The sequence below is a fragment of the Melitaea cinxia genome, chromosome 16 (genome assembly GCF_905220565.1).
Source record: "Melitaea cinxia chromosome 16, ilMelCinx1.1, whole genome shotgun sequence".
Classification (NCBI taxonomy): Eukaryota; Metazoa; Arthropoda; class Insecta; order Lepidoptera; family Nymphalidae; genus Melitaea; species Melitaea cinxia.
In genome coordinates, this window is record NC_059409.1 from 11,541,801 (window position 1) to 11,613,889 (window position 72,089).

General features: G+C 33.5%; 3 protein-coding genes and 1 long non-coding RNA gene across 6 annotated transcripts in view; 3 read left to right on the plus strand and 1 right to left on the minus strand.

Annotated features, from left to right (window-relative positions):
- Positions 1–1,733, plus strand: part of LOC123660824 — a 2,220-nt gene extending 487 nt beyond the window's left edge. The window contains exons 2-4 of the mRNA XM_045595855.1: positions 1–167; positions 652–814; positions 1,395–1,733. The exon at positions 1–167 is cut by the window's left edge and continues 4 nt beyond it. Coding sequence (XP_045451811.1) covers positions 1–167; positions 652–814; positions 1,395–1,528 — 464 coding nt within the window. The 3' untranslated portion in view covers positions 1,529–1,733. The remainder of the gene's footprint in view (positions 168–651; positions 815–1,394) is intronic.
- Positions 1,734–10,555: 8,822 nt separating this feature from the next.
- On the plus strand, positions 10,556–11,917 carry LOC123661069. Its single transcript, XR_006744282.1, has 2 exons — positions 10,556–10,742; positions 11,715–11,917. It is a non-coding gene; the product is annotated as an uncharacterized LOC123661069 (long non-coding RNA).
- A 4,598-nt stretch (positions 11,918–16,515) lies between these two features.
- On the plus strand, positions 16,516–23,317 carry LOC123660863. Its single transcript, XM_045595891.1, has 4 exons — positions 16,516–16,758; positions 21,559–21,726; positions 22,070–22,232; positions 22,736–23,317. Exons 1-4 carry the CDS (start codon positions 16,672–16,674, stop codon positions 22,873–22,875), a joined length of 558 nt encoding a protein of 185 aa, XP_045451847.1. The 5' UTR covers positions 16,516–16,671; the 3' UTR covers positions 22,876–23,317.
- Positions 23,318–28,350: 5,033 nt separating this feature from the next.
- LOC123660860 lies at positions 28,351–50,682 on the minus strand. 3 transcript variants are annotated; one of them, XM_045595888.1, is made up of 4 exons: positions 50,314–50,604; positions 35,953–36,120; positions 29,720–29,879; positions 28,351–28,940 (listed from the first exon to the last, which is right to left on the minus strand). In XM_045595888.1, exons 1-4 carry the CDS (start codon positions 50,398–50,400, stop codon positions 28,801–28,803), a joined length of 555 nt encoding a protein of 184 aa, XP_045451844.1. In that variant the 5' UTR covers positions 50,401–50,604; the 3' UTR covers positions 28,351–28,800. The 3 variants fall into 3 exon arrangements, with proteins under 3 accessions (XP_045451844.1, XP_045451843.1, XP_045451845.1); XM_045595887.1 differs by lacking the exon at positions 50,314–50,604 and adding an exon at positions 39,403–39,701; XM_045595889.1 differs by lacking the exons at positions 28,351–28,940; positions 29,720–29,879; positions 35,953–36,120 and adding exons at positions 44,963–45,324; positions 45,754–45,913; positions 46,916–47,083 and having other exon boundaries at positions 50,314–50,682.
- Positions 50,683–72,089: the final 21,407 nt, after the last annotated feature.

Genomic DNA, 72,089 nt, shown 5'->3' on the forward strand with positions numbered 1-72,089 from the left:
TAATCGGAATAATATTATTTCAATATTTTGACTTAATAATTACAGCAATTGCTTCGGAACGAATTAGTAGCCACAATGTAGCTCTATTTGTACTTATATTTATAATAACAATATTCTATTGCGTAGATTTTGTTTTTCATATTATTTTCATCATAAGTGCCCATAAGGTGAGAATATGTTTATTTATTTTTTAACTTGACACATGAACTAGCCTGATATTAGCATTTGTCTTACAAATATACAATTTCAAACTGAAAGAGTTTCAAAATTAATTCCGTAAATATATAAGTTTTGTAGTTAGTTAAATGTGTCAGACAAAATGACATTATCATTTGCTAAATTATATTTAAGGTCAAACTCATTTATCTCGGACGTTTTTTATTCAAAAATTGTAACATGTTATCAAAATACTTTTGAAAGTTCTTGTAAATGTTAGTAATTACTTTTGTTTGTTATCCATAACTATTATCTTTGTCTTCACTAGATGAGCGGCATCTATTTAAGTTTTAAACTACTAAGCATAAAATAAAATTAACTAAAACACGATTGACTTTAGGTTTTTGTCGAGATAATTGGATATATTTTGTAATTTATTATTTTATATCGTTAGTTCTCGAAAGTTTTCCACTAAACATAACTTTTAATTTTCAGAAAAGCACTGCAATGATGAAGTTGTTTTATAAGGAAGCTATAGTTGGATTGATATTTTACGTTTTTTGCTTTTTTTACTTCCTCGTGTTTTACCTCACGAAGTTTTCTTTCATGTACCTGTATTTGGAATTGGGGCTTTGGTGTCTATTCGTGTTAGTCATAAGTGAGTTTTTGTAATATTTAATGTGTATACATTAACAATCATTATTGTAGTAAGATTATTTTGGTTTTTCTTGAACCATATGCATTGCTGGTTCAATAGCAGATATTTCTAAAAAAAATAAGTATATCGAACATGTAGTAATACCACAGCGCCATTGAGGACATAATTTACGCTTACTGTATGCGATTAGGTCACAATTAGTGAGCATCAATCGTGATATAATATAATGATTTTTGAGTTACTTATAATATTAGTTTTTTCTTTCATTTTAATGATGATGGTGGGTTAAACAAAACTTATTTATTGCTCTCACACTTTTTTACGCAAAAATGATTATAATACAAAATAATTACAGAATTGCAAAAAGCCAAGTTATATCAGTTGCAACAGGCGGCCTTATCATTAATAAACTATTTTTAATAATTATGTACCTAGATCATGCATGTACATAAATAAATATACAAATATACAAACTCACATAGATAGATACATACGAGTACATACACATCATTTGTACATACACACTCTAGCTGCTGTTATTTTTGTCTAATTACGATTAATAATCAATATTTTATTTCAGTTGCCCATGGTTACCTGATCCTCCTAGTGCGAAGCGAAGTGAGGAAACTTGAAAGAAATTCTAACTTCCAGTTCACAAACACCGCACAGACGGAAGAGCAGAACATGAAAGCCGACGCAGGCGTTATCGCTTGACTTTAGTCTTGTATCTACCGTTAATCCAGAAATGTGCCCTTATGTAAATATAATATTAAGTTATTATTATAGTTATAATATTATTATATTTAAAATATTTTACTTGACTCACTGTTAGATTGTATAAATGGATGCTTAAGATTTTTGGTATTTTGAGTATATTACAAATAAAACGTTGTGAATAAATGATGTTTGTTCATTCTCATTGTGTTTTGTTTTTTTTAGTGCTAGTGTTTGTTTTGTTACAATAAAGATAATTAATTTATATATTAATACGCGAAGCAAAAACTTTGTAATCTTTTTTACGAAAATTGCGCGGACGGAGAAGTATGAAATTTTGCACACTTATAGTTTATATAGAGAAGGAGTTCAGAATGCTAATAATTTAAATTATGCATAAAAATATATTAAATCAATAAAAAAAAACATTACACACACACTACTATGTATTTGACACACAAATTCAAATGATTGTCAAAGTCTGTAGTCAAATTGAAAAATTAAAAAAAAGGTTCTTTATTTTCATTTTTTTTTTCATTTCAATTTTAATTATTGTCGAATTTCGACCACTCGGCGACCACTAGTCATTATAAATATACAAATACATATCATACAATTAAATATCAGTATGTCATTAGAAATTTATTTCATTGAGATTTACCTACCTACCTAGATAGATAAACAAGGAAATGAAATAAGTATCAATAAAAAAAAAAAGAATCAATGAAATAATGTAAATAATAAATGAAGTATATAAGTAATAATGAAATAAGAACGAAATAGGATCTGGTTGATTTAAATTTTTAATAATTTCTAACAAAGTAAATACAAATACTTAAATCTCGCAACAAGCTTTTATGTCACATACATTGTGTATTGACTTCACACGCTGATAAAAAATTTAAAAGAAAAGTTTATTTTATTCTTTTTAGCACATTTAAATCACAGCAGCCTTTCGCGGTCCATTACTGGACATAGACCTCCACAAGTTCACGGCAAAAATGGCGTGAACTCAAGTGTTTTGCCCATAGTCACCACGCTGGGTAGGCGGGTTGGTGACCGCAGGGCTGGGCTGGCTTTGTCGCACCGAAGACGCTGCTGCCCGTCTTTAGATCGAAATTTTAGAATACATTGTTTCCTTTTTAAGACTCTTTTTAATCCTTGTTCTCCTTCGTATCTACGGGACCGCTTTTCTTTCTCTCACGATGATGATTCTCCGTGCAGATCTCTTAAACATTTTCTTCTTCAGATGCCCACCCACCGTACCGATTTTTATTCTTACTCCTATACTGTACACTCCGTTAGACTTTGGAATTCCCTACCATATGAAGTTCGCGATTGCAAAACACTATCGCTATTTAAGTAAAGAGTGAGAAAATTCTACCTTAATCAATCCTAGTCTAAAATCAACTTAATTAAGTGTCCTAATGCGTATTGGAATATATTATCGTATGTATTATATTATGTATCGTATATGTGTATGCGTGTATGTATAAGTATCATATTATTTGTATCTATGTGTGTATACATTATTCTGCATGTGTGCATTTATATATTGTATAATTATGTATTTATTATATATTATATTTTTATTCTCAATATGTTTAGATTGTACACGCTAATTTCTCTACTGTTTTATAAGTTTCCTGTGGCAGGACTACTGGAAGAGATTCCATCATGGGATAAGTAGTGCCTTTGTACCAGCATTGTTTATAAGAGCTATTTCCTTTGGTTATCCTAGTGTACATAAATTGTTAAATAAAAAAAAATAAACAAATATTTAATAACTTAGAACAATAATAAAAATGAAAACAGAAAGTAAAATTAAATAATATATTCACAAAGATTATAAAAAAAAAAAAATACAATTATAAAATATATTCTAATATAAATCGTGACCGTTAATAAACATTTTTATGGTATTTTTACATTTTATCTCACGGCTCCTTAAATAGGGTATAGTAAAAGGTATTTCTAGTATAATTAACATTATAGCAATGACTCTTTTACATGTTTTCATAACATTATCATGATCATTAGTGATATTTGCCTCATTTTCTAGTTTCAAGTAATTTTGATATCGTTCATACATCTAGCACGTCTCCCTAATCTGTTTTCTTCATTTCAATACATATATATATAAAGTTCTAATGCATAAATTAAATATTGTCTTAAAAAGCGTTGTATTACAAAACTTTTGTTGAGGTAGTTACACAAAATTATACTACAATTCATTTTGTTGAGGTAGTTACACAAAATTATACTACAATACATATTCGCGTTATCAGTGATATGAGTGGAGGTAAATCCCCTGGATACGATGGTCTCAGCATCGAGCATCTTAGGCACGCTGGGGTCTGCCTGCCACACGTTCTATCTCAGTTCTATAATCTTTGTCTTTGTCACGGCTACTTACCAGAGGAACTTACTAAAACTATAGTAGTTCCTATTATTAAGAACAGAACTGGGGATGTCTCGGATAGAAATAACTACCGTCCCATCTCACTTGCGAACATTATGGCCAAAGTGCTGGATGGCCTGCTTAATGACATTCTCATGAAACACATAAAGCTGCATGAAGCTCAGTTTGGTTTTCGAAATGGGCTTTCTACTGAAAGTGCTATATTGTGTCTTAAGCAGGCTGTTCAGTACTATACGGATAGGAAAACGCCGATATACGCGTGTTTTCTGGACTTGTCAAAAGCATTTGATACTGTCCTATATGATAAGCTTTGGGGCAAGCTGGGCAATGCGGGTGTACCGGTAGAAGTAGTATCGTTGTTTCAGGAATGGTATCGCTGCCAGCGGAACCAGGCGAGATGGGATGGAGCTCTATCCGAGCCATACGGTATGGAGTGCGGCGTCAGGCAGGGCGGACTGACCTCTCCTTTGTTATTCAACCTGTATATAAATGAACTTATCGGTGAGGTCAGCAGCACTCATACCGGTTGCTATATCGACAACGTATGTGTCAATAATATTAGTTACGCGGACGATATGGTGCTGCTGGGACCAACGGTGGATGCCATTCGCAGGTTATTGAATATTTGTGGATCATATGCGCTGGAGCATGGACTTACATATAACGCTAAAAAAAGCAAAATACTCGTTTTCAAGGGTAAATCTAGTGTATACGTGCCAGTCTGTGTTCCTCCAATTACATTATGCGATGTAGAGCTGCAGCGGGTAAACAGTTTTAGGTATCTAGGGCACATTGTGACGGATAGTTTGACCGACGACGAGGATCTGGAACGTGAGCGTAGGACTCTGGCGGTCCGAGGGAATATGATAGCCCGTAGATTCGCTCGATGCTCCGTTCCAGTAAAAATAACTTTGTTTAAGGCATATTGCCAATCTTTATACGCGAGCAGTCTATGGGTGACTTATACCCGTCGTGCCGCCAGGGTCCTGCGTGTTCAATATAACAACATCTTTAGGATGCTACTGCGGCTGCCTCCACATTGCTCCACGTCGCTTATGTTTGCCGAAGCTCATACGGATGGATATGAGGCACTAATTCGAAAAAAGATTGGGTCATTATTAAGACGGTTGAGAGACAGCAGCAATGGCATCCTCAGGATGATTGCTTCACGCACGGATTGTCCGATCCAACATACGTTGATGTGCGTAGTAATAGGGAAAAAATGACTTCTTGTTCTTTTATATATTTGACATTGCATTGTATGTTTCAAATAATTTCTGTATGTATTAAAAAAATATATTTTCTTGTTGTGTTAATTAATTATTTAATTTAAGAGGTTGACTTATTATTGGCATTACTAAATTATTGACATGAATTTAATTTAATTGGTTATGAATATTGTATATGTGTGTGTACTTTAATATAAATATCCTATGTTATTATTTTCCTATGTTTATTTTTGTTTTCTTTTATTTCTCTGTTTCTTCATTAATTATGTTTGTATAATGCTGTTTGATTGTATGGACTTTGTCTGAAATAAAAAATTATTATTATTATTATATCTTTTTTTTTTGGCGGGTAGAATTGAAACTGTCAAGACGTGTTTTTAACTGCTCCTCAATTATATTATAATTTATAGTGTTAATTTTATATATTTATGCTATAATAACTATTCCTTGCCTTGGTTGACTATTACTTCACACTCTCACTCACTAAACAAAATGGATTCATCAGTTGAACTAGTTTTGAAGACCATGGAGGAGCTCTCTTCTTCAATAAATAGCCGGATGGAAGAGTTCGAAAGGCACATCCCTGCTACTGCACCATCCAACCCCACCGTTAAGACACTTAGTTCGGAGTTCTTCACATTTAAGACATTGGTGTGGAAGGCTTTGAGTGTGCTGAAGGCCCAAGTAGAACTCTTAATACTTGGCCTGGATCGCGTGGAGACACACTCACGCAGAAAAGTTCTACTTCTGCATGGAATCAAGGAGGATCCTAGTGAGGATATAATGAAGAAGACTCTCGAGGTGCTAGTCGATCGTATGAAGCTGACGGGTGTAAACCTAGATTCTTTCGAAGCCTGTCATAGGCTGGGTGCTAAAAAAGACAATGCACGGCCAATTCTAGTGCGTTTTTCTTCTCTACAGCTTCGTGCCAAGGTTTGGAGATCGAAGACCTCATTGAAGGGGACTAAGATTAAGCTTTCTGAGTTCCTCACCAAAGCTCGTCAGGACATATTCGCATCAGCTCGCAATCACTTTGGACTGAGAAAGTGTTGGTCAGCAGATGGTGTTATAATTGTTCTGCTGCCGGATAAATCACGAGCAAAGGTAACATCGACCTCTGAGCTGAAACAATTAATTTCGAAGCATCCTAAAGTTTCCACGTCGCAAGTTAAGGACGATTAGTGTTTATGTGCTTTTACTCATCCTGGTTTGTTTATTTATTTTTGTAATTTGTATAGTTATCGGTTCCATGTGGGTATATTCATCTTTTCTTTCTTTTTTCACTTTTTAACGTATGTAGCCATCAATTAATTATTTAAAAAACTCAATTTATAATTACTACCTGCTACCTATTGTTAATATTGTTATTATATCTCATACGTCAAATGTCAATTCTGTCACTGATGTCAAAACAATTGCGTTCGGATACTCCACATGGAACATGTGCGTATGATAATTTAGTCTACTAATTGTTTTTTTTTTTTTCTTCCTTTTTTGTTTTTTAACTGTATTTATTGCAGTCAACCCATGGGTGAGGATACTGTATTTCAGTCAGTATCAGTGTATTTTAGTTTCAGTATTTCAGTTTTCGGTTTTATACTTTATTATTTTTTATTTTATTTTTTGTATTTTATTTGGGTCTTATTTCATATTTATAAATTATTATTATTTTTTTTTATTTATATCTTTTTTTAAATTATTTTGAGAGAAAATATGATTGAAGATGATTATTTCACTTGTTCTTCGGATGAATTCGAGAGTGCGGAAAATAGTTGCAGCACCTCTATTTCTGATTCCGAAACACTAGCTGACAAATTATCTCATGTTTTTACGAATCAGCGGAATTTCTTATCCTTGGTGCATATCAATGCGCAGAGCATACTTGCTCACTATTCTGATCTTCTCACATCTTTTAGCACTAGCACTGCTGATTGCATACTTGTCTCTGAAACCTGGCTTAAGCCATCCATCCCGTCCACTAGTTGCTCTCTTCCTGGCTACCAACTATTCCGTAATGATCGTACGGATCAGGGTGGCGGAGGCGTGGGAATTTTCCTTCGCAGCGGCATCCCAGCTACTGTAGTTTGTTGCTCATCTTCGCATGTATCAGGGACTCTTGAATATCTTTTTGTAGAAATTATCATCAACCACAGAAAACTCCTATTGGGGGTTCTTTATAGTCCAAATGACAAAGTTAATTACTTTAACAACCTGGAGAATATTCTTGAGAGCTTAGTTCCTAATTATGAGCATATAATTTGCATGGGCGATCTTAACACATGCCTTCTAAAAAATGATAGCAGAGCACAAACATTACTTTCGCTTACCTCTTCTGTTGATCTTCACCTCATACCTATATCTGCTCCTACTCACCACTTCCCTAACTCAAGACCATCCCTTATTGACTTAGCCTTTGCCTCTAACCCCAATCTTGTTTCATCTCATGGACAAATGACATCCCCTTTCTCCTATCATGACCTAATTTTCCTAACATACAAAATACGTCCTCCCAAAATCAGAGACAAAGTTCTCCTTCAGCGGAATTTTAAGCAGATGGATCTGGAACGTTTAAGAGAGGATGTGAGGAACATCGACTGGTCAACTATATACAATGCAAATGACATCAATACCATGGTTGAATCATTAACTGCTGAGCTGATTAAGATCTATGACGTACATGCCCCCATTAGACCAGTACGAATGAAACGGGCGCCAGCCCCATGGTTGTCACCTGTCATTAAAAAGACCATGGCTAAACGTGACAGGGTCAAATCTGCATATAAAAAATTACCGACGGCTGATAATTTGTCTAAATATAAAACTCTACGTAACCTCTGCAACAGGATGTGTAGGGATGCAAAACGTCGCTACATTCATAACTCAGTTCAGAATCGTACCCAAGCGCAAGTTTGGAGATTCTTACGGTCGCTAGGAGTAGGCAAACCCTCTGATGCTTGTCAAAGCTCAGTGGATCCTAATATTTTAAACACTCACTTCACCACTCCACCTCTCACTTTAGACGCCAATGTTAAATCATCCACTCTTTCTATTTTAAATAGTCAGGCTCCTACCGACCTACCTCAATTCTTCTTCAAATCAGTCAATGCAGAAGTGGTAAAGAAGTATGTCCGCTCTATCTCCACCAAGGCCATTGGTAGTGACAATCTCAGTCTTGAGATGATTCTTCCGGTGCTGGAGGACATTGCATCTGTGATCACGCACATAATTAACTTCTCACTGTCATGCAATGTTTTTCCTTCGCTCTGGAAGAAGGCAGTTGTCATTCCACTACCCAAAACCTCAAATCCCTCCTGTCCTGCTCAATATCGTCCTATATCTATCCTTCCCATTTTATCCAAGGTCCTGGAATCTATAGTTCACCAACAACTCTATTCTTACCTTATTTCCAACTCTCTACTATGCCCCTATCAATCCGGTTTCCGTCCTTCCCACAGCACTGTTGGAGCGCTTTTGAATGTGACGGAGGATATTCGGTGGGCTATGGATAGCACCAAGCTCACTGCAATGATTTTGTTAGACTTCAGTAGCGCTTTCAACTCTGTAGACTATGACATACTTCTTGGCACTCTTCGTGCAGTTAACATCTCCCCCACTTGCATTGGCTGGTTTCACTCATATCTTTCGGGACGTCAGCAGTCTGTAACGACTGATTTTAACTCATCGAATTGGTTGACCCTTACTGCTGGTGTCCCACAAGGCGGCGTACTTTCCCCGTTACTTTTTTCTATATTTATTAATAACATCTCCAGTGCTATTTCTTCTCCCTTCCACCTGTATGCAGACGATTTACAAATATACCGTCACTTTGGACTGGCTGAGTTGCATGAGACTATCAATCTCCTTAACAAGGACCTAGCTGCAATCTGTCAATGGGCCAATTCGTTTGGACTTATTATAAATCCAGCAAAATCTCAAGCAATAATTATCGGTAGCAGCCGTTTGAGAAACCGTATTGCCTGGGAAACAGTACCTCCAGTCTTGTACTGTGGCACACCGATACCATACTGCGACAAAGTTAGAAACCTAGGCTTGATTTTGGACAAAAACTTATCGTGGATAGCTCATGTCAACGAAGTCAGCCGAAGGATGCACTACACCTTCCACTCTCTTAAGCGTCTCCAATATTTTCTTCCCTTTCAAACCAAAATTCTGCTTGCGCAATCCCTTCTTTTACCTATCCTCGATTATGCAGATGTGTGCTATTTAGATGTGACAAAGGAGCTACTTAATAAATTAGAGCGTCTACAAAATCTTGCGATACGCTTCATCTTTGGTTTACGTAAATACGATCACATCACCCAATTTCGCACTCAACTTAAGTGGCTCCCAATCCAACTTCGCCGTGATATGCACATCCTTTCTTTTCTCTATAACATACTCCATGACCAAAATGCTCCCTCCTACCTTCGGTCCCGTTTCCTTCTTTCTCCTACCCCAACACGATCTAGAAGGTCTTGCATCACATCGATGCTCGAAGTCCCCAGACATAACACCAACTTCCTCCTCAATTCATTCACAATACGCGCTGCAAAACTTTGGAACCATCTACCGAGAGTGATCCAAGACAGCACTTCAATTTATGTTTTCAAGGACAGGCTAAGGAAACATCTTCTCTCCGAAGCTATGAATCTCTCATAATTGTTGTACTCTCAATATATGTATGTATGTATGTATGTATGTATGTATGTATGTATGTATGTATGTATGTATGTATGTATGTATGTGTATGTATGTATTTATGTATGTGTATGTATGTATATGTGTATGTATTTATGTATGTATATGTGTAGATATGTATGTGGGCATGTACGCATGCATATGTGCATGTAACTGTGTAAGTATTTAAGTATATATGTATTTTATATCACAAATGCGCTTATGAGTCCCGCGATAACATTTTCTCTCACCACCATGGGTAGACTGGTAGAGATCTCTTACAGAGATAAGTTCGCCCTTGCCAACATTTTTTGTAAACTTGTAATTATGATTTTTTTTTAAAGTGCAATAAAGAATATATATATATATTATTGTTATAGGATTGTATTTAAGATCAATAGTACTAGAGTTGCTACTTCAACCTATCTTGTTGTGACATGTGACTGAATTGAGCGCAAGTTTCACTACGTTGTCCATCTGGTACTTGATCAACATTACTTAGTTTGTTTTAAGCCTCTTGGTTTTTGTTGTTGCTCTCTAACAGTATTTAACTAAAAATGGAATAACCAGAAAATAATAAACAAAAAATGGTTTGATTGGCACCTTATGTCCACTTTCCTGCTAACCGTCAAAGAATAATAAACAACTTTGTTTACTATTATCTCCGCGGGATTTTTGTTGACAAGTATTCCGTTTCCTCACAGTATTCTAATAAAAACACGCACACTGATAAGTATGCATTTATGAACTCTGTCGTTTGGGTCAGATGTATTGTGATTTCTTGTGTAATATATAACAATTAATTTGCTAATATAACGAAAAACTTATTGAAGATGAAGGTAGAAATTCCTGAATTTACGAGATGTTGTTTCTGTTTTCCATTGAGGTATGGTCTGCTTGTATGGGCTTATTTGAAATTGTTAAGTATTAAATATTTGATCATATTCGCTCGAAAAATTTCGATCATTACAGTTTTTTGATATTGGTGTAAATTGAGTTTTTTTACACAATACAAGAAGAAGCTTTTTTGTGTTGTGGTACCATTTAAATTTGATCCAGATCTGATAGCGACTTTATGAAAAATCATTGTATGACTTGTCGGTGTAATTGAAGTAGGTTTTTTTTTCGTCTACGAGCAAACACAATTATTTACAATAGTTTTGTTGTGATTTTTAGAGGTTTTATTAACCGACTTCAAAAAAGAGGAGGTTACCCAATTCGACCATATATATATATATATATATATTTAGGAAAAATTAATCTATACTAATAATGGAGAGTCGGTTTTTTGTTCGTTTATATTGCGAATAATACTGAATCGGAATAATACTTAAATATGAGTAGTGATAAAATGCAGCATATTTCGGAGAAGATTTTAGTATAAAATCTGTTGGTGATTACTTATCGTGTAAAAAATATGAACGGACAAAAGTCGCTAGTTTATTATAAACCAATCTAATTATACAACAACCGCTCTGGTGTAGTGGTCCGAGTAGTCGCCTAAAACACCGATGGTTTACGGGTTCGATTCCCGCTCGGGATGAATATTTGTATTTGTACAAATATTTCTTTTAGGTTTGGATGTCTGTCCTTGTGGGTCTCCCCACCGCCGGAGAGCTCGTTAAGTCGTTATTAATATAGTAGGGAACATATCAGCCAACCTGCAGCGGAGCAGTGTGATGGATTAAGCTCAAATCCTTTCTCTACATGAAGAAAGAGGCCTATATGCCCAACAGTGAGATGTTACAGACTGAATGCATGAAATTTAATTATAAGTAGTAAAGTTATGATTTTAATTGTACTTTTAAAGGTCACTAGAAATTTTTAATTTGATTAGTAATCAATAGTATTGTTCCAGTCACTCAAGTTTACTTGATAATACTAGTGCGAAGCGAAGTCCGGAAGCTTGAAAGGAGTTCCAACTACCTATTCACTAACCCCACAACCACTGCGGAAGAGCAGACTACGGACACGAACATGATTGCTTAACTTTTGTCTCTTGTTTTTTTATTTAAAATATTTTGTTATTTAGATATATTTCTAAATGAATTTGTAAATATTTGGGTTTTTTTATAAATTAATAAACGCTTTACACGCAACGGCCCCGAGTAGGATTTTTTCTCGTGTCGGGGGGTTCGGAAACACACAACAGCGCAAACGCCCAGACCACGACAAACATCTATATGGCCAATATAAATATCTGTCGTGAGTGGGGATCGAGCCCGCGACCGCCAGCCAACAATCAGTACTGTGAACGTCAATTTTCTAAAATAAACTGATTCCAGCGCTTTAATCTGCTCCTTGTGACAGTTTTTATTCGTGTGAATATTTTTAGACATTTTTTAATTTTTCTTTCCAAGATGAAGTTATCCAACATTCTAACCCTTAGGCTGCTCAAGGTTCATTGCGCCATTTCCTTTACAATTGCATATTATAACACTTAACAACAACAATTAAAATAATATATAAGCGCCTAATTATATGCAATATAATATACATTTAAATTAAAAAAAAAAAAATTAAAATAATTTTTGGACATACTTTTATTTATTGGCCCTTTAATTTTAATAAATTGTAAACTTATTTTTATGTGTACAATATAGAGTAAATTTCTTTGAAGTATTTTTAAATTGGGAGAAATTTTATTCAATAATTCTGTTGCCAAATCAATTTTGGAAATTGAAAGAAGATCTGGGAAAAAATAACCACATTTCGAGAAATTTAATTTGAAAGCATTTTTATCAAACTTGTTTTTAATTTTGATTAAATCTTCAACGACATCGTCTACTTTACCTCCTATACACATTTGCATCCATAATATTTATATTAACGTTTTTTTATATAAATGATAAAGACTAAAGGTTATATTCCTATACTGATAAAAGTCAAAACAATGTGTTTAAGTATTATTTATAATTTACAATTTTACATGTAATGAACAAATATGAGCTCGTAACAAATTAAATAACTAGTACCCGGGTGACCGAGCTTAGCTCGGTATTTTTAATAAATCGTGTTTTTTGGAAATCATATTTAAATACGAATTACATATTTATAAAATATGAATAGTATTTTTTTACCGACAACAATATAAAATATAAATAAATATAAAAAAATCAGAATAAACAAATAATTAAAAAATAATAATGATAAAATATAAATAATATTTTTCGATTTAACCGATGTAATAATAAAAAATAATAACTGGCTATTTAAATAAAAAATAATGAGTGCAATTAGAAAAAAAAAAGAAAAAACAATAATCGATCGGGGAATTTGATGATGGTCATAATCGCGAAATCTACTTTCTTATTCTAACGATACTGTAGCCACTTTTTCATTGTCTCAAAACTGGGATAAAGCGACATTTTCTAAAAATAAATCCTAGCTAGATCGATTTATCTGCTCCAAAATCCCCTACATACTAAATTTCATGAAAATCGTTGGAGCCGTTTCCGAGATTCCGATTCTATGTATATACATATATACAAGAATTGCTCGTTTAATATATAAGATATATGAATACGTGAAGCAAAAACTTTGTACTCCTTTTTACGAAAATTAGGAGGAGTATGAAATTTCGCAGCCTTATAGTTTATAAAGAAAAGGAGTGCAGAATGCTCATATCTTTTTTAATTATGCATAAAAAGTACATTAAGTCAATAAAAAAAAAACATAACACACACTACCATATATTTGACCGACACACACATAATTATACTCTTTTGTTGATTGTCAGTCTGTAGTCTAATTGAAAATTTTAAAAAAAGATTCTTCATATTATTTATTTTTTGGTTTTCTTCAATTTAAAATTTTAACTGTGGTCGAATTTCGACCTCTGGGTGATCACTAGTTATCATAAAACTGCTACTTAGACTTTGTTATGAAACAAATAGGAGTTACTACCTGACATATGAGTTATGAAGTTTGCACTAAAACAGATTAGATTTTTATTTTAAAATATAAAACGGCAGCTTGTTCGATATTATTCTATGGTGATTCCAAGAATATATTCTATAATTGTGTTTGCTCGCAAACGAATTAAAAACCGACTTCAATCACATCGACAAGTAATACAACGCTAGTAGACAAAAATATAGTCAAGTAAATATGTGTTTGTAAAGATTACTTTATAAGAAGTCATCGGATCTCGTTTAATTTCCATTAATGGGACCACAAGACAAGCATCAGCTTTCGATTAAAATAAAAATCATCAATAAAAAAAATAAGTCGACGACATTAGTGCGGCACTTGAGTAGCTTCGAGTCTTCACTACGAAGATTCCGCAATGATTGAAAACAAAAGTCTTCGAGCCATGCGTCCTGTCTGTGTTAACATACGGAGCCGAGACGTGGACACTGACGGAGGGGCTGGTTCATAAGTTTAATTCTCTAGAGGATTCTAGAGGATTTCTCTCAAAGATAGGATTAGAAATGAAACTATCTGCGAGAGAACGGAAGTAACCGACATAGCCCACAGAATTAGCAAGTTGAAGTGGCAGTGGGCTGGTCACCTGTATCGCAGCATCGATGGCCGTTGGAGCAAACGTGTCCTGGAGTGGAGACCAAGTCTTGGCAATCGTAGTATGGGATGTTCTCTGGCCCGTTAGACCGATAATCTATGTAGGTCTAGTGGGGGCTGGATAAGGACTGCGAAGGATTGGGAACAAACAAACTTGGGGAGGCTTATGTCCAGCAGTGGACTGTGATGGGCTGAAGTGAGTGATATAAATTTTAAGCACAAATAGATTTTTGAGCAAATAAAGTGAGAGGGGACTTTTTAATAGATTTTACTGATATTCTTAGATTAGGACCAGATATTGAATAAATATAACCCAGATTTTGAGCTCTACGAAGCTATAATCGATAACGACCGTTTTTACCGACAGACGTGATTACACGAAATTAAGGGTACTAATAATTAGAGGGTGGGATTTTGTAGGCATAAATCAGACACAGTACATGTATGGAGTACTGCTCTCATCTTTGGGATTGCTCAGCCAAGTACCAGCTGGAGCTTCTTGAGTCAATTGAAAGACGAACCAGGAGGCTCATCGGTGATGATGCACTGGTCGCCGCAAAGCTGCAAAGCTTGCATCATCGGCGTAGGGTGGCCGACCTGTTGGTTTTTATCGGATACTTTTCGGAGAGTGTGCGCAGAAACGCCATGACCTGATCCCCTCCCCTTCCATCATCATGCAACCAGACGCTCTACGTTACGCCAACCTTATATGGTTGACATTCCCCCTAACATTTCCCTAAGCGATTTGCTAGTACATTCTTGATCCGTACGGCCAAAGAATGGATCTCTCTACCAGTCGATTTATTAATCATTAAGTCGCGAGTGAATAGATTACTTCTAGGTAAGTGTGCTCCATCTTAGACCGCTTTTTCACTTATCATCAGGTGAAATAGTGGTAAAACAGAAGCCTATCATTGTATATATATAAAAATAAAACAGTACTTTCCTGCGCTTATACTGGCTGGCCAAAGTGAATCTGAATTTAGAAGACATTTAGTCATCAATTTAAGTAATTAGTTATCATCAGTTTAGCCTAACACACTCTACTGCTGGACATAGGCCTCCACAAGTTCGTACCAAAAATGGAGTGAACTCATGAGTTTTTCCCATATGTTTAAAATTCACTCATCATCATCACTTCGGCCTATCGCATTCCACTGCTGGACATAGGCCTCCACAAGTTCAAAAATAGTGCCAACCCATAGTCTTTACGCTGGGCAGGCGGATTGGAGACCGCAGGGCTGGCTTTGAAAGACGCTCCTGCGCGTCTTCGGCCTGTGAATCTCAAAGCCAGCAGTTGGATGGTTATCCCGCCATCAGTCGGTCTTTTTAGTTCAAAGGTGGTAGTGGAACGGTGTTATACCTTAGTCGCCTCTTACGACACCCACGGGAAGACAGGGGGTGGCTATATTCTTAATGACGTAATCACACAGCACAAAACTAACTAATAGATTTAACGTTAATAAATTTAACTAATAGTTTAAATAAAAAATCCAAGACTTTTCAAAATTATGTGTATCCAAATGGACGATAATGACAGTAAGCCTCCAGAAGAAAGAAGCTCTTTACATATTTATCACTTAAAAATTTGGTACTTCTGTGTTCTTCTATTTAGTCTTTTGGAATCTTTTGTGATATTTCGATGATTCTTAATATTATGATGATTTTTATTATTTATAATTTATTCTTAAATTCTGAAGAAGATTCTTCAAGTTTTTTGTTTTTGTTTAAACGGTATATTTTTCGGAATATGTGGCCTTATCTTCAGTAAATTAGGATTTGATTTTTTAATGGCATCACAGAAAAATTGAAGGAGTACGTAATGAGTTTTCGTTCCTACATAAATCAATTTTTCCAATGTTTCTGTGTTTTTAAAACGTCTGGAAATGTATTAAAACAACTTTTTTTTTGTAATGTGTTTACATTTTGAAAACTAGTTATAATATATATAATTTCTATGCCCCTAAATTAAAATAATCATGTACCTAAGGACAAAATTCACTTTTGAATGAATAAATAATTAATGAAAGAATAATTAAAATATGTGCAAAAGCCATTGGTGTAAAGCAATTGGAAAGCAAGTGAAAACAGGGCTTGTTCTTTGTTAACAACATCTGTCGTTTCAAACGCAGTTTTTATTATCAACTCATACAGATTGTGTTACCCATCTGCATATTACTGTTTCTGCTTAAATGAGAAGTGATGTTTGGTAAATTGTTTATTTAATATATTTTATTCGCTTAGTGTATTATTAATAAATTTTTACATACTATTATAATAATATAGGCAAAAAGATGAAGTGTGAAATACCGGAAGTAGGACGGTGTTGTTTCTGTCTTCCTTTAAGACTTGGTCTTATTGTTTGGGGCTACCTAAAATTAGTAAGTATGGATTTTTATAGCTTTTTCTTTAGTTAAGTTTGACTGTACCTCTTATATTCAAATACATTCAATTTTCTTTTAAATTCTGTTTTTTTTTTTTAAGTTTTGTGTTAATCTTTCATATAACTGTAATTCTTCTTCTGATATAGATGAAATGCTTAAAACCATAACTCTTAACAACTCTTCACGAAATTCAAAAAACAATATCATTAACAGTTATTGAGAGTTTTAATTTTAAGCTAGATAAGTTCATACTTGTATCTGGCGGCAAATAATAATAAGATGGCGTAAATTATTGGTTTATTGAAATAAAATTTTAATTATCGTGACAAAATTTCCCTAATACGGACTTTCGATTTATTTAGTCTTTTTCTGTCCTGTGAATGTATTAATTTAAATTCTAAACACAAAATACCTTCAAATAGTTATGATTTAATACTACTATTAATTATATTATAAAATACTAGTATTATAAGGAAATAATAATAATAATACAATACAAAAAAAAAAACATATTGTACCATACATTAGATTAAGAACCGGTCGGTGGACTCACGTCTCTTTTGGAGACATTAAAAACATAGTCTAACTTGAACAGCGATGTTGCTGAGTAACGCCTACCTTGAAATAGAAAAAAATAAAAATAAGAATTGCATGTTTTTAGAATAAAAAAGGACATGGGTCCATAAGCCCGTGGATGTATATCACTTGTAAAAAAAATAGTTATGATTTAAATACTAAAAAACATATTTATTTCTCAGAATAGTTATATGATATGTTAATACATACATGTTTAACTAACATATCATTTATACGACATTAAAAAAGGGGCGTTTACTATAGTAAAGTAGCTAATAAGTATTTTATATGTATCTACGTAATAAACAGGATGAATTTAAATGGGAAAACACCAACGACGTATAAAAAAACTACAGCATTTAATGATTAAACCAACTTTAAGGTCGTTTTCTGTTGGACTTCTGTGTAAGGATGTTTATACTAGATCGTACAATAAGTCCCGAGACTAACCTGGAAATGGCGCATATATTAAAAACTCTTTTGATTTTTAAAAAGTACTGGCTATCGGTACAAGAATATGTGTCAAATTTTTAAAAATGGAACAATAAAATTATTGATTTTGAAACATTTAAGTGACGCTACGGTTGTAGTTTCGATACAATGGAAAAAAACGAGTTTCGCGTGTTGATAAAACATTGTTTTTTAATGGGAAAAAATACCGTTGAAGCACAGCAATGGCTTATAAAATGTTATGCAGGATCAGCTCCCTCTAAAGCAACCATTTGTCGGTGGTATGCCGACTTCAAACGCGGTCGCATGGACACCAATGTTGGGGAACGCTCAGGTCGTCCAAATGAAGCAGTGACTCAACAAAATATTAACCAAGTCCTCAAAATCGTATTGGAAGATCGGAAGGTAAAAGTGCGAGAGATAGCCGAGATAGTGAAGATTTCAGCTGGTAGTGTTTTCACTATTTTACATAAAAATTTGGCCATGAAAAGGTTTTTTCTAAGTGGGTGCCGCGTTTGCTTACAACTAATCAAAAGGAACAACGTATCAATGATTCAGAGCGATGTTTGGCGCTGATGAATCATAATAAAAAGGATTTTTTACGTCGGTATGTAACAATGGATGAAACCTGGATATACCATTTCACTCCGTAATCCAATCGGCAGGCAGCGGAGTGGAGAGCGGCTGGTGAAAGCCGCCCGAAGCGTCCAAAGACTCAGAAATCGGCCGGTAAGGTTATGGCGTCTATATTTTGGGATGCGCATGGAATACTTTTCATCGAATACCTTGAAAAGGGGCAAAATATAAATAGTGACTATTACATGTGCTTATTGGAGCGATTGAAGTACGAAATTGCGGATAAACGGCCTCACATGAACAAAAAGAAAGTGGTGTTTCACCAGGACAACGCGCCTTGTCACAAGTCCGTGAGAACGAGGGCCAAAATTAACGAATTGGGCTTCGAATTGCTTCCTCATCCCCCTTATTCGCCAGACTTGGCCCCCAGCGATTACTGGCTGTTTGCAGACCTCAAAAAAATGCTTCAGGGTAAGAAATTTGACTCAAATAGTGAAGTTATCGCAGCAACGGAGGCTTATTTTGAAGCCAAAGACAAATCGTTCTACACACATGGGATAGAAAAGTTAGAAAAGCGTTGGAGGGACTGTATCGCTCTTGGAGGAGACTATGTTGATGAATAAAAATTAATTTTATAAAAAGACCTTTTTTTTAGTAGGTACTTAGTCTCGGGACTTATTGAACCACGTGTTAGTATTCGTTAATCCCTGAACGATATCATATACGAATATATTTTCGTTGTTCAAGTTTATATTGTTGTTATGAATGAATCAGAGGTTTTAATGTACCTTTCTAAGTCAACGAAGTAAATATGATAATAAAATGAGCTTTAGATAAGAATTTGTTAGCAAATGAAAAAAAGCGACTTCAGTAACATCGACAAGTAATACAACGTAGGTAAACACAAGGTACAAACCTTATGATACTCTGTCAAAATCAATCTGATATATATTATTTCTGTTTTGGTGCATTATAAAGTGTAACTATTGTTATGTTGTTATGTTATGTATGTCGACGAAAAAATAGTCAAGGAAATACGCATTATTGGATATAATTGAAAAGTACTCGTCAAACCTCAATAAAATTTAAATGGGACCACATGACACGCAACACCTTTCGATCAAAAAAAGTTGTTTCGTTATTTAAGAAAAATCGATATTGGTCCACCGAGTCAAAAGTTCTAAGGTAAAATACATAATAAAATACAATCGAATTGAGAACCTCTTCCTTTTTTAGAAGTCAGGTAAAAAGTAGCTGATTTGCGTGGATTATTCGTGTTAATCATAACTCACTCAGTTTCGATGTTCAGTCTTATTTTTGATTAAAAAAAATAATGGAATAAAAAAAAGAAAAAAAACAAATGTGTGGTAAAACCTATCTGATATTGCCAGAGTGGAGCAGCGTGGCGGATTAAGTTCTAATCCCTTTCCTACATAGAAATAGGCCTATATCATATAATGAGGCCTATGCCCAGCTGTGGGATTTTACAGGCTGAATCGAATCAATCTGATAGTGGAATAAAACAATAGTAATTAGTCATACAGATATTTGTCGTGCCGTAGGCGTTTGTGATTGTGTGTATTGTGTGTTTCCCAACCTCCGGTACAGGAATAAATCCTAGCGGAGGTCGTTGAGTGTGAAGTGCTTTTTAACCGACTTCCAAAAAAGGAGGAGGTTCTCAATTCGACTGTATTTTTTTTAATTTTTTTATGTATGCTACATCAGAACTTTTGACCGTGTGGACCGATTCCGACAAAAAAATTTTTAATGAAAAGGTGGTGTGTGTTAATTGGTCAAATTTAAATTTATTTGAAATCTAACAACTACTTTTCGAGTTATATCTAATAATGCGTTTTTACTTGACGCTTTTTTCGTCGACCTAGCTTGTATTATACCGCATAACTTTCTACTGGATGTACCGATTTTGATAATTCTTTTTTTTTTTGGAAAGAAGATATCCCTAGTTTAGTACCATGATAAGGAAACCAAAATCTGATGATGAGATACTAGAGAAATCGAGGGAACTTCTTGAAAATCCGCAATAACTTTTTACTGGGTGTACCGATTTTAATAATTTTTAATTTAATCGAAAGCTGATGTTTGTAATGTGGTCACATATAAATTTTATTGAGATCTGATAACTACTTTTTGAGTAATATTTGATACCGCGTAGTTACTTGACTATTTTTTCGTCGATCTACGTTGTATTACTCGTCGATGTAATTGAAGTCGGTTTTTTTTCGTTTGCGAGCAAACACAATTATTCATATATTATTGTAGCGTGAAACTGTTTAAAAGATAAACCTAACACTTTTAATTTATCAAGACTTACCATGATTGTCATGCGTGTCAAAATAACACTATATTTCCGTGACGTTACAGACGCTCGTGACAATAAGTTCAAAATATCGGAAGTTTCAAAATGATGATCATGGTAAATCCTGTAGAACCGAAACTGTTCATGGCAACCGTGAAAGATCAAAATTATCGTTTATAAAATATCGCCTACAACAAATCATGTACATCTATACGCATTTAGTGAAAAGCGGTTTTGATATTACAAGCGGACATTCCAATTTTATTTTATTTTATTTATTTGTATAGATAGGCTTAAGTTGATAGCATCCTGAATTTCTTAGTTTATTATTTTGCTATTTCACGTTAGCACTGAATGTTTGATTGTTACACTGTTATTTGTTAATTTTAAGAGAAACCTGTTATTGGCAATACTATATAGCATTTACATAGCTGTAAGGTACATGGTTTGTAAAGTTGGTTTTGTGAATCAAAAAAAAATATTATTCATCATTTCAGCCTATTGCAGTCCACTGCTGTGTGTGGGACATAGGCCCCCACAAGTTCGCGCCAAATATGGCGCGAACTTGTGGAGGAATTATTATTATAACCATACATATCCTTCCAAAAATTTTTGAAGTAAAACTTCTTACGCATGCTCGACTTGAGAAGTAAACTGGTAAATGCGTGACGAGAACATTACGAAAAGTGTGATCGGGTGTGGTGAACGGAGCAAGAGAGATAGGTGCGAGCACACATTTTCTTTCTCTCATAGCCAGTTACGTTTCGTATGCTAGACACAGTGCAGGCCTATTACTAAAGAAGTTTTACTTCAGTCGTGTGGTCAAAAGCCCACTCGTTTCTTGTTTGTATAATATTTATACGTGTTTTATGTTACAGATTGCATCAGTAATGTTATTTACAAGTATGACGATAAATTTACTCCAGGAGTGGGATCGATTTTGGAGGACGGTGGAAACAACCTTTTCGATAATATACATCTTTATCTTACTTTCTATGGCAACTGATATTGTGTTTCTTATAATTTTTGCAATAAGTGCTCATAGAGTAAGTCTAACAACTAAATAACTAAACTAACTGCTTCCTAACTTCTCTCTCTCTCTTCATTATTATTATAACGTAGTAATAAAACAAAACTAAAGAGTTTGTTTGTTTGAATGTAAAAACTTCGTAATCTATTAGTAAAATATCAAAAGTTTATTTTTAGTCGCAAAAAATATAGTAAGGATCTTTTGCGTTGATTTGGTGTAGTATTTTGTAATTATAACATTAATATTAAGGTTATAATTTACGGTTGTCTTCCAAAATATGCAAAAAACGCGCATAATAACGTGTGCGAACATATCACCATATATTATTATTCATGCTTTCGATTGCGTGCTTGTTACAGAAAGATGCCAGGATGATGGATTGGTTTTTAAAATTCTCCATTTATATATTTGGGATGTACGTCTTAATTTTATGTTTATCAATCGCCTACTCTACAAATGCCGATCACTTCTTCGCATTTTATTTCGGTTTTCTAATTGGAATAATTGCTTTTTCCTGTTCATGTAAGTAATGATAACAATATTTTTCAGGAAATGAAATATATAGGTATACTCGTATTACTACATACGGTACAGTTACGGTACCTGAATATTTAAAAATTTTCAATTAGTGTTATACGCTGAATTTTTAATATATGCTAAATTCAAAAAGCCGAAATGACACAATAGTTACAATATGGGTATAGAAAATGAAAGTCAGTTGGAATTCATGTTAGAACTAAAGGATAACCCCAGTATGGTAACGAAAAATAACTAGAATTAAATTGCATTTTTGGGGAGAAATTCTTAAACATATACAATTGTATATGCAGTAACCCACAATTAAACTAGTTACAAACTATATAAGACCAAAAAAGACTTTTCCAGGTTTTCCAACTCCACCTGTGAGACAAAATTTACATGAGAGTATTGTAGTTGTTATAATACATATATATATTTTTGGAAATAATGATGCAAATACTCGAATATTAAATTATAACAGTATATTTAAATTTTCTTTATTACAGTTTCCCAAATATATATAATAATACTCGTAAGGAGCGAAGTATTGAAACTGAAGAGGGGTTCAAATTTCCAATTCATAAATCACGGCGCAGGAACAGCAGACAGCGTCAAGATTAATTTGGATAGTAACGACAACGCATAACTTTAATGTTTATTGTGAATAAAATCTATCTACCTATATTCGATCTTAAATTCGAAGTTTGTGTTACCGATCACTGAACTTATGTAATGGTTCTTGACGAATTATGTACTGCAATTATTATTTTTCTACGTTAAAAAAACCAGCTTCATTTTTGTTTAGTAATAAAGAACGTAAATAATTCACATTGATTTTATAATAAATATACAAGTATATTTAAAGTATAATAAAATTAATAGATTAATAATTGTACATATAATAATTTCACTAAATACCTACATGTAAGAGTGCGATTATGTTTCATTTATTTGATATAAAATTATAAAATTTTATATATATTTTAGGTATGTACGTGTGTAAATATATATGACAATAAATTAAAGAAAAAAATAAGATAATAAAACAAATATTTTATTTATTACAAATCGCATGGGCAACAAAGAGACCGTGGATGTTTTATTTAAATAACACAATAAAAAAATATATAAAATAAAAAACTATTTTTCGTACCTTGTGGTTAAATTGCGATTATTATAAATTTCACATTTAATTTTCAATATTAATAATAGCAAACAGGTATTTTGAGTTTTTTTTTATGCAATTAGAGCGGCAACCAAGCGTACGGCTCACCTGGTAGTAATAGATTGCCCTAGCCCACAGACGCTTAAAAATACCAGATACAATGCAAGCCCCCTGCCCACCCTACCCACAATCTCTGGTCACCTTACTCACCATAGGAATACAAACTGCTTGAAAGCAGTATTATTTAGCTATAATCTTCTGTCGGGGTATTTCCCTGGCGGGGTGCTCCAGATTTTCAGCAGGATTTTTCGTGCTGTGGCCTCCCTCAGTTAAGTTATATCCTTTTGAACCTAAAACTTTTGGGTACTGGTAAAATTCCAGTAAATTATCAGAATAGGGGAGTGATAACAAAAGAAAATTAAGTTTGCTGTTATATCTTGGTTATATCTAAGGATGGATATGAATATTTGATGCCCATAACCTTCAGCCGAAAAATATTTTCTCTTGAATCGATTATTTTATGGAATTATGGAATGGCTGGGCTAAAAAGGGAAATAAAATATTCCGGATATTTCCCTTAATTATTTAAGCCGTTTTTACGTTTCTTCTTAATTCAAGGGGCGGCAAATCAAGCTGCAGAGGGTTCACTGAAACCAGCAAGTAGTCTATGAGAAAAAAAAAATTGAAAACCTCTGGTATACTAATAACGTTTTAAGGCAACTTAGATACGCCGGGAAATTTTTTTAAGCTTCTTTATTCATCAACACTTTGCGAAAAGAAAATTAAATGATAAATAAATTTTAATGATTTCTATGAGTACTTTATTTTTTATATTATATTTTTATTTGCTCGCAAACGCAAAAAAAAACTGGCTTCGATTATATCGACAAGTAATACAACGTAAGTAGACGCAAAATAGTCAAATAATCAAAGCGTTATCAAAGATTACTCAAAAAGTAGTCATCAGATCTCGATCAAATTTAAATGAGATGACAAGACAAGCATAAAATTTTGATTAAAACACAAATCATCAAAATTATTTATAAAGAATAAAATGCTGATGCCCTCTAATGGATAATATAGCTCACTACGTTACAGTAGATCAATAGTCCGAACCGAAGTATTATAGTTTTACTAAATGCTGATAGATGGCGTCGCGAGTACGGAATGCCATAAATACCCGTCATCAAAGATTACAAAAAAGTACTCATTATATCTCGATCAAATTTAAATGCGACTAAAAGACAAGCATCAGCTTTCGACTAAAACAAAAATCATCAAAATCGGTATACACAATGAAAAGTTATGCGGTATAATACAACGTTGGCGACAAGATTCTCTCCGATCGGCTCGATTCTTTGGCGCTGCGTAGAGATGTCGGGTCACTCTGCATCTTCTACCGTATTTACCACGGGGAGTGTTCTGAGGAATTGTTCGGACTAATACCTACAGCAGAATTCCACCACCGGACATCGCGTCAAAATTCAAAATTTCATCCACATCACCTCGATGTCTGGAAGTCTACGACAGCTCGAATTTTGCGCCATTTTCTGCCACGCACGACCCCTCTTTGGAACCAGCTACCACCTACGGTATTTCCGAACAAATACGACTTGAAACTACTTTTTGAAAGGCTGGCAACGCGCCTGCTAATCCTTTGATGTAGCGGGTCTCTGTGGGTGTTGTTTTCACTTACCATCAGGTGAGCCAACTGTCCGTTTGCCCCCTCTTCTATAAAAAAAAAAAAGTAAGTCAACGAAAAAATTGTCAAGCAAAACGCATTATTACGTGTAACTCGAAAAGTGTTCGTTAGATCTCAATCAAATTTGAAGTGAACCACATGAAACGCACTACCTTTTGATTAAAACAAAAGTTACTGAAATTTTTCCACCCAGTCAAAAGTTCTATGGTAACATATATTTAAAAAATCAATCGAATTGAGAACCTCCTCGTTTTTTGGGAGACGGTTTAAAATTAGCCTTGCTCGCAGTTTTAGATAAGTCAGATCCGGCGTAAAAACTGTTTTTATCGCAATGTGGATTGCGTGGGTTTACGCTTCGAAGAGTAAATACGATAATTAGTAACAAATAAGCATCAATTATTTTTATTAAATTAACTTAATAATAAAAAAATAAATAATATGGTACGCTTCATTTCATTTAGTATGTATTACATACCTGGTAAGCAGCTAGCTACTGTAGCCTGGGAAACTCTGCAACATTAAGAAAATTATTTAAAAAAAATATTTTAATTTTTGAATATCAATGTACGATTACCGTCTTAAGAAATAAACTTTAGTCGCGTGTCGGGGCTGGCACATATATGCACATTTTGTATAGATTATGCCTTATTTACTATATAATAAACACGTATAAAAATATTTTTTTAATTTCAGTTATGTATTCCATTCTAAAACTGTACGGTCTTCTTGAAGACGATTTTTGATACGACCGAAGTTGCAAAAAAAATATTTACTTACTACATAGTAAGAAACAGCATTTCTCGCGTTCAGAAATTTCAACGAACGATTTATTTTTAACTTGAACAAAAGTCAATTATTTGAATCAAAGCTCACAAAAATGTATGTAGGAAGGAGTAAAACGTTATCAATGAGCAGTATTTGTACAGGATATGACGCATTATGTGTCATTAAAAATACGATATTAATTCCAAAATTTTCCGAATCTATGTCGGATGTTATTATGATCGTAAAGGAAGAACCTCACTCCTTGATTTCCGTCGTACTATGGTGATGTTATCTTACATTGGTTTGTAATCATTCGTAAGGGGTCCATCACGTTATTTAGTAACTTTTAAACCCCCTACCCCGCCTTGGTGACATGTGGTGAGATTTTAATCTAACAAATATAAAAATACAAAATATACACAAAAATCAAATGTATTTTTTTGTGCAAAGTAAATTAAATTTTTAGAATATTATCTTTAAATACAGATATAATCCGAACTATACTGGCTAATCTGAATGATAGAGTACATCACAAAAACTTTGTAGTGTACTTTTTATTGTATGGTGGTCACTGGTGTATGGTTAAAAATTATGCCTATGTATGATGTATAAAACAATTCGCACATTGCTAGTGTTGTTCAATTTCTAAACAAAACAAACAGCCTGCAACCTTAACGTCTGTATAAATATTTTATCACAATGCTTGATTTCCCAAAAATTTTTTAAATTATATTTATTCGGATAGGGCTGAATCATTGTCATCATCGTGTCGGAGACAATGCCTAACTAAATATGAGCAGTTTGCCTTTCTCACACTGTATAGGTATATCCCTGCCTCACTCTCTTAAATATATTTATTTCTGCCTATACCTTTGTTTCAATCGCTATTGCTCGATCTGTTCCGATTTCCCTCTTCTCTGTTTTAAGTCTGCCTAGTTGAGGACGACACGTTGAAGTGTACTCCAAGTACTTACATACACAAGATGGACGAAAGCGAGAGGAATTAAATGAAGTCAAAATTACTTCTATTCTAATTTTATATTTCATTGATTACGCTAGTCATAAAATCTAATCTCTTATAATTGTCAATGTTTTTAATATATTTTAAATTATTACAATTTACAAATAAGGAAACTTTTTAAAAATAATCATTTAATTCAAACATGGCTGTAAAATTTGCATAAAAAAAAAAACAAAATCGGTTATTATGCAATAATTTATTTACAAGTATATCATCATATTATTGTCATCATCACATCAGCCTATCGCAGTCCATCCCGGTTTTCCGCAATCCTCATCCAGCCCTCACCGACAATTTTACGTAGATGATCGGTCAAGTATGCCGGAGGACGTCCAACACTGCGTTTGCCAACTCGCGGCCTCAACTCCTGGACACGTCTGCTTCAGAGGCCATCGGTCCTGCGACACAGATGACCCCACTGTTACTTCAACTTGCTGATTCTAGGGGCTACGTCGGTTACTTTCGTTCTCTCGCGGATAGTCTCATTTGTGATTCTATCTTTGAGATACCTTAACCATAGCCTATTCCATTGCATTTTTAGGGACTTAAATCTTGTGAACTAGTCCCTTTGTCAGTGTCCACATCTCGGCACATTCGGCATCATCAGCTTCCTTTACACCTCATTACAGCCTAAACAGTCCACTGCTGGACATAGGCCTCCACAAGTTCACGCCAAAAACAACGTGAACTCATGTGTTTTGCCCATAGTCACCACGCTGGGCAGGCGGGTTGGCTTTACACCTCGTTTCGGCCTAATTCGATGGTTATACTCTACAGTCATTTATATAATCTACCGAACAGTACGTATGTTCTCTTCGGTGCTGTAGCCATTTTGAAACCCAGCCTGCTCCAGTAGTTGGCATTCGTCGAGTCTTGTGGCAAGGCGATTCGTTACGACCCTCGAAAACAGCTTATATGCGTGGCTCAGAAGTGACATCGGTCTGTAATTCCTCAAGGGAGACTTATCGCCTCTTTTGAAGAACAATCACACACTCCTGGACCACGCCTCCGGCGTGGTACCTCGGTGAATGACGGCGTTAAAGAGTTTCGCCAAGGCTTTTAGGATAGGTCACCCTGTGGCTATAACGAGCTCATTCCGTTATATAAGCTATAAAAATACAATTATCCCAATATGATAATGAAAGTTACTCAGTCGTTTATGATCTTAAGCCTCAGAGATGTACCATAGTATACAAAAATAAGTCTGGAGATTTTAGCAAAGGTGTAAACTAGACATTTTTAGCCTTTCATAAAAATAAAAATAAAATTTTATAAAAAGTGAATATTTATATTATGCAAAAGTTATACCGTGTTGTTGTTAACGTGAAATATTAATGTTAAGAATTACATGATAGTACTTTGTATTTAATGATGTCAAGTTTCTGGTAAAAACAATTTCTTCAGGCCAATTTGATGGATTCGCTTTTATATTCTTTATTCGATTTTAAATAGGAGTTACTAAGGAGTATTTTTAAGTAATTGCAACATATAATATGTATTTTTCAGCAACAAAACATAAAGACATGATAATATGTATGCACCTACAGAATCATATTTTTCAAAACTATTATTCATGTACATTACAATAAATGTCAATGTGTGAATTAGATACTTCATTGGCATAAGACTGAATTTTTTTTTTGATAACATCGTATTTAAATATTAAATATATATATGCACTTATTAAGCTTACTTGTATTAGGTATAATATCTATTATCAGCGACATAGTATGACAGTATCATGATTTATAATTATTTATAAAATTTTAAATTTAAATATTAATATTTAAGTTACTCTACATAAACATACAATTAGAATGCTTGACGGACAATATTCAAAATAAGAAAATCGTGGCCAGTACTATTAATAAAATTTAATTATAACATTTTTAAATATACATTAAACTTACAATAAATTTTAATAAATAGTTTTGTTATCTACGTCGATTTCCACACTAATGTTGGCGTCAGCACTGTGGTTTACGAATTGGAAATTTGATCCCCTCTTCAGTTTCACCACCTCGCTCCTTATGAGGATCATTATATAGATTTCGATAACTGTAAAAAAATAATAATAAGAGACCCATATTTTAACCAGCAGGGACATTATGGATTTTCTGATATGGATGCAGAAATAAAAACAACATTACATGGACTTTACAGACGGTTACGAATACGAATTATTTCGGGGCATCCGATATATCTGGAGAGTTATGTGTACGGGTAATATATTATTAGAAAATGAAAACGTAGAAGGCATAATTTGGTACAATGTGATTAAAATAGCAACTCATTTTAAACAGACAGTGCAATTATAATATAAATAAAACCTCAAAACATGCTTAAAGTCTCTTTGACGATTTCATTTTATAATTATATTGTCTTGTGGCAAAAAAAATATCACTTCAACCTATCGATATACGATTATGGCGCGAACTCGTGTGTTTTGCCCATAGTCACCACGCTGGGCAGGCGGATTGGTAACCGCAGAGCTGGCTTTATCGCACCGAAGACGTTGCTGCCCGTCTTCGGCTTGTGTATTTCAAAGCCAGCAGTTAGCTGGTTATCCCGCCACCAGTCGGTTTTGTAAGTTCCAAGGTGGTAGTGGAACTTTATTATCCTATTAGTCATCTCTTATGACACCCACGGGAAGAGAGGGGCTGGCTATTTTCTTTACTGCCGTAACCTCACGGCGTAAGAATCTATGAAATATGTATTGTCAATTCAATTGTTTCGTGGATATTGTATATAATTTAAACTTTAATAAATAAATATTCATGGAAACAAACATGTTTTTAAAGTTTTTTAATGTTAAATTTTACTTCCATGTTACTTACCGATACAGGAAAAAAATAGCGTCCCTATTACTAAACCGAAGATAAACCCGAAGAAGTAACCAGAAAATGTAAGGTAAAGGGCATAACATAAACCCAAGACGTACGTCACCAATGTGTATATACAAAATTTTAAAAACAGTTCCATTTTCTTGGGATCTTTCTGAAATATACAAAAAATATATATGTGTTATCCAATGAAGTTACGAATTAGTAGGGCATGAAATTTTAGCAAAATGATGATATACTCAGTTCTAAATTTTAAAAGTAGCATTTAATTTGACTGGCTATATATAGCCGCATCATTTTATACTTCACATAAAATCAAGTCAATAAATTAATAAACTAAATCAAATTAAAATAAATTATTTTAGTCCAGCCCACATTGGAGTTGCGTAGGGGATTGAGCTCTGCTCCTTAACCTACCTGAGCACAGAGGGATAAACAGTGGGATATTACAGGCTGAAGCGTATTTAAATCAAAAAATAATCTATATATTCGCTTTTATATATATATATATATATATATATATATATATATATATATATATATATATATATATAAAAGCGAAAGGTCACCCATCACGGAATCTCCAAAACTATAACACCTACAAACTTAAAATTTATCAGGTAAGCTTATAGGACGTAGACATCCGCTAAGAACGGATTTTACGAAACTCCACCCCTACGGGAGTGAAACGGGGGTTGGAAGTTTGTATGAAAATCCTATGTTTTTGAAGTAAGATACTTGAAATTTAAAATGTATGCTCTATAGATGGTGAGAAGATGTCCAAATAATGTATCTTTAGAAACCAACTCCCTTTTGGGGTAAAAACGGGGGATGGTAGGTTGACTCACTCATCACGAAATCTCCGAAACTATCACACCTACATACTTGAAATTTGGCAAGTACGTTTTGTATAGGAAGTAAACATCCACTAAGAACGAATTTTACGAAACTCGACACCTAAGAGGATAAAACGGTGGTCGGAAGTTTGTATGAAAGGCTTATGTTTTTAAAGTAAGAGACGAAATTTAAAATGTATGCTCTATAGATGGTGAAAAGGAGTCCAAATAATGCATCGTAATATATATATATATATATATATATATATATATATATATATATATATATATATATATATATAAAAGAAAGGTCTGAAGGAGGAACTGACTCACTCATCGCGAGAACTCAAAAACCGCTGGATGGTCCATCCATCCAGGATGGACAAAGATGAAATTTAGCAGGGAGGTAGATTATAGTTAGTAAACGTCCGCTAAGAACGGATTTTTGATATTCCACTGCTAAGGGCGTTTGATTGGGGTTGGTAGTTTGTATGAAACATATACAGCAGCTATAAGTTCGCCTGCTAGGTTATTTATACTGCAGCCTGAAAATAAAACTAAAAATGTGGTGTCTAGAGAGTTTTATAAAAATAACTAATAAATTATACTAAATTGTGCCTTTTAAAAAATTACTCAGCGTGATAAGCATTTCAAGTGACTGAAATAAAAAAAATAATTTGCTTAAACATCTTGATAGTAATGCATATCTTCATAACCACGCGAACGTAGTCGCGGGCAACAGTTAGTGTATTATAACAATAAGTCCCCAAAAGTGTATGTGATCGATTCCATTCTCAAAATTTACTGAACGGCTTTTCATGCGGTTTTACCAATGGAGAGAGGGCTTCAAGAGGACGATAGGACGGATGACAACGAGAGGACGAGAGGACGACGGTTTACGGAACGACTAAGCCGATTTTGATGAGATTTTGAGTTTCACTAGAAGTTTGCTGGGAAAACTTTGTGACACACTGATTTAAACGCGGGCGAAGCCGCGGGCACAGCTAGTAATTATATTGTTACATAATTATAAATATATTGTTATATTGCGGAAAACCGGGATGTCTTGCGCGAACTCAGTGAGGCCTTTGTCCAGCAGTGGACTGACTGACTAACTTGATATAACTCTTAAACAGATAGTCGATTCCATGTTCATCATCATCATCATCTTCACTTTAGCTTGATACAGTCTACTGCTGGACATAGGCCTCCGCAAGTTCAAGCTCCTCATGTGTGTTTGCCATAGTCACCACGGTGGGCAGGCGGACTGGTGACCGCAGGGCTGGCTTTGTCGCACCGAAGACGCTGCTGTCCGTCTTCAGCCTGTGTATTTCAAATCCAGCAGTTGGATGGTTATCCCGCCACCGGTCGGCTTTTTAAGTTCCAAGGTGGTAGTGGAACTGCGTTATCTCTTAGTCGCCTCTTACGACACCCACGGGAAGATAGGGGGCGGCTATATATTTTATTGCCGTAACAACACAGATATTTTGTCCAAATGAAGGTCCAGTAATAAAATAAAAAATAGAAAATAAATAAAACAACTACCGCAGGTTAGCTGGAAGAGACTTCTGCTAGAGTTATCTCTACCGGCTTTCTACATATAAATTATATAATGTGTATATAATTATAATGTATATAATTATAATTATTATAATGTATATAAAATTTATATACACATTATATAATTTATATGTAGAAAGCCAATACGCCTGACTGAGCGCAGTAGTCAGTGGTCGTCGTCCGGGCTACATCTGACGCCCGTTAGCAATAGTTTTCATTCATTAGTTTTGTTTCATTGCATATTAGAAAACTACTAAAATCGGAAACATCGATATTTTTTTTATTGTCCGCTTAACTTAACACGCCAATAAGCAAACATGCCCAAACTCCAACACGCCAACACTCCAACATGCCAACACGCCAATACGCCAACACGCCAATACGCCAACACTCCAAAGTGCCAATACGCCAACACGCCAACACGCCAACACGCCAATTCGCCAACACGCCAACACACCAACAGTCCAACACGCCAACATGCCAACACACCAATACGCCAACACGCCAATACGCCAATGCACCAACACGCCAACATGCCAATGCGCCAACACGCCAATGTGCCAATACGCCAACACGCCAACACGTCAATTCGCCAACACGCCAATACACCAACAGTCCAACACGCTAACATGCCAACACGCCAATACGCAGATGCGCCAACACGCCAACACGCCAACACGCCAATACGCCAATGCACCAACACGCCAACACGCCAATGCGCCAACACGCCAATGTGCTAATACGCCAACACGCCAACACGTCAATTCGCCAACACGCCAACACACCAACAGTCCAACACGCCAACATGCCAACACACCAATACGCCAACACGGCAACACGCCAATGCGCCAACACGCCAACACGCCAACACGCCAACACGCCAACACGCCAACACGCCAACACGCCAATGTGCCAATACGCCAACACGCCAACATGCCAATTCGCCAACACGCCAACACACCAATGTGTCAATACGCCAACATGCCAACACGCCAACACGCTAATTCGCCAACACGCCAACACACCAACAGTCCAACACGCCAAAACGCCAATGCGCCAACACGCCAATGTGCTAATACGCCAACACGCCAACACGTCAATTCGCCAACACGCCAACACACCAACAGTCCATACAATTGCGATTGCGTGCGATATACAATTTATGTGGAGTAATTGTGAGATTTTTCCCAAATAGGAAGGCAAATATCTTAACCTAAGTGTATTAATATAATATATGATATGATATTTGAGAGCCAATTCATTGACGAAAGCAATCTATAAAATATTACGCTACAACGATTAATAAAATAAAAATATTCCAAAATCGAAAAAATGTATCTCTTTTCGTAGCATAACAGATGAGATAATTTAAAAAAAATTATCCCAACTGTTAGGATAAAAATAAGACATGATAAATATTTATAATATTTTTTATACAACTAGGTTGCCAAACAAGAATACGGCTCACCTGATGGTAAGCGATTACCAGAAGCATTGCAAGCGTGTTGCCGACCTTACCCCGAATCTCCCCCAGGAGCCCTGGTCACCTTACTCACCACAAAAACACAACAATCATTTATTTATACTAACCTATATAACCATTTATCCATTCCGTACTCTCAGTTAATTTTATGATTTTGAAAAATTAAAACGAAAAAGGTCCAATGAAAATAAAAAAAAATTACATTTAAGTTGTAACATAGCGAGCAATGAACACTTTGTGACTGTCACAAACAAAAAAAAACTGTATAATTATTATTTTATTTATTTATTGACATTGGACTTATACATAAAATTCTCGTGTCGCGGTGTTTGTAGTTAAACTCCTCCGAAACGGCTTGACCGATTCTCATGAAATTTTGTGTGCATATTGGGTAGGTCTGCGAATCGAAAAACATCTATTTTTCATACCACTAAGTTAAAAGGGGGAGGGGGGTTAAGGGGGTTAATAAAATATATGGTAAAACAACGTTTGCGGAGTCAGCTAGTCTAATATATAAAATTCTCGTGTCGCGGTGTTTGTAGTTAAACTCCTCCGAAACGGCTTGACCGATTCTCATGAAATTTTGTGTGCATATTGGGTAGGTCCGAGAATCGAACAACATATATTTTTCATCCCCCTAAATGTTAAGGGTAGTCCACCCAATATATATATATATATATATTTTTTAATTTTTAGATAAATTATTTATTTTTTATTTTATTATGATTTGGCGTTAAAAATACATACAACCCATAATTTTCATCCTTCTACTATCAACCCCTATTTTTAAAAAGCGTTTAGCAGCAAGACAACGTTTGCCGAGTCAGCTAGTTTACTTATATTATCATCAAAATCAATATAATTTTAACGTTATTAGATAGATAGTTCCATTCTACCTTAAGATAGCCTGTAGTCAAAAACTACTCTCTAAGATTAGACTTTTAATTCGCTTAAAATAGACATTAATGATTTTTGTCTCTTTAAAATTGTACAAATCAATGTTTGCAATATTGTAATAGATGAAATGTTAGTATTCATATTTTTTGTAATAAATATATCAATGTATTGCTAAATTTTATTGACCTTTATATAAGGCTAGCGATTGAGAGAATGAAAAACAATTTGAGTTTATTCTAGTAACGACCTATACCTACTAAAGACTTTTGAAAGCAGTGTATATAATATTTATTTATTCAAAGCCTTTTCCTTTTCAAGTCTTTTATTTATCATCATATTATATATTTACGATTCAAAACATAGAAATTCTGTAAAAATGTGTAAAATCATGTTCGCGTGGCATAGTGCCAAAATTGCTAGCATGCAGAATTTTACCGACGAATCGCAATTCTTCGAGCAAAACTGCACCAGTTCTCTTGTCCCCAGTAGGTATAGACTGATCCTCCAACGCTCAAGTATATCGATTGTAAAAGGCATAGCCACACTAATATTATAAGCTTTGTTTGTTTATTTAAACGTGCTAATTTGAGAAACTACTTCTTAAAAAGAAAAAATATATTTTTGTGTTGGATAGTCCATTTCCTGATGAAGGCTATATAACAATGCGAGTGAAAACACTAGTAAGCTAGTAATTTGAATAAATGACAACTATTTGTATAGTTTGGCTACTACAGCTTTTTCCGAACGCAGCATCCACACTTGATTGAGGCTGCCTCTCTGCTAAAGGAGATGGGGGACTAGTGGGCCAAAATGTAACAAGTAGAGATACGGTTTAATATATTGGCTATATTTTTTATTATAAAACAAAAATAAAACAGCTCAATTCTGAATCTGGAAGCGGAGAAAAATGAGAAAGATAGTTTCAAATTAAGTGTGTATCGATTCAACTATAATCGATTACAGAATTCAAAAAGAAAAGTTTTGCACTAGTTAATTAACTCAAAAGTATTTAGATGCACAATTGAAATTGTAAACAATAAAGTGCATTTAAATAAAATTACTGACGTTAATAGCGAAAATATAATTTATTATCTGATAAACCAAAATTCCTTTAGATTAGTAAAATAAATTTTGGTTTTCTACAAGCCATGTTATAAACGTAATGCACTTATCAAAATAATAGCTTTAATTTTAATGTCGTGTGTGTTTTTATATATCATAAGCCTACTTGACAACGCGTTAGCGCAACGGTCACAACACTAGCTGTTGCAATTGCAGTTGTTGGTTACTCGATCCTCGCACAGGACATACCTTTATTGGCCACACAGGCGTTTGCCGTGGTGTGGAGGTTTGTGCTTGTGTATTAGGTATGCTTCTGGATCCACGTTGTAGTAAATCGTAGTGGAGGCCGTTGAGTGTAAGGAAATTTTTAATATGGTGATGGGGCTTACCTTGTGGGCTCCGACGGCAAATATTATATGAAAAACTATATCAGCAAATAATGAACCAATGTAGAAAATGTTAGACCCCAGAAATAAAATATCATGTGGGTAGTTCTGGCGCTGCAAGTTCGTAATAAAGCTCATGAGTATCACAACCAGTAATACCAAGCTGGCTGCCTGTAAGATTGAAGAAAAAATGTTAGGTAAGTAAAATCGGTAATCATTTTGTATACAAAAAATATGTATTCGGTTAATTATATATAAACAAACTGCTTCAGCTATTATATCATAACAATGTGACAATGTGAAGCATCCGTAAATAAATTAATAGCTTACCAAAACATTTAAAGCCCAACATTTATATACGACTAACAAAATATGATTTGTTTTGATTTTCAATTTTTTCACCGATTTAAAAAGAAGGAGGAGTTGCTTAATTCGATTGTATTTTTAACCGACACCAAGAAAGGAGAGGTTATCAAGTCGACTGTATTTTTTACATCTTACCTCATTACTTCTTACTGGGTGGACCGATTCCGATTATCCTTATTTTAATCGAAAGGTGATACTTGTCATGTGGTCCCATTTAAATTTAATACAGATTTGACGCGTGGTTTTTGAGCTATATTTAATAATGAGCATTTGGTTGACTTTTTTCGTCTACGTTACGTTATGTTACTGGTCCATCGTTTGCAAGCAAACACAATTATTATTTTATGTGTGTTACCTTATAACTTTTTACTGAGTAGATCCATTTCGATGATACTTTTTTAATCGAAAGGTGGTACTTGTCATATGGTCCGATTTCAATTTAAACGAGATATAACAAGTACTTTTTGAGTCATTTCTATTCAATCAATCAATCATTGGCCTTAGTCCGTCTATGTCAGATGATTTAGACACTGTCAGACAGACACTGTGTCGCCTAGGACACTCTTCAGGAAAACGCAGAGTTGCCTAAGCTCTGCGCCACCCTCTCGACCTCACTGGCTAGGCCCACAGGAACGACGAGTCGATACGTGTCGAGCCAGTTCGGCTGCAGGAGTCTTTCACATTTTAGAGCTATGCCACGAATGCTTGACGGAGACCCCATTCCGGGTTTTCCTTCTCCAGGGCCCTGATGATTTTGAGCCAGGTTTATCCCTCGGTCGCCTTTTACGACACCCACGGGAAGAAAGGGCGTCCACCGCACGGCATTTCTATTAATGCATATCTATTTGACTATTTTTTTCATCGACTTACATCACAACCTTCAACTGAGTGTACCGACTTTGATAAATCTTTTTATCTGGTGCTTGTTATGTTTTCTCGTATAAATTTCAACAAAATCTGACGAGTACTTTTCGAGCTATCCCTAACGTTGTTGTATTAGTTGTCGATTAACGAACACAATTATTTATAACCTGTCTGATTATTAGCTGATAATGGAATTTTTTGGAATCCTTTTTTTTTTTGTTTGCGAGCAAACACAATTATTACACGACCTACCAAGCTTCCGTTGACAAAGCGATATAAGTTTTATCTAAAACCGCCCATAATATCATTATTATTGTATTTCAATATTTTACAGTAATAAATAATAATAATTAGCCTTTGTTTACAAGATATTAATATCATATGTGGCTATTTGTTTTACCAAAGTAAACACACATACACACATACACGATAATACAACACACATAAAACAATATAATCGAATTTAGAATCTCCTCCTTTTTTAAGTCGGTAAATAAAGTAATACTCTTGATTCAGTCTTATTTAATTACATAATAATTAAATGACAGTTACCCTGCTTAACGGATTACTAAAAAATTGTAAGAGAAAAACTTGTAACGCGAATAATAATACTGTTAGGTATAGTTACTACATTGTTTTTAAAGGATGAGTATTACAATACAAAATTTGTTTATGATATTATATTATTCTTAAAAACATGTCAGTTTATCTGCTCTAGACTAAAATTATTATGATTATCACGCCGGAGCATTCATTGTGTGTAATTAGTTAGCAGTACTTTGTTTCATTTACACTAATTATCCAGTTACACCTCAGGCCAAAATATTTGTATCACACAGAAATGACTTTTGCATAATAAACATGTCTGGACGTGTTGAAAGGTCAATAACCACCAGACAATGACATTGAGCTTGGCGTATGCCTTCAATTCGATAAGCATTTGAAGCTTTCATTGAAATATCTATTACTTTTACTATCTTATTGCCATTACTTCGCCTCAAATAGATAGCAATTATCAACAACATTTAATTAGAATTACAACAGATTTCTATAGCGAGTTTTTTTTTTTTTTACTATACCATATGTGAACTCAACTTGTGGAGTTTCTAAGACATTGAAAATAAAATTGAAATAAAAGAAAAAGAAGCCAGCCTACTATTAACTACTACTCCTACTAATGCGGGATTATTTTTTTTTAAATCAAGAAAATGTTAGACTTGACACAACCTTCTTTCTATCTGGGTCACTTTGGGGAAATCTAAAAGTAACGATAACACAGAAAAGTTGTATCCGTAAATATTGTCTGTTATTAACTATTTGTTTTTCTTTGTGATAATAACTTTAGCATCGTTGATTTTTTGGTCAAGCGCAAGTTGTCGAAAAATATACATAAATAATAAAAAATAAATCCGAAAATAGCGTTTTTTTTAAATATCATTTCCTTTTCTACATCGGTTTCTGATTGTACTACAAGTCCAAAGAAGAGCAACAAATGATTTTAGTTTGCTCATTTATAATCAATCAAAAGTATACAACTCACCCACTCACTCACTCACTTCAGCCTATCGCAGTCCACCGCTGGACACGGGCCTCCACAAGTTCACACCAAAAGTGGCGTGAACTTGTGTGTTCTAGCTTACGCTGTGTGGCTACGGCAGTAAAGAATATAGCCACCCCATCTCTTCCCGTGGGTGTCGTAAGAGGCGACTAAGGGATAACACAGTAACACAGTGCGACAAAGCCAGCCCTGTGGTCACCAACCCGCCTGCCAAGCGTGGTGACTATGGGAAACACACATAAGTTCACGCCATTTTTGGCGCAAACTTGTGGAAGGCCTATTTCCAGCAGTGGACTGCGATATGCTGAAGTGTGTGTATGCTCTAGCTTTATTAAGGAATTAAATGACTGCCGATTTATAGTCTCTTAAGTAATTCAGATCGCATGGATATAAATAACAATTAAAATTAATATCCATAACATACATACATACACAGTTCGTCTGTTCCTACGGTTAGCAACTTAATGTTAGTGTAATAGGTAACAGCCAACTGATACAACTACATATTTTTTCCTTAAATAGACATAACATAAATATAAATATATTATGTATGCTTTATTAAGAAAAATGCCATTTTTTTAATTATTAATTATATTAATATTTGAATAAAATTACGTAAAAGAGCAGGAAAACAGTGACATCAAGCCGGACAGAAATTTACTTACCAGCTTTAGATAACCCCAGACAATTAGTCCGAGTCTCAAGGGAAAACAGAAGCAGCATCTTCCCACTTCGGGTATTTCACACCTCATTGTAATAGGTATATAATTAATCAGTTACACAAACACAATGTTTTGGTATCGTATAGATATTTTGGTGTACTAATGTACACCTTTGTGTCGAATGAAAACCAGTTTAAAAGACCACTGAGGTTTGCAGGCGAACGACTTCATCTGACCAGATGATAACGTTTACTGCGGTTTAAATAATATTAAATCGTATAGTGACCCGCCCCGACTTCGCGTCTGTTAAATAATGTTTTTTTGATAACAATTATTGAAAAACGATACAACTATGCAGACTTCGTTCTGATATGTTTATAAAGTAATAGAAGTATAAATTAAACTTAATTACAATTCGTTTTTTATCGCTATAAAGTTCATCAACAACTATCATATTTTATAAACAAATAGTTTTATGTGCATGTACTATTGAAACTTAAAATAATGAACAAACAAAACTAGATCATAATTTGACATGCAATAAATGAACTATCTTTAACGTTCGAAACGCAAGCTATAATATGTACATATATGCATATAACTTTAGCTATATATATATATATATATATATATATATATATATACATATATACTAGTTGTGCCCGCGACTTCGTTCACGTGGAATTTAACAAAAAAGTTATTTGTTCAGTTCACAGAGTTATAAAATAAATAAATTTGTAAATTAAAACTAGCCCAAGTTACTTCTTATTACATATTAAATCAATCAATCATTACAGCCTATACAGTCCACTGCTGGACATAGGCCTCCACAAGTTGACGCCAAAAATAACGTGAACTCATGTGTTTTGCCCATAGTCACCACGCTGGGCAGGCGGGTTGGTGACCGCAGTACTGGCTTTGTCGCACCGAAGACGCTGCTGCCCGTCTTCGGCCTGTGTTTTTTAAAGCCAGCAGTTGGATGGTTATCCCGCCATCGGTCGGCTTCTTAAGTTCCAAGGTGGTTGTGGAACCTTGTTATCCCTTAGTCGCCTCTTACGACACCCACGGGAAGAGAGGGGGTGGCTAAATTCTTTAGTGCCGTAGCCACACAGCACATATTAAAAACAACTATTAACCTCGCCAACATGATCAAATTTAAATTATTTATAACCAAAATGGGATTGATGATGATGTTTATGAAATCTCCTAGATGGCGCTGCTTTAAAATTGTCTTGATACTACTTATATTCATTTAATTATGTTTCTCGGTCTAAGTTACTTATATTGCGTGATTTTTATAGTGTGAAGCTAGCTTATAGCATGGTTATGAACATAATAACAACAACATTCAAATATACGTCGTTAGATTACACGTTGATACAGAATGCGTTGAAGAAATAAAGGTTCACTGCTCGTTCCCCGTAGGTAATAGCGTGATAATATGTAGCCTATATGTTGACCCGACTTCTTAATAATATTCGTGCCAAATTTGTGTGTGTGTGTGTGTGTGTGTATTGCCTTAGAACATAATCTGTATTAGATTATTGTTAGTATGAAGCGGAGTTATTTCAATATTGCATTTATTTATTTTTAAATCTATTGCGCTAACATTGTAAAGGAAACATTTATAAGTAGTTCCAAAAACACATAAGCTGTTCTTATCTTCAGATTTCCATGTAATGGCACCGGGAACATTCGGGTAAAACTGCGAGGTACCAGACTGATCTATGATTGGAGTTTATATTCTGCAGAGAAGAATGGGCAAAAAACTCCGCAGTTACTCTTTTGAAAAATAATATACAAACTGTGTTTTAGTGCAAAATTAGTAACATGTTGCATAAAATACAGCGACACTGAATCCAGACATCTTTATCACCTATGTAATCCTGCACCGAATAATAAGCTTTATCTATTATTGTTATTTTTTTGCAAAAACTTTAAATTTATGTTGAGACAATACCAAAATTATTTGTGGGATTTTATTATACATGCGAATACCATAACCCAGAAAGGAGACGTTTACTTTGCGCAGTCGGAAACTTGGAGTTACAATTTTGTTATTCCTTCTCGTGTTCACAATGCGATTATTACTATTTATTTCAAAACAATGAATATTCTGGTGAGTATACATAATATTATTATAAATATATTGCGAAGCAATTGTTAACATGTCTACCTTTTGAAAAACATCTCGTGGGGAGACTCGAGCTCCGAGGTCGTAAATGCCGCGAATAGGCCTTTTTTGCAAAATAAATACAGTCTCAATATGTGTAGCATTATCCCACAGTAACAGACCGTAAGACATAACACTATAAAAATAGCTAAAATACATTAAGCGTGCAGTTGCAACGTCAGTCAGTTGTCGTACTTTTCTAACTGCTAATGTTGCGGAGCTGAGTCTACCATTCAAGGATGACAAATGGGAATTCCACTGAAAATTTTAATCCAAATGTATCCCTAAGAAAACGGTTGTATCATTGACAATAAGCCTCTCGTTATTTATTATAAAATTATAATTTGGATGCTTAATATTAAAAAAAAGCTCATTTCTAATCCTATCTTTGAGAGAAACCCCAAGCATGCAAAAGATAGCAAACTATGATTTTTAATTTTCTGTTTTGCCTTTTGATAACCCTACTCTTTTTATTTTAAAATCTCCTCTACCCCAAGGTTGTCTGGAAGAAATCGCTTACCTAGCGATAAGACCGCGTTTGTGCATAATATTGTTTTGAAAATTTTATTTTTAAAGATGTATGTTATGTAGTATGCACAATAAAGTATATTTCTTCTTCTTTCTTCTATGAACTAAAAAAAAGATTGAAAGGTGTCTTAACTAAAAAAGTATGTAAGTTCGATTACTGGGAAAGACATAGCATGGAGTAGGTACAAGAATTAATGCTGAACGCACCACACTGCTTACATAATGCTCAAATAATTATCCTATATCAGATAATTATCCTATTTCTTCCATCCTTGCGAGTTTGTCAAGTAGACTGTAATATTTTTGAAGTTTACTCCTTAAAAATCGATTTTATATATAAGGCCCTCGGTATGAAAAAAATATGAGTAGTAAAATCTACTGAATGAATGACCTCGTTACGTTTTTCGTAACGCCATCTATCGAAACCCTGGTGAAATTTCGATAGACGACGTTTTCTAATAAATGATTAGATTATTATTATTAATTTGATCAGTTTATTTACCATTTGATATGGTATTAATATTTTTCTTAGACTAATAAGCCTTCTTTTGTGCCTCGGAGCTGGACTATCGTGCGTCAGAGCACACACTGACACTCACACTTTATTCTTCATACTACCATTAACACCATAATACTAGAGTATTACGGAGCTAATGGTAAAGCTCTTAATCTCAATGTTTCATATATACCTAATATATGAATCAATAAGCGGAAAGAAATCTTCTAGATCTGTGCTAAAAATTGGCGTTCCACAGGGATCGATTCTAAGTCCTTTTCTTTTATTATTCATTTATATATATATACAGGGAGTCCGGTAATTAATGGATAGCCATGCAGATGCTTGTGGAGAGACACAAGGCCAATCCAGAAAAAATAAAAAATAAATCTATCTGCAACGGTCTAGGATTAATTTAAAAAATAATTAAGTACAAAATTCGATACCTCTGTTACAACTTAAAATACTATAAGACAAACGAATAAGTTGATGGTGAAAATAAATTCATGGAAATTTCATTTGATTTCGTTATTTTTGTTATTACAAAACTAATACGTATTAAGAACTATGTGTATATATAAGGAAAACACAAGTATTTGCAAGACTAGATATTTTTAGCCTTTCATAAAATAAAATAAAAATAAAAACATTATATAAAGTAAATATTTAACCTACAAAAGCTGTTGTGTTAAACGTGAAATATTAATAGTAAGAATTACATGATAGAACTGTATACCTAATGATGTTCAATCTTCCGGCAAAATTTGATAGATTCACTTTTATATTATTTACTCGATTTGAAATAGGAGTTACTAAAGTGTCTTTTTAAGTAATTGCAACATGTTATATGTATTTTTAAGAACACAACATAACGACATATTAATATGTTAGCACCTACAGAATCATATTTTTCACAACATATATACTAGATCGTTTAATAAGTCCCGAGACTAACCTGGAAATGGCGCATATATTAAAAAATCTTTTGATTTTTAAAAAGTACTGGCTATCAATACAAGAATATGTGTCAAATTTTTAAAAATGGAACAATAAAATTATTGATTTTGAAACATTTAAGTGACGCTACGGTTGTAATTTCGATACAATGGAAAAAAACGAGTTTCGCGTGTTGATAAAACATTGTTTTTTAATGGGAAAAAATACCGTTGAAGCACAGCAATGGCTTATAAAATGTTATGCAGGATCAGCTCCCTCTAAAGCAACCATTTGTCGGTGGTATGCCGACTTCAAACGCGGTCGCATGGACACCAATGATGGGGAATGCTCAGGTCGTCCAAATGAAGCAGTGGCTCAACAAAATATTAACCAAGTCCTCAAAATCGTATTGGAAGATCGGAAGGTAAAAGTGCGAGAGATAGCCGAGATAGTGAAGATTTCAGCTGGTAGTGTTTTCACAATTTTACATAAAAATTTGGCCATGAAAAAACTTTTTTCTAAGTGGGTGCCGCGTTTGCTTACAACTAATCAAAATGAAAAACGTATCAATGATTCAGAGTGATGTTTGGCGCTGATGAATCATAATAAAAAGGATTTTTTACGTCGGTATGTAACAATGGATGAAACCTGGATATACCATTTGACTCCGGAATCCAATCGGCAGGCAGCGGAGTGGAAAGCGGCTGGTGAAAGCCGCCCGAAGCGTCCAAAGACTCAGAAATCGGCCGGTAAGGTTATGGCGTCTATATTTTGGGATGCGCATGGAATACTTTTCATCGACTACCTTGAAAAGGGGCAAAATATAAATAGTGACTATTACATGTGCTTATTGGAGCAATTGAAGTACGAAATTGCGGATAAACGGCCTCACATGAACAAAAAGAAAGTGGTGTTTCACCAGGACAACGCGCCTTGTCACAAGTCCGTGAGAACGATGGCCAAAATTAACGAATTGGGCTTCGAATTGCTTCCTCATCCCCCTTATTCGCCAGACTTGGCCCCCAGCGATTACTGGCTGTTTGCAGACCTCAAAAAAATGCTTCAGGGTAAGAAATTTGACTCAAATAGTGAAGTTATCGCAGCAACGGAGGCTTATTTTGAAGCCAAAGACAAATCGTTCTACACACATGGGATAGAAAAGTTAGAAAAGCGTTGGAGGGACTGTATCGCTCTTGGAGGCGACTATGTTGATGAATAAAAATTAATTTTATAAAAAAGACCTTTTTTTAGTACTTAGTCTCGGGACTTATTGAACCACGTGTTACATTACAATAAATGTCAATGTGTGAATTAGATACCTCATCATAAGACTGAATTTTTTTTGATAACATCGCATTTCAATATTTAATATATATGTATGTACTTATTAAAGCTTTAGGTATAACATATTTTATCAGTGACAGAGTATGACAGTATCATGATTTTTAATCATTGTTAATAGCCTTAAATTTTGATATATAGGCACTCAACATAAACGTACAATTAGAAGAGAGATAAAAATTATTCAAAATAAGAAAATCATGACCAGTACTATCATTACAATTTAATTATAATATTTTTCATCATCACATCATCATCATCATTTATTATATCATACCATTTTTAAATATACATTAAAATTACAATAAATATCAATGAATAGCTTTGCTATCTATATCAATTTCCACATTAATGTTGGCGTCAGCACTGTGGTTTACGAATTGGAAATTTGATCCCCTCTTTAGTTTCACCACCTCGCTCCTTATGAGGATCATTATATAGATTTCAATGACTGTAAAAAAAAATAAGAGACTCATATTTTAGCCAGCAGGGACACTATGGATTTTCTGATATGGATGCAGAAATAAAAACAACATTACATGGAGCTTACAGTCGGTTACGAATACAAATTATTTCGTTCGTTTTGTGTACGGTTATTAGATTATTAGAAAATGAAATTTAGAAGGCATAAGTTGGTACAGTGTGATTAAAATAGCAACTCATTTTCATCAGCTAGTCCAATTATATGATGAGTCCAATTATATTATAAGTCAAAAAAAAAGTTACAGTAAATAAAAATATATGAAATATGTATTGTCAATTTAATTGTTTTGTAAGGCTATATATAATATGACCTTTAATAAATAAAATATTCAAATAAACAAACATAATTATTATAAAAGTGTTTTTTAAACTCATATTATATTTTCATCTTACTTACCGATGCAGGAAAAAAATAGCGTCCCTATTACTAAACCGAAGAAAAACGCGAAGATGTGACCAGCAAATGCAACGAAAAGGGCATAACATAAACCTAAGACGTAGGTCACTAATATGTATATACAGAATTTTAAAAACAGTTCCATTTTCTTGGGATCTTTCTGAAATATACAATAAAATATATATTTGTTATTCATAGAAGCTACGAATTAGTCATCATCATAATCATCATTATCATTACAGCCTATACAGTCCACTGCTGGACATAGGCCTCTACAAGTTTACGCTAAAAATAACGTGAGCTCATGTGTTTTGCCCATAGTTACCACGCTGGGCAGGAGGGTTGGTGACCGCAAGGCTGGCTTTGTCGCACCGAAGACGCTGCTGCCCGTCTTCGGTTGTGTATTTCAAAGCCAGCAACTGGAAGGTTATCCCGCCACCGGTCGGCTTTTTAAGTTACAAGAAGGTAGCGGAACTGTGTTATCCCTTAGTCGCCTCTTACGACACCCACAGGAAGAGAGGGGGTGGCTATATTCTTTAGTACCGTAGCCACACAGTAGTACGAATTAGTAGGACATGAAATTTTAGCAAAATGATGACTTAACGTGTTCAAACAAACAAATAAAGCAAAAAACACAGAACAAAATTTTCAACAGTATCATTTATTTTGACTGGCTTTATAACTAAGTACATTATGGTCACTTAAAATCACGTTAATAAATTAATAAACCTAGATTAAATTTAACTAAGTTATTGAAATCAAAATATATCGACATCTATGTAATTTTAACGTTATTCATGCTTGAAACCTATCATAGATATAGTTCCATTCTACCTAATGATAGCCTGTAGTTAAAAACTACTCTCTAAGATTAGACTTTTCTCAATATTATTATATACTTTATTGCACTCAAAAATACATATAGAAACATAAAATAATAGTAACGTTTATGGCAAAGGTGGACTTATCTCTGAAAGAGATTTCTTCCAGGCAACCCATGGTCATGAGTAAGTGTTTCATATAGCTAGACATTTTTTATTTATTTATTTAAAACAGATATTGTAATGATTTATGTCTCTCCTTTAAAATTGTACAAAAATAAACGAGATGTTGTAAAGTATTGTTGAGTGTGAAGCATTTTTATTATGACGATGAGGCTTACCTTGTGGGCTCCGATGGCAAATATTATGTGAAAAACTATATCAGCTATTATTGTTCCAATGCTGACAATGTTAGACGTCATAAATGAAATATCATGTCTGTAGTACTGGCGTTGCAAGTTCATAATAAAGTTCATGAGTATCACAACCAGCAGTACCAAGCTGGCCGCCTGTAAAATTGAAGAAAAAAATGTCAGGTAATTAAAATCGGTAATCATTATGTATACAAAAAATATGCATTAGGTTAAATATATATAAACAAACTGCTTCAGCTATTGCATCATAACAATGTGATAATGTGACGTATCCGTACATAAATAGCTTACCAAAACATTTAAACCCCAAGATTTATATACGAAGAAAAAAATATGATTTGTTTTCATTTTCAATTTTTAAACGACTTCAAAAATGGAGTTTTTCAATTCGATTGTATTTTCTAACCGACACTAAGAAAGGAGGAGGTTATCAATTCGACTGTGTTTTTATGTCGTTACTTCAATATTTCTTACTGGGTGGACCGATTCCGATGATGCTTTTTTATTCGAAAGGTTATCTAGTAAAGGTTATCATGTGGTTCTATTTGAATTTAACAGAGATCTGACTTGTGGTTTTTGAGTTATTTCTAATAATGCGCATTTACTTGACTTTATTTCGTCTACATTACGTTGTGTTACTGGTCCATCGAACACAATTATGATTTTATGTGTCTTAGGTACCTCATAACTTTTTACTGAGTAGACCAATGTCGATGATGCTTTTTTAATCGAAAGGTGGTACTTGTCATTTGGTCCCATTTCAATTTAAGCGAGATGTAACAAGTTCTTTTTGAGTCATTTCTATTAATGCATATCTATTTGACTATTTTTTCATCGAATTACGTCACAACTTTTTACTGAGTGTACCGACTTTGATAAATCTTTTTTTTTCGATTAAAGATTTTTAATCGAATTTTGGTGCTTGTTATGTGTTCTGGTTTTAATTTGATAAAAATCTGTCGAGTACTATTTGAGCTATCCCTAAAGTTGTTGTATTAGTTGTCGATTAACGAACACAATTATTTATAACCTGTCTGATTATTAGCTGATAATGGAAATTTTTGGAATCCTTTTTATTTGTTTGCGAGTAAACACAATTATTACACGACTTACCAAGCTTCCGTTGACAAAGCGATAAAATTTTTATCTAAAACCGCCCATAATATCATTATTATTGTTTTTAAATATTTTCCAGTAATAAATAATAATAATAAGCCTTCGTTTACAAGATATTAATATTCTAACTTATATGTGGCTATTTGTTTTACCAAAGTAAACACACACACACACATACACGATAATACAACACACACAAAAAAATAAATAAAACTATTATGATTATCACGCCGGAGAATTCATTGTGTGTAATTAGTTAGCAGGACTTTGTTTGTTTTACACTAACTGCCCAGTTACACCTCAGGACAAAATATTTGTATTACACAGAAATGACTTTTGCATAATAAACACGTCTGGATGTGATCTAAGGTCAATAACCACCAGACAATGACATTGAGCTTGGCGTATGCTACCAATTCGATAAACATTTGAGGCATTCATCGAAATATCTATTACTTTTACGATCTTATTGCCATTACTTCGCCCCAATAGGTAGCAATTATCAAAAACATTTAATTATAATTACAAATTTACAACAGACTTCTTTAGCGAGTTTGTGGGTTTTCTTTTATTATACCAAATGTGAAGTCAACTTGTGGAGTTTCCAAGACATTGGAAATAAAATTGGAATAAAAGAAAAAGAAGCCAGCCTACTACTAACTACTACTACTACTAATACGGGGTTAATTTTTTAAGTTTCTTTTACTTGTATTTAAGTTACTTATATTAGTTCGCAACACCTTGTTTTTTAATATTTTATTTTTTTAAGACAATAAACTAAAAAAAAAAACATTCTTTGTAAGTTTGGAAAGATTAAACTGAGATACCGATTTATTTTTATCTTTTTAAGTAATTTTTTTTATACCTCAGTAAATTTTGTTATTTAAACTATACGTAGGATTTAGATACGCTGCGATAGGCTGAAGCGAAGGAGTTTGTATTCAGTATACATATATGTAAAATGAAGTCAGACAAATGTTAAACTGTACACAACCTTCTTTCTATCTGGGTCAGTTTGGGGAAATCTAAAAGCAACGATAGCACAGGAAAGTTGTATTCGTAATTACTGTCTGTTATAACCGTTTGTTTTTCTTTGTGATAACTAGCATCATTTAATAAAACACTTTTTTTTTCGGATTTTATCGCGGTTTATTGTTAACTTTTGATTCCCGACGTTTCGGATACTTTACAGCAACCATGGTCACGTTACTAATATAATTAAATCAAAAACCAAGCATAATTTACCACAGATTAAAGACTCAATTAGCACATTCTGCGTAGATAGGACTAAATAAATATTGATGTATGTCGGGTAGTTTCGAATAACTTTGTAACGTTAGGACGTCTGACACCTCAGTCCTCCCGTGACCATGGTTGCTGTAAAGTATCCGAAACGTCGGGAATCAAAAGTTAACAATAAACCGCGATAAAATCCGAAAAAAAAGTGTTTTATTAAATGAGTAAAATTCGCGTAAACATTAGAAAACAATAACTAGCATCGTTGATTTTTTGGTCAAGCGCAAGTTGTCGAAAAATATACATAAATAATAAAAATGACCCAAGTAGTGTTTTTTTTTTTAATTCATTTTCTTTTCTACGGTGGTTTTTGATTGTGCTACAAGTTTAAAGATAAGCAACAAACGATTTTTAGTATGCTCATTTATGATCAATCAAAAGTATAAAACTATTACATTTTAATAATACATCAATATTAGAATTCAGAACAGAAAAATGTCATCAGTGTATGTCCACGTCCTAGCTTTACAATAGTATTAAAGGACTGCCGATTTGTAGTCTCTTAAGTAATTCAAATCGCGTGGATATCATCAGTCACTGTATGCTGTCTGTATGCTTAGATTTCTTTAGTAAATAGAGTGGTTCCAGAGGAAGGTTTATATGTATAATACATGGATAATATAGTAGAGGAATAGTGATAGTTTATGCAACAGTGCGAAGCCGGGGTCGGGTCGCTAGTAAATAATAATTTAAATAAATATTAATAACATTACACACACGGTCGGTCGTCTGTTCCTACGGTTAGCAACTTAATGTTAGTGTAATAGGTAACAGCCAACTGATTCAACTACATATTTTTTCCTTAAATAGACATAACATAAATATAAATATATTATGTATGCTTTATTAAGAAAAATGCCATTTTTTTAAATATTAATTATATAAATATTTGAATAAAATTACGTAAAAGAGCAGGAAAACAGTGACATCAAGCCGGACAGAAATTTACTTACTAGCTTTAGATAACCCCAGACAATTAGTCCGAGTCTCAAGGGAAAACAGAAGCAGCATCTTCCCACTTCGGGTATTTCACACCTCATCGTAATAGGTATATTATTAATCAGTTACACAAACACAATGTTTTCGTATCGTATAGATATTTTGGTGTACTAATGTACACCTTTGTGTCGAATGAAAACCAGTTTAAAAGACCACTGAGGTTTGCAGGCGAACGACTTCATCTGACCAGATGATAACGTTTACTGCGGTTTAAATAATATTAAATCGTATAGTGACCCGCCCCGACTTCGCGTCTGTTAAATAATGTTTTTTTGATAACAATTATTGAAAAACGATACAACTATGCAGACTTCGTTCTGATATGTTTATAAAGTAATAGAAATATAAACTAAACTTACTTACAATTCCTTTTTTTATCTCTCTCTCTCTATATATATAAATGAATGTTTGTCTGTAGTTATGTCCTTTATAGAATCGTAAACTATGCATTTGATGATGTCCTGATCTTTAGCAGTGTGTTATGCATAAGCCCACAAAGGTTTCTATGTTGGTACGATAAAAAATAATTATAGAAAAAGCGTAGCAACGCGCGCAGTGTAAAGCTAATAGTTTTATGTGTACGATTTACTAAGAACCTGTAACCTACAATTGAAACTGAAATTAATGGACAAATGTAATTATATCATAATTTTACATGCAACAAATGAACTATCGTTGACGTTCAAAGCGCAATCTGTAATATGTATGTATAATTCTCGACAAAAGTGTGCGCACTAGGGCGATTTTGATGCTGATTTTTTCCTCGAAAGTACACGAAAAAAGGAAACTTAGCAGATAGTTTAGGTTTTTAATTAAGATAAACTATAAAATAAATAAAATAATAATTATTGATATTAATAATGTTGTGCTTCACAGTCTGTAACTGTCTTTAAATATGTTTAAAATGTTGTTGTGGTGTATCGTGTGGTAATAAAGTATAAATAAATAAATAAATAATATCACACCCACTACATTTATACTCCTTGATATGTATTCATCAACAGCATAAAAATCCCAGTAAGTTAATGCCTCATTTACGTAAGTATTAATAACATTCGCATTTAAAAGCTGATAACATAATCAAAAACGTACATATTATATTTGTCACATCCTGAAATTATTAAGTTGATTCATTAATAATAATATCATAATTTTTTGATTGTGTTTGTTCTAAAATAAAAAACCGACCTTAATTTACATCAACAAGTATAATACAATACACATTACTATAGATATCTTAAATACTACTCGTCCCATTGCTCTCAAATCAAAATGGGATAGCTTTCTAATAAAAAAAGAATCTTGTAAATCGGTACAGTAAAAATTATATTACAAACAGTAAAAAAATATGAGGTATAATACATCGTAACAATAGTCAAATACGAATTATTAGATATGACTCAAAGTACTTGTCCGAAGTCGATTAAATTTAAATGGGACATAAAAAGCACCCTCGACCATCGACCACCCTCGAGCATCGGTCGACCCTGTAAAAAGTTCTGAGGTACTGTACATAAAAAATACAGTCTAATTGAGAATCTTCTCCACTTTTTGAAGTCGGTTAAAAAACTTTAAGACAAATAAGTTATTTGTGAAAATAAATTCATGGAAATTTCATTTCTTTTCGTTATTTTTGTTGTTATAAAACTAATTCGTATAAAGAACTATGTATATGTGGCGTATCCACATATATATACTTTTTATACGGAAATAATAATGAAACCTCATTTGTTGTTTTTATTTTGTTCCTAAAAATATTTTTTAATGGCAAGAATTTTATTTTCAATTCTTGTTAATTTTTAATTTTTCTTTTACAATTTATTAATTCTATTATATATTTTACTACGTTCACGTTGTTTTGGAATTATATTGTATATTTCGCTATGTGAAGATTGATTTTTATATTATTATTATTATTCTATTATATTATCTGACAGCTTAGACAAGCTGTTGGGTCTTGACAAAGTAGAGGGGAAACGACCAAGTGACACGGGGGTCGGACCAAGTTACCAACCTCACTGGTCTCCGAGTGACCGCAGCCCTGGGGAAAGCAGAGAACAGGGCGGACTGGAGGGAATTCACAGAGTTCGTGACCCAGACCCTGGATCAGAGTGGACACGACCTTCAGCAATGAAGCAAACGACCGAGGAGAGAGATTATTATTCTTTAATAAAGAGTCGGTGGAGATAGCGCTGATCTTATCATTACTTCAACCGTTAAATAGCGTTAAATAGCTTATTCGCTAACGGCCGAACCCAATATTCAATCTAAAGATAGAGATAGGTAGTTATCATCGACTGCTAATAACTAACTATCTATCCTTTGTAGTTGTCCCAATAATTCGCATAGAGGACTACTATCTCCAGTTAGCTGTAGATAGACCGGCTACCTGAGCTCTTCCTTACATTTCAGTATACGCAGCGTTACAGACGGCCTCAGTTATGTTACACAGATGTTTTGTAGTATTTAAATTTGTCATACAAATTTTATTCATATTAAAGTAATCTTGTTTTATAAAAATATGGACAAATTAATTTTTACATAGACTTTTTAATTTATAATAAATGATATTATTTTAATATGGAATCCATGGTAAATCTAGTAACGGAACGTTTTAACACGACACGAAAAGACGCTACGACGCCATTACGCTTTATTGAATCGTTTCGTTTGTATTTTTTTTTTTTACAAATCAAAATTCAAATTATACAAATCATTGCAAATTATACAATCATTCACCAAATTTTTTGTTTTATTCACAAGATGAGTAAAGTAAGTATTATTTCACAAGAAACTTATTATTTTTATTCAATTAATTGTTGCAAAAGAGCAATATCACTTGAACTGCGACTTGAACTTGAGTCTGCCATTATTTTTCATTCGAAATTAATTTTATTTTAAACAAAGAAAATACTTTTTCAATTAATAAATCTTAGTTATCCCCCGAAAACTATAGATCGGATATTGTTGTTACTAAAGATAACCAACGCTACTGACAGATAGAACTCTATTATTATTGGGACGCTTACACTGTCATTTTCATACGAACTGTTATCTCTGGTAAGCTATCCTCCCTCTCGTCGATAGACAGCTTTGAAGGATAGGATTGCCTATCGTCGACAAGTTTATTGGGTCAGTAAAATGAATGATAGATAGATATTTCTGTCTCTAGTAGGACATAACCAGAGATAGATTGAATATTGGGTTCGGCCGTAAATATACATAAGGAAAACACTATGACGCATAGCGCTACCGTTATCAATCCGATCGTGAGAAGACCCAAACGCTTACAGACTGCGCGATTCGAAGACGCGTTAAGGCCGATTTACACATAGCAGTGACGCCACAGATCCGTCAACGTACCCGTTCATTCAGTATCAGAGCTACAGTGTCACGTCAGTGATTTAATTCACACATGACAGTACTCGGTTTACGTAGCTTCAGTGAAAACGTGTATCTCGTCAAGCAATCGTAATTTTTGCTAATATGTCCGTCGTCAAGTAATTGTAGTTGTTGTCAATAGCTGACTCTACCACCTCTAAACACTTACTAGCCAATTGCAATCTTGTAGGTAATGACATGCTAAAATTATTTAAAACGGGATATTTACCATATTTTTCATTTTCACTCCGCGATGCTTCATATTTCGACATTATCTACGAATGTCTTGTTCGCGAGACCATTCTCCGTAAAGTGAAAATGAAAAACATGGTAAAATCCCGTTGTAAATAATTTTAGTATTTAAAATAACCATGTTAATTTAAACATCTTATACAGAACACCGGTAATGACATTATTCCGTTCTTGTAGAAATCTTGGAATATTTGATCAAAATTATATTCTCGACTCGGAAAGCGTGCTGATAAAGCTGCTAAAAGCTGATAGCGATCGTTACTCATGGTAGGGAATATATCCGCCAACCCCTAGTAGAGCAACGTGGAGGATTAAGTGTCAATCTTTCGCCTAAATGGAGAAAGAGGCCTATGCCCAGCAGAGAGATGTAGGTTGAATCGTCGTATTCGTGTGCATTACATTCGAATTAACCGATAAGGTAAAAAAACCGCAGTGTCTGTGCTCCATTACACAGAAGCGGTTGTTTTGATATTTGGTATTTCCTATAGTGCTGTTGCATTCAATTCCGAGAACTTGTTTATGAGGACGGGTTTCGAAAAAACATTAATTCAAATATTTCTTCTAAATAAAAATACTTCTGGAGGTCAATGTATTGAAAAAACCTCGTATTTTTAATGTTTTGATGATAGGATGGTTGAATTTTATGACGATTGTTACTTATGTTCCTGTGAGTCCTGGGGTAAAGTTACTTCTATATATATATATGGAAGCTCTTTAACGACAGTTTTTAAATTGGTTTAATTAATTGAGAGTTAATCTATATTGAGTAACTAAAAGCATTGAGTCTAATTGAAAAATAAAAACTAAGGCACCGTCAAAGTCTCAAATGGAATTCGTGTACCTACGTAACATACCGAGAGGCTTAACAATAACTACTACAAATGATTGATGGACACCAGATGTGATTTTTATCCCGTTTATAAATAGGACCGACGTACCCTACCTACAGTGACGGTATTAAGCGTATGTTCGGTGTCTGGACTTAAAATTCAAAATAAAGAAGTTTATAAAACATGTATGATTAACAATTTTGTGTTTTACATATTAAACCGTTATGATTGTAAAACAAAATATGTCAAATGTTTATTGCACATAAAACCCCGAGAATTATTAACCCTTATTAGTCATTTTTAAATGTAATTATTTTGGTATTTCAAAATCACACACAATATGATGAAATTCTTAAAATGTTAAAATATTAATAAAGTTATTTATAGATTAAAAAGATCAACATTTAAAATGAAAGAATAAATGTGAGAAACTGTTTAAACTGGTTTTAAGCGAACGAAAAAAAATTGCAAAATACGTAGTGACAGCTGTCATATAATTAACCAATTATCTTAATATATATAAATCTCGTGTCACAATGTTTGTCCTCAATGGGCTCCTAAACTACTTAACCGATTTTAGTCAAATTTGCACACCGTGTGCAGTTTGATCCAACTTAAAAGATAGGCTATATTTTATTTTGATATATTATGTTATTATTATATTTCAGAAAAAAATAAGGTGATACGAAGTTCGCCAGGTCAGCTAGTTTATTAATAATTATTTGCTAGCAAACGAAAAAAACCGATTTTAATTACATCGACAATATACAAATACAACATATGTAGCAGAAAAAAAAATTAACAAACGCACTAGTCGCCACTACGATTTTCAAAGCTTCTACTCGATTTTTCTGGGATGCCATCATCCGGTTCTGGTTTCCTTATCACGGTACCATCCTGGGACATTTCTTTCCGACAAAAATGAATTAGTTCATAAACGACGAAGTTATCCGCGACCACGCATAATTTATTTTATATATGGTCGAATTGAGAAACCTCCTCTTTTTTAACCGACTTCCAAAAAAGGAGGAGGTTCTCAATTCGACTGTATTTTTTTTTATGTATGTTACATCAGAACTTTTGACCGTGTGGACCGATTTCGACAATTTTTTTTTAATCGAAAGGTGGTGTGTGTCAATTGGTCCCATTTAAATTTATTTGAGATCTAACAACTACTTTTCGAGTTATGTATATCTAATAATGCGTTTTTACTTGACGCTTTTTTCGTCGACCTACGTTGTATATACCGCATAACTTTCTACTGGTTGTACCGATTTTGATAATTCTTTTTTTTTTTTGTTGAAAAGGAGATATCCCTAGTTTAGTACCATGATAAGGAAACCAGGATCTGATGATGGGATCACAGAGAAATCGAGGGAAACTCTTGAAAATCCGCAATAACTTTTTACTAAGTGTACCGATTTTGATAATTCTTTTTTTGTTGTAAAGAAGATATCTTTAGTTTATTACCATGATAAGGAAACCAGGATCTGATGATGAAATTCTAGAGAAATCGAGGGAAACTCTCAAAAATTCGCAATAACTTTTTACTGGGGATACCGATTTTGGTAGTTTTTAATTTAATCGAAAGCTGATGTTTATCATGTGGTCACATATAAATTTTATCGAGATCTGATAACTACTTTTTGAGTAATCTTTGATAACGCGTAGTTACTTGACTATTTTTTCGTCGATCTACGTTGTATTACTCGTCGATGTAATTGATGTCGGTTTTTTTTTTCGTTTGCGAGCAAACACAATTATTTGAAGTCGGTTAAAAAGATTAGTGAGTTTAATATTATAGAATGTTGTTTAATAAGAATGTTGTAACTTAAATTATTGATAACTAATTGACCCGGTAGTCTTCGCACCGCCATTTTCGTTTCGTAAATATATTGATTTTTTTCTATTTTCTTTTATGAAACTAAGAATTATCTTATAAGGTTCACTCGTTCGAAACATTTTCCGCGTAATTTTTTGGGACGAAGTTTCTTATGGAGCGTTGTGGAGGGCTACCCTAGCCCTAAAAAACCCTAAAAAACGTCCGTAACGTTAAATAAAAGGGTTAGATTTTTTATGTGTAGTCATGTATGATGGCTACGCAGTATGTAATGTATCTGTCTACGTGATGACTGTTATTATTATTGCAATTTGCTATTAATATCACATATATTATTGTGAATTATACTAATACTCAATTTTGCACACCTACAAACGTCTGCTCTTGTACGTCCTAAGGTTGGCTGGTAGAGAATGCTTTTAGCTTTAAGCCCGCCTTTTGTACAGTTCTTTAATGTATTGTGCAATAAAGTTTTAATAAATAATAAATAAATATTCTTCGATAATTATTATATATTTTAATAAATCATTGTAAATAAAATGAAGGTGTTAAGATAATTTTGTAAAGTAGGTTTTTTTATCGGTAAAAAAATCATAGTAAAAATGTATACCCGAATAATTATTTTCTCTATACATCGAATAGAACTTGAAATTAATATCTTATAATGAAGAAATTCGTTCCTATCTGGTGTCCCACGACACCACAAGGATTTTTTCCAAATATAATATTTCACTTCATTTATTTAGATTAATGGCTTCAATACTGCCAAACTTACACGACTGCTATCGTCAATGTCAGGTAAATTGGTGAAGAAAAATGTGTCCTCCATTCAGAATTATAAAGTTCAAAATTCACTCTTATATGCAATATCAGTACTATTGAAATTGCTATCATGGTGTGCACGCTGTGTTATCTTTGAAATAACTCATGTTTCACTCATTTTGTGCTAGGCAATTGTTTTTCCGAGTTTATTATACAATTATTGTAAACTTACTTGTTATTTAGACAATTTTGACATCCAACTGATTTGACACATTTTATATCTGTGTCCTATAATAGCTAATCGCTATTGTAGGGCACAGCTACAATGCCGATTGCGATAGCGAAACACGCTCAATTGAAAATTTTCAGAGTGGAAAAAGTTGAGCGTCTTGTCGAATCGAACTTGAAAATAATCAGCCTATTATTATTCGCTTCAGCCTGTAATATCCCACTACTGGGCATAGGCCTCTTTCCCCATGTAGGAGAAGGATCAGAGCTTAACCCACCACGCTGCTCCAATGCGGGTTGGCGGATGTATTCCCTACTATGAGGAACGTTATTATTATTAATCACTGAAAAAAAAAACATTCGGCGGCTACTGGTCTAACTGTATTTAGAAAGAACACATACTCGTATTCACCATCATCATCTTGTTGTAAAGTTATACGAGTATAGTATTAGTGTTACGTATTATATTTAAACCATTTAAAATGCTGTGTTTACGGCAGTAAAGAATATAGCCACTCCCTCTCTTCCCATGGGTGTCGTAAAAAAGGGATAACACAATTCCACTCCACCTTGGAACCTATAGGGCCGACTGATGGCGAGATAACCATCCAACTGCTGGCTTTCAAATACACAGGCCGAAGACGGGCAGCAGCGTCTTCGGTGCGACAAAACCAGCCCTGCAGTTACCGCATGCCCAGCGGTGACTATGGGCAACACACATGAGTTCGCGCCATTTTTAGCGCGAGCTTGGGTAGACCTCTGGCCAGCAGTGGACTTCGATAGGCTGAAGTGATAAAAAAATATATAGATAAAAAAGTGTATATCGAATTTCTATATTGAAATAAAATAAAATTATCACATGAATGTTGTACCTACATAAACTATCTTTACATATTTATTACATCAATACTTCTATTTTTATTAATTTAGTTGGAAAATTAAGCTATTACAATTTTTCAGTTTTATTCTTTAGTTTGCCTACGCCAACTATATATTAAAAATAAATAAAGAAATAATCGCATCACACTTAACGAGCCTCCAGGATTTACTCCTGTATCGGGGGTCCGGAAACACACACAATACACAAGCATAAATGCCCAGAACACGACAAACATCTGTAAGGCCTATACAAATGTCTGTCATGAGCGGAAGTCGAACCCGCGACCGCCATCCAACAGCCAGTGCTCTAACCGTTGCTCCAACGCGACGTCAAAAAAAGTGATAATAAAAAGATTAAAAAGATTTTGTAATTTTGTCTAACTAATTTCAATTAGGAATATTTTTATTTAAAACACACGCCATTCTTCCGTTTTAGTTTTAAGACACTGATATTACAGAATCGATGCCAATATTATAGCAAAATGTCTTACTTGTGTAATTGCTATTATTACTTACTAGGCACGTTATAGTAAATTGTTTTTATTATTGGGTTTTTGATAGAGACGGCATGATTTAGCCTGTTAAATATGCAGTTTCGAATTTTGAAACGATAGATACTTATCCTATAGATAATATATGATTCACTTGGTAAGAATTTCTAAAAATATTTGTCGTAGTCACGATCTATCGTGCACAAGCCAAAATATTGGACATAACTCATTATAATAAAACAACGTTTTTGGATTTTATCGCGATTTATTAAGTTTTTTAAATGCCCGACGATTTGGATACTTTTCAGCAACCGTGGTCACGGCAGGACTGAGGTGTTAGTAAAACGTCGAGCAAACCGCGGTAAAACTGAAAAAGTAGTTTCATTATAATGAATGGAATTCGCGTAAACATTAGAAAACAACATACGACTTAACTTCAAACATAAAAATATTTTTGATGGAAGAGGAGAGGATACCGGCTCTTTCTCCATACAAACGTTGTCGACTGTTTCCTCCCTGGATAATATATTAAAGATTTAATATTTTTGTAACATAAAACCTTTAACTGCCATGACCATGCCGCTATGTCTTAGTTTTTTTTTTCATATTCTTATTATCATAGAGAGTAGCGGTTTTCAAAAACTAGAAATATTTCCTAATTTTTTATACATTTTCAAACACTCCTTAAAAAAAACTACAAATATTTAAACAGAAAACATAGAGGCATAGCTGAAGATTTTTTCTAGTTACATAAAAAAATAATTAAAAAAGGCATGTTTTGGGGAGGAAATAGTCGACTACGAAATCCTGTTTTGGTCAATAATTAATAATTATCTACCTAAAACTGTCCGAGCTGCAGTTGTTCCTTTCTTGCCTCGGGTCACGGCGACGGCATACAGCGAGACAGGAACATTTCATTCAAATACCTATTTTTCAAAAGTCTCTCGGGTACCATTTCCTCTTAAATAAAAAAAGAGGGTTCAAGATGGAAGGATAGAATGTTATAAGTACATAATTATATCTTATAATATAAGAAATTGAGTAATATAATACAATTGTCTTAATATTAATTCTCTCAAAAGCTATTAGTTTTCATTTTCGTCATAGTACTTAAAGTAATGTTTTGGCAGTCACTCGATAAGAGAGTTTTAATGAAGACATAATAACACTGGAATTTTTATATCAGGTTTAAGCAACATTAAAATAAAGCACGCCATAGCGTCCCCGCGATCCCGCCATATAGGCGCATTACCGGAAAACACGTGGCGGTTTTTATTCAGTAAGTCTCTGACTCCCCTCTGGTCCACGCCGGAGGGTGTTCATGAGGATTTTCTCCACGTTAAAAAAAGGTGCATCAATTTTAATTATATAATTCCAAACTAAGTATGTTATCAAAGTATTAATATGAGAACATCATTAACGTAATCGAAGTCAAATAAATAACTTACTTTAGTAATTAATATTAAATACTTGTTTTTTCTTCAGATCGTTTAAAAGTGCTGGGAAATCTTAACATCAAAGAAGGGATACGTCTATGGATTTCTAAACGTTTTAAAGATCTTTTACTTTACGAAGATAGATCGGGTGTAGTTAGATAATTTTCAAAAATTGTTTTATCGGTGTCGATATACCTATGTAGTTTGTCGGTGGTAGCTTCACATTGTGTGTTAATAATTAATGAAGTTCTAAAGAACTATTTTGTATTTAAAAGTGCTTTCGAGACTGCTCAAATAAAGTAATCTTTTATTTTGTTGGGTTCGGTTGTATTATAAATTAAGTTTCACTACCATCCGATGTATGTCTGAAATCGTCAAATATCAATCAAATATCGTCAAATAAAAATCATTTTTAATACAGAATTTTTAATCGAGTACGCAAATTATTTTGAACTGGTACACTGTTGTGGTGGAACAAAGCATCTAAACAGTAAACTTGGTGATCTTCTCACGGTGAGCTTGTTGCAAACCGAGATATTCTCGATAAAGCCTGTTGGTATCTAACAGAGTTGCGATGGTGTATCCGCGAAAAAGAGGTATGATAATTAGAAAATTCATTTTTATTTTTACGAGTAATACTTATTATAAATCTTAAAAATGATAGTGGCCCTGCTTTCTGCTCTAGCGTTGTGTGTTTGATTACTAACCGAGTCTAGGGTGTAACATAAATTTATTCTGATTGTGACTACCACACGTAACTCATAACATAATCCTACAAACAATTTTACAACTGCCAGAAAATAAATTTAAAGTTTGATTAGTTGTATTAACAAAGGTCGAAACATTTTTTTGAATGATCGATTTAGCCTTTAACATCCAGCTGACGGGCTTAATTCACCCCGATAGGGAATCGAACCGGCAACTGCCAGTGTTTAGGGGCATACACGCCATGCGCACTACACCAATGATGGTCAAAAAATTACATATAAATTAATACAAAAGACCTTCAACCGAAAATTACACTTACACGACTGTTAAGAAAGCAGTTGTAACAGCTCTATTACAGTAATAATTCTAACCCGTGTTGTGTTGTTAGCTTCAGTGATCATAATATCGCGTCGCGGTACGGACGCATCAAAATGTCCGCAACAGTGGAGACTAGTTTGAAGTAAGTTGGCGAAAGTTATGATGTCACTTGACACCTTTCGTTTTACTTTTTTCGAGGTTCTTTTCGTGTTTAGTGGTGCTCTGTCAAGGCTATTATCGTGTTTATTTTTAAACAAAGAGGTTTTATGTGATGTTGTTTTTTTAAGGTTTCATATATTATAGCGATATGAGTATTTATAAGTTTTGACAAATGAGTTCAAAGGTTCTACAATCATTTGAATAACCATTTTATAGGTATTAATATATTAAAAAAAAATAGAAAAGCAATTTTTTCTTGTTGAAGATTGAAGTTCAAGTGTTGAAGTGATTCTTAGTTTTATGTGTATAATGTACTATTATGGTATATAACAGTACCTAAACTTATTTAGACAAAAATGGAAAATAATTTCGCGAACAAATTAAAAAAAATCGATTTTAAATATTATAGTTTCTATCATCTTTTTGTAGTTATAATAGCTTACTCTGTATGTACCTACTACTTGCAAGAAATTACCTCTACGGTGCTCTTACTTAAGAATATAAACAATCACATACCTACCTACCCAGTTGATTTTACGACCGTAAATCCGCCATTCATTTTCATGATAAGATTGCAAACGTTAAAATTAAAATTTGATTTTACAAAACCTCTCTCAAAAGTCATTTTTAAATTAAATTGCCATTTGAGATTTGTATTTTTTATTTTTATTTTTAGAAATTCTTTTAACACATATCTAAGTCATTATGTCAAACTACCACTTTTTCTTAAATAAGTTTCAGCCTAAGTCTACCTTTTAAAATTTTTTTTTGCAATCAAAGAATTGCAATTTCTTTTTAAATTTTATGAACATAATTATTATTACGTGCGTATCGTGTAGAAACGTTTTTATATACCTAGATGTTTATTATTCGTTAAAGAACGCAATTTTTACAGCAATTATTTTAATGTTTAACATTCTGCTGTGTAACATCCTTCTTTGAAATCGTTATTGCTTTATAAAATGGACATTTATTATTATTTTTATGAATTTAATGCAGCATTGAAAAAGTTATACATATTTAAGTATTTGGTGATTGAAATGTCCCACAATTTTCGATATAAACGCCATATTCTTGCTATGTCATTTTAACTGTTTTAAATTTTTTCTTTAATATATTATAATGACAATAATTGTGTTTGCTCGCAAACGGAAAAAACCGACTTCAATTACATCGACGATTAATACAACGTAGATCGACGAAAAAATAATCAAGTAACTACGCGTTATTAAAGATAACTCAAAAAGTAGTTATCAGATCTCAATAAAATTTATATGTGACCACATGACAAACATCAGCTTTCGATTAAATTAAAAATTATCAAAATCGGTACATCCAGTAAAAAGTTATTGCGGATATTTGAGAGTTTCCCTCGATTTCTCTGAGATCCCATCATCAGATCCTAGTTTCCTTATCATAGTACTAAACTAGGGATATCCCCTTTCCAATACAAAAAGAATTATCAAAATCGGTACATCCAGTAGAAAGTTATGCGGTATAATACAACGTAGGTCGACGAAAAAAGCGTCAAGTAAAAACGCATTATTAGATATAACTTGAAAAGTAGTTGTTAGATCTCAAATAAATTTAAATGGGACCAATTGACACACACCACCTTTCGATTCAAATTTTTTTTATCGAAATCGGTCCACACGGTCAAAAGTTCTGATGTAACATACATAAAAAAAATACAGTCGAATTGAGAACCTCCTCCTTTTTTGGAAGTCGGTTAAAAACATGTTAAATGAAGCAAATTTTAGGCACAAACAAATACTTTCCGTTGTTACCTACTAGAACTTTCTAGAATAACAGAATATTAAGTATTATAGTAAAATATTTAGGACACAGTATACCATACTTTCACAACGTTCTTGTATCGTATAAATGACTCTATAATAAACACAAACGGAAATCGAACCCCCACTTTGATGTAAACTGGTTATCATTATATACTCGGTTTAGGTGTATTAATGTACCTAAGAGTGTAAAAGCAATAACAAAAATGCACTAGAAAAACCAAACACTATAATTATTATTTTAATTGAATTGCTTCTAATATAACAGATTATACTAATTCTTTCTGACTTTTCATGGTCACGAGTTCGATACTCGTTTCACAATTAGAGAATAATATCGCTCACATCAATTGAATTAAGTATAATCACATACAAACAAAAACTTACGCTGAGACCTTAAACATCTGTATGACTTTTAGAATAATTTATCACAAGCGTGTATCGAACTCGAATTTACTTGTAAATCAGCCAGACTGGACTAAGCGTGCCACTTAATTAAAGAAGTAAATATACTTTACTATGTCAGGTTCCAAAAACACAAACAATACACAAGCACAAACGCCCAGACCATGATAGATCTTTATGGCCTAGGTATACATATAATAGCAGCGGGTACCGAATACGCGACCGCTAGCGCAACAGCCAGGGTGTCAGTCGCTCGCCCTGGGGGCAGAGGATCGTACTCCATTGTTCCATTTATACTTCGAGGAAGTATCGAGCTGCAACGTCAATATTATATAACTCGAGGACCCTCAAAAAACATGAATGAGGGACCGAGTGCCCTTACGTTTCAGCCTGTAATATCCCACTACTGGGCATAGGCCTCTTTCCCCATATAGGAGAAGGATAAGAGCTTAATTCACCACACTTCTCCAATGCGAATTAACGGATATATTCCCTACTATGAGTAACGATCGCTATCAGGTGTACATGATAACAACCGGGACCGACGGCTTAACGTGCCCGCCGAGGCACGGTGATGAGACCCACAAGGACTGCACAAACACCTAAACCACAGCAAACACCTGTATGGCCAATACAAATGTTTGTCATGTGCGGGGATCGAACTCGCAACCGCCAGCGCAACAGATACAGTCCATGGCTGTAACCGTTGCGCCAACGTGCGTCGAGTGCCACGAGTGCCCTTAATCTATAAAAATGAATGTTGCTAAGCGCATAACTCGAGAATGGCTTGTCCAATTCGGCTTTTTTTCTATGTTTCTTAAGGCCCACGGAAGGTCTTAATACTAAAAAAAAATTAAACAAAAATTAAAATTATTTTACTATTAACTTTTGACTGAACAGTCAGAGTCTGTCCGGGCAGCTAGTACTAAATATAGTTGTGGAACACACTGAACATAGCGTTACGTACATCTCATTGTTAACAATTGCCGTCATCTCATTATACTATTACATGAATCGTGTTTCGTTTCATTATAGCCTGACGTGCGGAACTAAATGCAGACCTAATCTAACTCTGTAATTGTACTAATGTATCTTACTAGCCTTCTTGTAAGGGTTATTTTTAAACTAAGGTACACGCAGGCTTTATGTTCACAGAAAGTGTCTTATATCGCTAACTGTCGATGGTTTGGTACACGTACACGATAAATCAAAATAAAAAAATATCTCGTACAGTTAGGCTTAAAATACACTGTTGAATCCTCATTCCACAAATCAAAATTATGTTCGTTTTTAATAAATTTATGATTGTTAATATGAAGCTACCAACGATTCGGAATGTAGATTGTGCAGAGAAGAACCGACAAGAAACTCCGTAGTAATATGTGTATATGTGTAGGCTGTTGAAATGTTTGTCGGAATCTTAACGTATTTGTTTTGTGTGTGTGTGTGTGTGTGTGTGTGTGTGTGTGTGTGTGTGTGTGTGTTTACAATTCCTTTTTTACGTGGGGAAAATCCATCGTAGATACCCTCCGGCGCGAGGGCGCCAGAGAGTTATGTCAGATTCCTACTGACTAAAAAAACCACCACGTGTGAGCAGTCGTCCACCTGGTTGGGGCGAGATGAGGTCGCGCTAACATTCGCCACCTCGCCCTGGCGGTAGGCCCGGACGAAAGCGCTTATAATACAAATATATTTTAACGATTACGTTTCTGAAAAAAGACTTCGACTCAGAGGTGGATCTTGGTCGTTCATGACAGAGAAGTGTCGGAACTTAATTCATCACGCTAACCTCATTGCAATGAGCCGTAATACATTGTTTAATGGCCATTACGTAACTCTAATGACTGACATACTCAATTGAGTTCCTTAAAACCATTTATCTAATCGCAAATAAAAAGGAAAAGCTTCATGAAATTATTACGTTTAAACAAACGAACTTTTCATTTTTACTATTTTATAATATCAGGGTATTTTAATAAGATAATTTTTCAAAAAAAAAATAAATCTGGAAAAAGTATTTTAAAATAGTGTTTTTCTCAAAACTTTCTACGTTTAGTAATTCTAATTCCGTTTGGCACTGTGGACTTTCTTGTTCATTTTTTTTTTATATTCATTCATACCTTTAACTGAATCCTGGAAGTTTCTAAAGAAGTTATAAAGGAATGTTGTAGTAGAATAAATTCCATTTATTATTTTTCACATCATATTCCTAATAGTGGCTGGATGAGGATTGCGGAAAACCGGGATGTCTGGCGCGAATTTGAGCAGATCTATAGCAGTGGACTGCAATAAGCCTATTACAGAGTGAATGACTGAAATCTCATATTTATAGAGTATTACAGTCCAATACTTAAACCTTACGGCATAAGTAGACAATGCGTTTACAAAGTTATACTAAAATACGTGCAAAATACGCTTAGCATATGAATGTAGAGAAGGCTGGAATCAATTGTCATTAAAATAACATGTAGATGTTATTTTTCACTCATTATCCAATACCCATGGTCACGTGGCTACGATCACGACTGCAATTAATTTGAATATTGCTGGCGAGTTTGCTTATCAGTGATATAATAGTGGTGATATGAACTACATACTGCAATTTCAGTATTTTTTTTTTAATATATTAAATAACTAATGGTTTGTATGGACACATATACGTATAAATTAATTTCAGTGTTGGTTGAAAAAGTGATTTTTATTATACATACAGTAAAAACTGGTATTGTAAATACATTGTATAAAAAAAATTGTTAGTAAAAAGTTTTGTATGTATCCATGGACAAGTGAAGTTAATTAAAAAATATTGTATAAGTTTTTTTTTTATATTTGAAAAGATAATGATGTTACCTTTGAGAGGATTTATGAAATATTTTTGTCTATCTGTCACGACCGGAGTACGTTGGTTTTTGGCGGTAATCCCATCTAAATACAGGAGAACAATTTGCAATGTGTACGTATGTTTAAATTATTAATAATGACTATAAAAATAATTAAACGTCTATTCTCGATATTTCAACAATAACGATTATAATAATAAATTAATTAAATTATTTTCGCTTTGGTCGTTAAATGTGTTTTTGCGTCGATTACAATCCACTCCAAAGAAGAAAATATATCCATATCAAGTGAATAAAATAGTATTTGCGACGATTTTAATAGCATTCTCTGATAGAAGTAGCTTCCAGAAATAAAAATAAAAAATTATCTTTTCTGATGAGCAAATTCTGATCTCCTCGTAATTCGGCATGAGCGTGGACTTATTCTTCCGAGATAGGCAGATTTTCTTGTGATGTTTCTCTTCCCTGTTGAAGACGAGATAATATTTTAAAATATTGTCATGAATTGCGCTTCAAAATCCAGTGTTAACAGCACAAAAATTTAGACACATTTCATCCTTATTATTAACTGCCTTCCAAAAAGGAGGAGGTTCTCAATTCGATTGTATTTTTTTTTTATGTGTGTTACCTCAGAACTTCTTACTGGGTGGACCGATTTCGATGAATCTTTTATTAATCGAAAGCTGTTGCTTGTCATATGATTTTATTTAAATTTTATCCTTTTATTAATCGAAAGCTGTTGCTTGGCATATGATTTTATTTAAATTTTATTAAGATCTAAGAAGTACTTTTTTAGTTATCTTTAATAACGCGTATTTACTTAACTATTTTTTATCGACCGTCGTTGTATTATAACCCCATAAGATATCAAAATATCAGTCATGTACTCACTATCAACATATTTTAATATACAAAGAACAAATCTTTTTATCATCATTCCATCATCATCCAAAATAAATAAAAAAATAACCACTTTTTACTAAATGCATATGGATGTATACACGGTATATATACCAATATAACATTTTTTTTTACAATTTTTGTCTGTCTGTTTGTTCCGGCTAATCTCTGAAACGGCTGGACAGATTTTGACGGGACTTTCACTGGCAGATAGCTGATTTAATTAGGAGTAACTACGTTTATTTTAGAACTATATTTATTTTATAACTCTGCGAACTGAAAAATAGCTTTTTTGTTAAGTTTCACGCGGACGAAGCCGCGGGCACAGCTAGTTTATATAATATTTTTACCATCACTAACTTAAAATTTATCTATAATATTCAAAGAAATAAGAAAAAGATTAATATATTAAATATAGCGCGAGAGAAACCGCAATAAATGTCTAATTAAGAGTTATGTTTATTTTATCTTAATAGAGCGTCTATCACAGCCAATGTAAACAAATAAAACCAATTAAATCGTTACAAACAAAGGAAACGGTCCATTAATGTATCTCGAATACGAAGTAATGAAACGATGTGGGTTTACATTAGGGCTTTGAGTGAAACAAACGAAAATATAATATAATTTTACGAATACGAGGCATCATGATTGGCTCGTGTACTCTGATATATTTTTAAATATTAGCCGACTGTTACCTAAAACACAGGCATCTTGTAACGGTGTTAAGTTGAAGTAACTTCTTCGAAATATAGACAAAAATATGTTTTAGAACCGACGAGAAAAATTGAACTGAGCAATTATTACAACATCGTATATTATTATTTATTGTTATGTATCAAATTAGAAATGTTATTGTTTCCTTTAATCGACACAGATATCATCATGATTAACATTAATTATTTATTATCTGTCATACCATTTATTAACTTAATTAACCCATTTTAACCAACAAAACAAAGTTAAAGACGAATATTTTTTTAGTAAAATCTTCTACAAACTTAAATTTAAGCAAAAGAATAAGCTGCTTTGCACTAATTCCAAAATACAAAATACCATCAGAAACTTTGATTCGTTTCTGTAGCTAGTTACGATAAACGGCTATTTTATTTTTCTTTATAAACTAAAATTGTGAAATCAGATCTATGTCTTGTTGTATACCTAACCTATTAAGTAAAAAAAGTGTGTGTGTACTTATGTACGCACGTAAGAAGTTGTACTTCATTGGCTAGCTATTTCACGTTGCTAACTCCTTCTTCGTTGGCTGGCTAACTTCAGGGTGTCGGTTTTTTGAGACGGCGTGCGCGCACATCGTAAAAATCTATTCTCATAATTTTTCAATAACACGCCAAAGGACGTATAACTTCAATAATCAATTTATTATGGAAAAGTAATATTGTGTCCAATTACAATGATACGTATATACCTATTTTTAAAGAATAACGCAGTATCAATATTTTTAATGGAATGATATTGTTACATAAAGTAAATATTTAACTCGGTACTAAATAATCATTTGGTGACATATCGATTTAGAAGAACTATAAGAACTCTTAATAAAGAGTTCTTGAATAATTAAAGTAATTTTTTCGATTCTGATTGCTCTACAACTTCAGGCATCACTAATTATGTTAACTAGTCTGATTTGTATAACCGTTCTCTGAAGACTAGTCTCATTATTGCCGGTGTAAGTTTAATAAAAAGCTTCAGAAAAGTAGGTTGTAGGTTATCTGTACTAATATTATAAAGCTACAAATTTTTTTTGTTTATTTGTTTAAAAGCACTTTTTTGCGCTTATCTAAGAAAGTACAGGTTCGAACTGAAAAAATATTTTTGTATTGATTACCATGTACGGAACTGTTTGTACACGTACAATAAATAATATAGGAGGAGTTAAGGTGCGAAATGACTTTACTCCACGAGTGCTGTTTTTACACTGGTTTATTCATATTAATACACGTTAATACACAATGTATATGAAACGCTTAGTAGATAAAGAACATAAAAATATATATATTGAAATAAATTGAATGGACAGAGTTTGTATGTATATACTCTGTACATACCATTTACCGAGAAAGGCTATTTTTTTTTTTCTTAAAATTAACGCGTTTGAGACCAAGAATATAAAACTAGGAGTTTTAGAAGCGTACCAATAAATTTAAGTAGAACAGAGTAGAGTGTCTACCTATTAATAAATTAAAAACCTAAGCGACTGTTACTTTAATTGATTTAATACAAAACTAATTGTTTATGAATCAACAAATAATTGATCCGCTCATCGCTTGAACCGCTGGGTATAAACTGTCCCAGTTAGTGAATAGGACAGAAAATGACGGTCATGAGAAAGTCGAACTCGTGTCTTGAATTTTAATACAATTTCTATCGATTCAAATTAATACCTTAATCGTTTTGCTATAAGAACTACATTATAATGGATTTTATAGTTTTTGGTTTAGGATTTTTTTAAGCTTATCACCGACTTTTTTATTGTTTGACTTAATAATGATAATAATTAATTCACCGCACCTCCACTGTTGTTTCACATTTTTGCGTTTCAAAGATTTTAACATTTATTGACAATGTTCCTGTTTCAGTTTCTGACAGCCTTAGTGTGTTTTTTGTAGTACACTTCTAAAATATTCCATAATAAACAAATCATTTCTTAGTTAGAGATTCCTAGAATTCATACAACTACCAAGTACACTTGAATTGAAATTAAGTCTGATTATTATCATTGTAAACAAATTAAAAAGAAACTCAACAAGATTTAACTTTAAGGAAAAGACTATTAAAGCATATCATTTCATACGTTATATAGTTAGAGCTTGTGTCAAAGCTAATCGTTTTTCTTTTTTTTTTTTTCGACGCTAGTTTGTTCTTAATATAGGCAACTTAATGTCTGTATTTTAGGTAACAGCTAACTGATATACTTGTTGTTTTTAATAAATATGTAACCTAAGCTTGGTTTATAGAAAATGCTTACAGAAAGCCCGCCTTTGTTCTATAAAGTATTACTTCATGCATATCTTATATGTTATATATATATATATGTATATCTTATATAAAAAATTCTCGATTTTTATGAAATTTTGTGTGCATATCGGGTAAGTCTGAAAATTGGTCAACATCTATTTTTCAACATTTTTTGAATATCATATCAAAAATTGACCCCTCCAGCGGGATTCGAACCCGCGTCTCCGACTGACCGTGTCGGCGCTCTAGCCAATTAAGCTATGGAACGATGTACCCGCCAGAGCGAAATTCTTGATATGATGATTTTTATTTTCGGTTTAAGCGAACCGTGGCGCCGTCTATAGTGAGTTCTTTTACAGAGACCCGTAACTATCTATTTTTCATACCTCTAAGTTATAGGGAGGGGGATTAAGGGGGATTAATAACGTATATGGCAAAACAACGTTTGCGGGGTCAGCTAGTAAACATATATATATATATATATATATATATATATATATATATATATATATATACGAGTATAGACCTTTATTATCTCTATATGCTTTTTATAATAAACCACATATAAGATTAAGTAAAATCCATATGAATAATTAGTTTAAAAGACAATTTTACGCAATTTCCACCGGAGAATCACATCGGCATTCTATACGTCTTGTTAGTGGGTTGTCTTACGTAACATGCAAACAGTCACTACCTGGTTGCACGGAGTCTGAGTAAAATGATATCCCATCTGACTGAGTGTATCTCATTATTTCTATATTTTCTCTGTATAATTGAGACGCTTTTAGTTATATTTTTACTATAGTCCAGTCAAATTAGACATAAAAATGTGATCAAATTATAAAAACCTCGACAGAGCTGAAGTTTGCTAGAGACCTTGAATATACCAGTAGGAATAAAGTGCCAAAAGTCCCCATCGATCCCCTGTGTGTTAAAAAGTATATTAAGGTCAAAGATCAAAATTTTCGGTTTTTTGAGTTTTTCCGAAAACTAATAATCGGTACTTGTTTTTTCTTTAAAATATGACGTGATATTCAATAAAAAAATATTGTTCTTTGTTGTCACGCGTCGTTTCTAATTAAAAAACTCTATTTTTTATATATAAAAGAAAACTATTTGAATTAGTTCTTTCTTAGTTACTGCTGGTATTTTAAACTATAACAATTAGGGTGACAATAAAGTGCAAGATTATAGTAGCTATTACCAAGGTTAATATTCATTTGTACGAGTATGTGTTATGTACATTTCATACGTACTTAATTACATAGATATTTTATTAAACTTGACATTAAAAAAAACATAAATAAAAATAAATTTTGTATAATTTTTTCTATATGTTTATAAAACTTGTAAGGTCATTCATTATGAATCTGCTAAACAAAATAATAAATTGAAGGATTTTTGTTGTGTACTTTAACTAATTATATCCATCTTCCGTGTGAAGCAAGATTATTATTTAATATTAGTATTAATTCAATTATATTTCGGACTTCATATCGAAAAAAAAAATCATTGAAATTTGAAGT

Excerpts from the sequence above, each read along its gene's own strand:
- LOC123660863 (XM_045595891.1), top strand. The coding sequence starts at position 16,672 with ATGAAGTGTGAAATACCGGAAGTAGGACGGTGTTGTTTCTGTCTTCCT. Across the intron at positions 16,759-21,558 it reads TTTGGGGCTACCTAAAATTA|ATTGCATCAGTAATGTTATT; the intron begins GTAAGTATGGAT and ends TTTATGTTACAG. Across the intron at positions 22,233-22,735 it reads AATTGCTTTTTCCTGTTCAT|TTTCCCAAATATATATAATA; the intron begins GTAAGTAATGAT and ends TCTTTATTACAG.
- LOC123660860 (XM_045595888.1), bottom strand. The coding sequence starts at position 50,400 with ATGAGGTGTGAAATACCCGAAGTGGGAAGATGCTGCTTCTGTTTTCCC. Across the intron at positions 36,121-50,313 it reads TCTGGGGTTATCTAAAGCTA|GCAGCCAGCTTGGTATTACT; the intron begins GTAAGTAAATTT and ends TCAATCTTACAG. Across the intron at positions 28,941-29,719 it reads GCTATTTTTTTCCTGTATCG|TTATCGAAATCTATATAATG; the intron begins GTAAGTAACATG and ends ATTTTTTTACAG.